Genomic DNA, 72,089 nt, shown 5'->3' with positions numbered 1-72,089 from the left:
TAGGGTACATCTTTTCAAATTAATAAAAAACATAATTTGTTGATGAATACAATTTTAGTCAATTGAAAATACACTTATCAACTACAAAGAAACTAGGTTTTCAGAAATCTAGAGTTTCAAACCCAATAATTACGCTTATATGAAAATTTTTTTGCGTTAGGGTACATCTTTTCAAATTAATAAAAAACATAATTTGTTGATGAATAAAACTTTAGTCAATTGTAAATACATTGGTCACCTATAAATAGATTAGTAGAAGGAATAACTAGAATTTAGAACACAATAATTACGTTTATATTAACATTGTTCATTGATAGGGTAAATCTTTTCAAATTAATAAAAAACATAATTTGTTGATGAATTAAATTTTAGTCAATTGCAAATACACTTATCCACTATAAATAAACTAGGTTTTCAGAAAACTAGAGTTTAAAACACAATGATTACGCTTATATGAACATTTTTTAGCGTTGGGGTACATCTTTTCAAATTAATAAAAAACATAATTTGTTGATGAATAAAACTTTAGTCAATTGTAAAGACATTAGTCAGCTATAGGTAGATGAGTAGAAGGCAAAACTATAATTTAGAACTCAATTATTACGTTTATAATGACATTGTTCATGGATAGGGTAAATCTTTTCAAATTAATAAAAAACAAAATTTGTAGATGAATTAAATTTTAGTCAATTGCAAATACACTTATCCACTGTAAATAAACTAGGTTTTCAGAAAACTATAGTTTAAACCCAATAATTACCTTTATATGAAAATTTCTTAGCGTTGGGGTACATCTTTTCAAATTAATAAAAAACATAATTTGTTGATGAATAAAATTTTAGTCAATTGCAAATACACTTATCCACTATAAATAAACTAGGTTTTCAGAAAACTAGAGTATAAAACCAAATAATTACGCTTATATGAACATTTTTTAGCGTTGGGGTAAAACTAGAATTTAGAACACAATAATTACGTTTATATTAACATTGTTCATTGAAAGGGTAAATCTTTTCAAATTAATAAAAAACATAATTTGTTGATGAATAAAACTTTAGTCAATTGTAAATACATTAGTCAGCTATAGGTAGATGAGTAGAAGGCAAAACTATAATTTAGAACTCAATTATTACCTTTATAATGACATTGTTCATTGATAGGGTAAATCTTTTCAAATTAATAAAAAACAAAATTTGTAGATGAATTAAATTTTAGTCAATTGCAAATACACTTATCCACTGTAAATAAACTAGGTTTTCAGAAAACTAGAGTTTAAAACCCAATAATTACGCTTATATGAACATTTTTTAGCGTTGGGGTACATCTTTTCAAATTAATAAAAAACATAATTTGTTGATGAATACAATTTTAGTCAATTGCAAATACACTTATCAACTATAATGAAACTAGGTTTTCAGAAAACTAGAGTTTAAAACCCAATAATTACGTTTATATGAACATTTTTTAGCGTTGGGGGTACATCTTTTCAAATTAATAAATAACATAATTTGTTGATGAATAAGACTTTAGTCAATTGTAAATACATTGGTCACCTATAAATAGATTAGTAGAAGGAATAACTAGAATTTAGAACACAATAATTACGTTTATATTAACATTGTTCATTGATAGGGTAAATCTTTTCAAATTAATAAAAAACATAATTTGTTGACGAATAAAATTTTAGTCAATTGCAAATACACTTATCCACTATAAATAAACAAGGTTTTCAGAAAACTAGGGTTTAAAACCCAATAATTACGCTTATATAAAAATTTCTTAGCGTTGGGGTACATCTTTTCAAATTAATAAAAAACATAATTTGTTGATGAATTAAATTTTAGTCAATTGCAAATACACTTATCCACTATAAATAAACTAGGTTTTCAGAAAACTAGAGTTTAAAACACAATAATTACGCTTATATGAAAATTTTTTAGCGTTGGGGTACATCTTTTCAAATTAATAAAAAACATAATTTGTTGATGAATAAAACTTTAGTCAATTGTAAATACATTAGTCAGCTATAGGTAGATGAGTAGAAGGCAAAACTAGAATTTAGAACTCAATTATTACCTTTATATTAACATTGTTCATTGATAGGGTACATCTTTTTAAATTAATAAAAACATAATTTGTTGATGAATAAAATTTTAGTCAATTGCAAATACACTTATCCACTATAAATAAACTAGGTTTTCAGAAAACTAGAGTTTAAAACCCAATAATTACGCTTATATGAACATTTCTTAGCGTTGGGGAACATCTTTTCAAATTAATAAAAAACATAATTTGTTGATGAATAAGACTTTAGTCAATTGCTAATACATTAGTCACCTATAGATAGATTAGTAGAAGGAATAACTAGAATTTAGAACTCAATAATTACGTTTATATTAATATTGTTCATTGATAGGGTACATCTTTTCAAATTAATAAAAAACATAATTTGTTGATGAATAAAATTTTAGTCAATTGCAAATACACTTATCCACTATAAATAAACTAGGTTTTCAGAAAACTAGAGTTTAAAACCCAATAATTACGCTTATGTGAAAATTTCTTAGCGTTGGGGTACATCTTTTCAAATTAATAAAAAACATAATTTGTTGATGAATACAATTTTAGTCAATTGCGAATACACTTATTCACTATAAATAAACTAGGTTTTCAGAAAACTAGAGTTTAAAACCCAATAGTTACGCTTTTTTGAAAATTTCTTAGCGTTGGGGTAAAACTAGAATTTAGAACACAATTATGACCTTTATATAAACATTGTTCATTTATAGGGTACATCTTTTAAAATTAATAAAAACATAATTTGTTGATGAATAAAATTTTAGAGAAATAACTGTATATGCCCGATTAACCAGTTATTATGCACTCTACGATTTTATGCCACTGGATGCTTTCAAACCACTGCAGGAGATCTGTGTGGCTTTAGTTCTTCAACAGTAAATCGGATAGTGCATAAAGTTAGTTGTACTATTGCGTCCTTGCGTAGTCAATATATTAATTTTCCTGGAACACCAGAGGAAATAAGACGGAACCAGTTAAATTTTTACAGAAGAGCCAAGTTCCCAAGAGTCATCGGTGCTATTGACTGTACCCATGTGAAGTTGTGGCAATCACCAGGTATTTACAAAAATAATTAATACTCAAACCTGTTTTTCTTATTACTAGGTACAAGTTATTACACCCGTAGAAACAATTTTCTAACAATATAAATGTAATTAATTTATTTTTATTTTTACAATTATAGTTACATTTTACATTAGTGGTCTTTCTTTCTGAATTGCAGGTGGAGAATCCGCTGAGCGTTTCCGGAACCGCAAAGGATATTTTTCGTTAAACGTTCAAGCATATCGCAATGCTAATTTGGAAATAATTGATGTTGTTGCAAATGCCAATGAAATTTCAACAATAATCAGACATTTTCATAATTTATTTGTTTATTTATTATAATTTATAATTTATTATAATATATTAACATTGTTCATTGATAGGGTATTTAGGATATTTTATTCACTATAAATAAACTACGTTATCAGAAAACTAGAGTTTAAAACCAAATAATTGCGCAAATATGAACATTTTTTAGTGTTGGGGTACAGCATTTCAAATTAATAAAAAACATAATTTGTTGATGAATAAAACTTTAGTCAATTGTAAATACATTAGTCAGCTATAGATAGATGAGTAGAAGGCAAAACTAGAATTTAGAACTCAATTATTACGTTTATATTGACATTGTTCATTGATAGGGTAAATCTTTTCAAATTAATAAAAAACAAAATTTGTAGATGAATTAAATTTTAGTCAATTGCAAATACACTTATCCACTGTAAATAAACTAGGTTTTCAGAAAACTATAGTTTAAACCCAATAATTACCTTTATATAAAAATTTCTTAGCGTTGGGGTACATCTTTTCAAATTAATAAAAAACATAATTTGTTGATGAATACAATTTTAGTCAATTGCAAATACACTTATCAACTATACTGAAACTAGGTTTTCAGGAAACTAGAGTTTAAAACCCAATAATTACGCTTATATGAAAATTTCTTAGCGTTGGGGAACATCTTTTCAAATTAATAAAAAACATAATTTGTTGATGAATAAGACTTTAGTCAATTGCTAATACATTAGTCACCTATAGATAGATTAGTTGAAGGAATAACTAGAATTTAGAACTCAATAATTACGTTTATATTAATATTGTTCATTGATAGGGTACATCTTTTCAAATTAATAAAAAACATAATTTGTTGATGAATAAAATTTTAGTCAATTGCAAATACACTTATCCACTATAAATAAACTAGGTTTTCAGAAAACTAGAGTTTAAAACCCAATAATTACGCTTATGTGAAAATTTCTTAGCGTTGGGGTACATCTTTTCAAATTAATAAAAAACATAATTTGTTGATGAATACAATTTTAGTCAATTGCGAATACACTTATTCACTATAAATAAACTAGGTTTTCAGAAAACTAGAGTTTAAAACCCAATAGTTACGCTTTTTTGAAAATTTCTTAGCGTTGGGGTAAAACTAGAATTTAGAACTCAATTATGACCTTTATATAAACATTGTTCATTTATAGGGTACATCTTTTAAAATTAATAAAAACATAATTTGTTGATGAATAAAATTTTAGAGAAATAACTGTATATGCCCGATTAACCAGTTATTATGCACTCTACGATTTTATGCCACTGGATGCTTTCAAACCACTGCAGGAGATCTGTGTGGCTTTAGTTCTTCAACAGTTAATCGGATAGTGCATAAAGTTAGTTGTACTATTGCGTCCTTGCGTAGTCAATATATTAAATTTCCTGGAACACCAGAGGAAATAAGACGGAACCAGTTAAATTTTTACAGAAGAGCCAAGTTCCCAAGAGTCATCGGTGCTATTGACTGTACCCATGTGAAGTTGTGGCAATCACCAGGTATTTACAAAAATAATTAATACTCAAACCTGTTTTTCTTATAACTAGGTACAAGTTATTACACCCGTAGACACAATTTTCTAACAATATAAATGTAATTAATTTATTTTTATTTTTACAATTATAGTTACATTTTACATTAGTGGTCTTTCTTTCTGAATTGCAGGTGGAGAATCCGCTGAGCGTTTCCGGAACCGCAAAGGCTATTTTTCGTTAAACGTTCAAGCATATCGCAATGCTAATTTGGAAATAATTGATGTTGTTGCAAATGCAAATGAAATTTCAACAATAATCAGACATTTTCATAATTTATTTGTTTATTTATTATAATTTATAATTTATTATAATATATTAACATTGTTCATTGATAGGGTATTTAGGATATTTTATTCACTATAAATAAACTACGTTATCAGAAAACTAGAGTTTAAAACCAAATAATTGCGCAAATATGAACATTTTTTAGTGTTGGGGTACAGCATTTCAAATTAATAAAAAACATAATTTGTTGATGAATAAAACTTTAGTCAATTGTAAATACATTAGTCAGCTATAGATAGATGAGTAGAAGGCAAAACTAGAATTTAGAACTCAATTATTACGTTTATATTGACATTGTTCATTGATAGGGTAAATCTTTTCAAATTAATAAAAAACAAAATTTGTAGATGAATTAAATTTTAGTCAATTGCAAATACACTTATCCACTGTAAATAAACTAGGTTTTCAGAAAACTATAGTTTAAACCCAATAATTACCTTTATATAAAAATTTCTTAGCGTTGGGGTACATCTTTTCAAATTAATAAAAAACATAATTTGTTGATGAATACAATTTTAGTCAATTGCAAATACACTTATCAACTATACTGAAACTAGGTTTTCAGGAAACTAGAGTTTAAAACCCAATAATTACGCTTATATGAAAATTTCTTAGCGTTGGGGAACATCTTTTCAAATTAATAAAAAACATAATTTGTTGATGAATAAGACTTTAGTCAATTGCTAATACATTAGTCACCTATAGATAGATTAGTTGAAGGAATAACTAGAATTTAGAACTCAATAATTACGTTTATATTAATATTGTTCATTGATAGGGTACATCTTTTCAAATTAATAAAAAACATAATTTGTTGATGAATAAAATTTTAGTCAATTGCAAATACACTTATCCACTATAAATAAACTAGGTTTTCAGAAAACTAGAGTTTAAAACCCAATAATTACGCTTATGTGAAAATTTCTTAGCGTTGGGGTACATCTTTTCAAATTAATAAAAAACATAATTTGTTGATGAATACAATTTTAGTCAATTGCGAATACACTTATTCACTATAAATAAACTAGGTTTTCAGAAAACTAGAGTTTAAAACCCAATAGTTACGCTTTTTTGAAAATTTCTTAGCGTTGGGGTAAAACTAGAATTTAGAACTCAATTATGACCTTTATATAAACATTGTTCATTTATAGGGTACATCTTTTAAAATTAATAAAAACATAATTTGTTGATGAATAAAATTTTAGAGAAATAACTGTATATGCCCGATTAACCAGTTATTATGCACTCTACGATTTTATGCCACTGGATGCTTTCAAACCACTGCAGGAGATCTGTGTGGCTTTAGTTCTTCAACAGTTAATCGGATAGTGCATAAAGTTAGTTGTACTATTGCGTCCTTGCGTAGTCAATATATTAAATTTCCTGGAACACCAGAGGAAATAAGACGGAACCAGTTAAATTTTTACAGAAGAGCCAAGTTCCCAAGAGTCATCGGTGCTATTGACTGTACCCATGTGAAGTTGTGGCAATCACCAGGTATTTACAAAAATAATTAATACTCAAACCTGTTTTTCTTATAACTAGGTACAAGTTATTACACCCGTAGACACAATTTTCTAACAATATAAATGTAATTAATTTATTTTTATTTTTACAATTATAGTTACATTTTACATTAGTGGTCTTTCTTTCTGAATTGCAGGTGGAGAATCCGCTGAGCGTTTCCGGAACCGCAAAGGATATTTTTCGTTAAACGTTCAAGCATATCGCAATGCTAATTTGGAAATAATTGATGTTGTTGCAAATGCAAATGAAATTTCAACAATAATCAGACATTTTCATAATTTATTTGTTTATTTATTATAATTTATAATTTATTATAATATATTAACATTCTTCATTGATAGGGTACATCTTTTCAAATTAATAAAAAACATAATTTGTTGACGAATAAAATTTTAGTCAATTGCAAATACACTAATCCACTATAAATAAACTAGGTTTTCAGAAAACTAGGGTTTAAAACCCAATAATTACGCTTATATAAAAATTTCTTAGCGTTGGGGTACATCTTTTCAAATTAATAAAAAACATAATTTGTTGATGAATAAAATTTTAGTCAATGGAAAATACACTTATCAACTACAAAGAAACTAGGTTTTCAGAAATCTAGAGTTTCAAACCCAATAATTACGCTTATATGAAAATTTTTTTGCGTTAGGGTACATCTTTTCAAATTAATAAAAAACATAATTTGTTGATGAATAAAACTTTAGTCAATTGTAAATACATTGGTCACCTATAGATAGATTAGTAGAAGGCAAAACTAGAATTTAGAACTCAATTATTACCTTTATATTAACATTGTTCATTGATAGGGTACATCTTTTCAAATTAATAAAAAACATAATTTGTTGATGAATACAATTTTAGTCAATTGCAAATACACTTATCAACTATAATGAAACTATGTTTTCAGAAAACTAGAGTTTAAAACCCAATAATTACGCTTATATGAAAATTTCTTAGCGTTGGGGTACATCTTTTCAAATTAATAAAAAACATAATTTGTTGATGAATAAGACTTTAGTCAATTGCTAATACATTAGTCACCTATAGATAGATTAGTAGAAGGAATAACTAGAATTTAGAACTCAATAATTACGTTTATATTAACATTGTTCATTGATAGGGTACATCTTTTCAAATTAATAAAAAACATAATTTGTTGATGAATACAATTTTAGTCAATTGAAAATACACTTATCAACTACAAAGAAACTAGGTTTTCAGAAATCTAGAGTTTCAAACCCAATAATTACGCTTATATGAAAATTTCTTAGCGTTGGGGAACATCTTTTCAAATTAATAAAAAACATAATTTGTTGATGAATAAGACTTTAGTCAATTGCTAATACATTAGTCACCTATAGATAGATTAGTTGAAGGAATAACTAGAATTTAGAACTCAATAATTACGTTTATATTAATATTGTTCATTGATAGGGTACATCTTTTCAAATTAATAAAAAACATAATTTGTTGATGAATAAAATTTTAGTCAATTGCAAATACACTTATCCACTATAAATAAACTAGGTTTTCAGAAAACTAGAGTTTAAAACCCAATAATTACGCTTATGTGAAAATTTCTTAGCGTTGGGGTACATCTTTTCAAATTAATAAAAAACATAATTTGTTGATGAATACAATTTTAGTCAATTGCGAATACACTTATTCACTATAAATAAACTAGGTTTTCAGAAAACTAGAGTTTAAAACCCAATAGTTACGCTTTTTTGAAAATTTCTTAGCGTTGGGGTAAAACTAGAATTTAGAACTCAATTATGACCTTTATATAAACATTGTTCATTTATAGGGTACATCTTTTAAAATTAATAAAAACATAATTTGTTGATGAATAAAATTTTAGAGAAATAACTGTATATGCCCGATTAACCAGTTATTATGCACTCTACGATTTTATGCCACTGGATGCTTTCAAACCACTGCAGGAGATCTGTGTGGCTTTAGTTCTTCAACAGTAAATCGGATAGTGCATAAAGTTAGTTGTACTATTGCGTCCTTGCGTAGTCAATATATTAAATTTCCTGGAACACCAGAGGAAATAAGACGGAACCAGTTAAATTTTTACAGAAGAGCCAAGTTCCCAAGAGTCATCGGTGCTATTGACTGTACCCATGTGAAGTTGTGGCAATCACCAGGTATTTACAAAAATAATTAATACTCAAACCTGTTTTTCTTATTACTAGGTACAAGTTATTACACCCGTAGACACAATTTTCTAACAATATAAATGTAATTAATTTATTTTTATTTTTACAATTATAGTTACATTTTACATTAGTGGTCTTTCTTTCTGAATTGCAGGTGGAGAATCCGCTGAGCGTTTCCGGAACCGCAAAGGATATTTTTCGTTAAACGTTCAAGCATATCGCAATGCTAATTTGGAAATAATTGATGTTGTTGCAAATGCAAATGAAATTTCAACAATAATCAGACATTTTCATAATTTATTTGTTTATTTATTATAATTTATAATTTATTATAATATATTAACATTGTTCATTGATAGGGTACATCTTTTCAAATTAATAAAAAACATAATTTGTTGATGAATAAAATTTTAGTCAATTGAAAATACACTTATCAACTACAAAGAAACTAGGTTTTCAGAAATCTAGAGTTTCAAACCCAATAATTACGCTTATATGAAAATTTTTTTGCGTTAGGGTACATCTTTTCAAATTAATAAAAAACATAATTTGTTGATGAATAAAACTTTAGTCAATTGTAAATACATTGGTCACCTATAAATAGATTAGTAGAAGGAATAACTAGAATTTAGAACACAATAATAACGTTTATATTAACATTGTTCATTGATAGGGTAAATCTTTTCAAATTAATAAAAAACAAAATTTGTAGATGAATTAAATTTTAGTCAATTGCAAATACACTTATCCACTGTAAATAAACTAGGTTTTCAGAAAACTATAGTTTAAACCCAATAATTACCCTTATATGAAAATTTCTTAGCGTTGGGGTACATCTTTTCAAATTAATAAAAAACATAATTTGTTGATGAATACAATTTTAGTCAATTGCAAATACACTTATCAACTATAATGAAACTAGGTTTTCAGAAAACTAGAGTATAAAACCAAATAATTACGCTTATATGAACATTTTTTAGCGTTGGGGTAAAACTAGAATTTAGAACTCAATTATTACCTTTATATTAACATTGTTCATTGATAGGGTACATCTTTTCAAATTAATAAAAAACATAATTTGTTGATGAATACAATTTTAGTCAATTGCAAATACACTTATCAACTATAATGAAACTAGGTTTTCAGAAAACTAGAGTTTAAAACCCAATAATTACGCTTATATGAAAATTTCTTAGCGTTGGGGTACATCTTTTCAAATTAATAAAAAACATAATTTGTTGATGAATAAGACTTTAGTCAATTGCTAATACATTAGTCACCTATAGATAGATTAGTAGAAGGAATAACTAGAATTTAGAACTCAATAATTACGTTTATATTAACATTGTTCATTGATAGGGTACATCTTTTCAAATTAATAAAAAACATAATTTGTTGATGAATACAATTTTAGTCAATTGAAAATACACTTATCAACTACAAAGAAACTAGGTTTTCAGAAATCTAGAGTTTCAAACCCAATAATTACGCTTATATGAAAATTTTTTTGCGTTAGGGTACATCTTTTCAAATTAATAAAAAACATAATTTGTTGATGAATAAAACTTTAGTCAATTGTAAATACATTGGTCACCTATAAATAGATTAGTAGAAGGAATAACTAGAATTTAGAACACAATAATTACGTTTATATTAACATTGTTCATTGATAGGGTAAATCTTTTCAAATTAATAAAAAACATAATTTGTTGATGAATTAAATTTTAGTCAATTGCAAATACACTTATCCACTATAAATAAACTAGGTTTTCAGAAAACTAGAGTTTAAAACACAATGATTACGCTTATATGAACATTTTTTAGCGTTGGGGTACATCTTTTCAAATTAATAAAAAACATAATTTGTTGATGAATAAAACTTTAGTCAATTGTAAAGACATTAGTCAGCTATAGGTAGATGAGTAGAAGGCAAAACTATAATTTAGAACTCAATTATTACGTTTATAATGACATTGTTCATGGATAGGGTAAATCTTTTCAAATTAATAAAAAACAAAATTTGTAGATGAATTAAATTTTAGTCAATTGCAAATACACTTATCCACTGTAAATAAACTAGGTTTTCAGAAAACTATAGTTTAAACCCAATAATTACCTTTATATGAAAATTTCTTAGCGTTGGGGTACATCTTTTCAAATTAATAAAAAACATAATTTGTTGATGAATACAATTTTAGTCAATTGCAAATACACTTATCAACTATAATGAAACTAGGTTTTCAGAAAACTAGAGTATAAAACCAAATAATTACGCTTATATGAACATTTTTTAGCGTTGGGGTAAAACTAGAATTTAGAACTCAATTATTACCTTTATATTAACATTGTTCATTGATAGGGTACATCTTTTCAAATTAATAGAAATATAATTTGTTGATGAATAAAATTTTAGTCAATTGCAAATACACTTATCCACTATAAATAAACTAGGTTTTCAGAAAACTAGAGTTTAAAACCCAATAATTACGCTTATATGAACATTTTTTAGCGTTGGGGTACATCTTTTCAAATTAATAAAAAACATAATTTGTTGATGAATTAAATTTTAGTCAATTGCAAATACACTTATCCACTATAAATAAACTAGGTTTTCAGAAAACTAGAGTTTAAAACCCAATAATTACGCTTATATGAACATTTCTTAGCGTTGGGGAACATCTTTTCAAATTAATAAAAAACATAATTTGTTGATGAATAAGACTTTAGTCAATTGCTAATACATTAGTCACCTATAGATAGATTAGTAGAAGGAATAACTAGAATTTAGAACTCAATAATTACGTTTATATTAATATTGTTCATTGATAGGGTACATCTTTTCAAATTAATAAAAAACATAATTTGTTGATGAATAATATTTTAGTCAATTGCAAATACACTTATCCACTATAAATAAACTAGGTTTTCAGAAAACTAGAGTTTAAAACCCAATAATTATGCTTATGTGAAAATTTCTTAGCGTTGGGGTACATCTTTTCAAATTAATAAAAAACATAATTTGTTGATGAATACAATTTTAGTCAATTGCGAATACACTTATCCACTATAAATAAACTAGGTTTTCAGAAAACTAGAGTTTAAAACCCAATAGTTACGCTTTTTTGAAAATTTCTTAGCGTTGGGGTAAAACTAGAATTTAGAACTCAATTATTACCTTTATATTAACATTGTTCATTTATAGGGTACATCTTTTCAAATTAATAAAAACATAATTTGTTGATGAATAAAATTTTAGAGAAATAACTGTATATGCCCGATTAACCAGTTATTATGCACTCTACGATTTTATGCCACTGGATGCTTTCAAACCACTGCAGGGGATCTGTGTGGCTTTAGTTCTTCAACAGTTAATCGGATAGTGCATAAAGTTAGTTGTACTATTGCGTCCTTGCCTAGTCAATATATTAAATTTCCTGGAACACCAGAGGAAATAAGACGGAACCAGTTAAATTTTTACAGAAGAGCCAAGTTCCCAAGAGTCATCGGTGCTATTGACTGTACCCATGTGAAGTTGTGGCAATCACCAGGTATTTACAAAAATAATTAATACTCAAACCTGTTTTTCTTATTACTAGGTACAAGTTATTACACCCGTAGACACAATTTTCTAACAATATAAATGTAATTAATTTATTTTTATTTTTACAATTATAGTTACATTTTACATTAGTGGTCTTTCTTTCTGAATTGCAGGTGGAGAATCCGCTGAGCGTTTCCGGAACCGCAAAGGATATTTTTCGTTAAACGTTCAAGCATATCGCAATGCTAATTTGGAAATAATTGATGTTGTTGCAAATGCAAATGAAATTTCAACAATAATCAGACATTTTCATAATTTATTTGTTTATTTATTATAATTTATAATTTATTATAATATATTAACATTGTTCCTTGATAGGGTACATCTTTTCAAATTAATAAAAAACATAATTTGTTGACGAATAAAATTTTAGTCAATTGCAAATACACTTATCCACTATAAATAAACTAGGTTTTCAGAAAACTAGGGTTTAAAACCCAATAATTACGCTTATATAAAAATTTCTTAGCGTTGGGGTACATCTTTTCAAATTAATAAAAAACATAATTTGTTGATGAATAAACTTTTAGTCAATTGAAAATACACTTATCAACTACAAAGAAACTAGGTTTTCAGAAATCTAGAGTTTCAAACCCAATAATTACGCTTATATGAAAATTTTTTTGCGTTAGGGTACATCTTTTCAAATTAATAAAAAACATAATTTGTTGATGAATAAAACTTTAGTCAATTGTAAATACATTGGTCACCTATAAATAGATTAGTAGAAGGAATAACTAGAATTTAGAACACAATAATTACGTTTATATTAACATTGTTCATTGATAGGGTAAATCTTTTCAAATTAATAAAAAAAATAATTTGTTGATGAATTAAATTTTAGTCAATTGAAAATACACTTATCAACTACAAAGAAACTAGGTTTTCAGAAATCTAGAGTTTCAAACCCAATAATTACGCTTATATGAAAATTTCTTAGCGTTGGGGAACATCTTTTCAAATTAATAAAAAACATAATTTGTTGATGAATAAGACTTTAGTCAATTGCTAATACATTAGTCACCTATAGATAGATTAGTTGAAGGAATAACTAGAATTTAGAACTCAATAATTACGTTTATATTAATATTGTTCATTGATAGGGTACATCTTTTCAAATTAATAAAAAACATAATTTGTTGATGAATAAAATTTTAGTCAATTGCAAATACACTTATCCACTATAAATAAACTAGGTTTTCAGAAAACTAGAGTTTAAAACCCAATAATTACGCTTATGTGAAAATTTCTTAGCGTTGGGGTACATCTTTTCAAATTAATAAAAAACATAATTTGTTGATGAATACAATTTTAGTCAATTGCGAATACACTTATTCACTATAAATAAACTAGGTTTTCAGAAAACTAGAGTTTAAAACCCAATAGTTACGCTTTTTTGAAAATTTCTTAGCGTTGGGGTAAAACTAGAATTTAGAACTCAATTATGACCTTTATATAAACATTGTTCATTTATAGGGTACATCTTTTAAAATTAATAAAAACATAATTTGTTGATGAATAAAATTTTAGAGAAATAACTGTATATGCCCGATTAACCAGTTATTATGCACTCTACGATTTTATGCCACTGGATGCTTTCAAACCACTGCAGGAGATCTGTGTGGCTCTAGTTCTTCAACAGTAAATCGGATAGTGCATAAAGTTAGTTGTACTATTGCGTCCTTGCGTAGTCAATATATTAAATTTCCTGGAACACCAGAGGAAATAAGACGGAACCAGTTAAATTTTTACAGAAGAGCCAAGTTCCCAAGAGTCATCGGTGCTATTGACTGTACCCATGTGAAGTTGTGGCAATCACCAGGTATTTACAAAAATAATTAATACTCAAACCTGTTTTTATTATTACTAGGTACAAGTTATTACACCCGTAGACACAATTTTCTAACAATATAAATGTAATTAATTTATTTTTATTTTTACAATTATAGTTACATTTTACATTAGTGGTCTTTCTTTCTGAATTGCAGGTGGAGAATCCGCTGAGCGTTTCCGGAACCGCAAAGGATATTTTTCGTTAAACGTTCAAGCATATCGCAATGCTAATTTGGAAATAATTGATGTTGTTGCAAATGCAAATGAAATTTCAACAATAATCAGACATTTTCATAATTTATTTGTTTATTTATTATAATTTATAATTTATTATAATATATTAACATTGTTCATTGATAGGGTACATCTTTTCAAATTAATAAAAAACATAATTTGTTGATGAATAAAATTTTAGTCAATTGAAAATACACTTATCAACTACAAAGAAACTAGGTTTTCAGAAATCTAGAGTTTCAAACCCAATAATTACGCTTATATGAAAATTTTTTTGCGTTAGGGTACATCTTTTCAAATTAATAAAAAACATAATTTGTTGATGAATAAAACTTTAGTCAATTGTAAATACATTGGTCACCTATAAATAGATTAGTAGAAGGAATAACTAGAATTTAGAACACAATAATAACGTTTATATTAACATTGTTCATTGATAGGGTAAATCTTTTCAAATTAATAAAAAAAATAATTTGTTGATGAATTAAATTTTAGTCAATTGCAAATACACTTATCCACTATAAACAAACTAGGTTTTCAGAAAACTAGAGTTTAAAACACAATAATTACGCTTATATGAACATTTTTTAGTGTTGGGGTACATCTTTTCAAATTAATAAAAAACATAATTTGTTGATGAATAAAACTTTAGTCAATTGTAAATACATTAGTCAGCTATAGGTAGATGAGTAGAAGGCAAAAATATAATTTAGAACTCAATTATTACGTTTATAATGACATTGTTCATTGATAGGGTAAATCTTTTCAAATTAATAAAAAACAAAATTTGTAGATGAATTAAATTTTAGTCAATTGCAAATACACTTATCCACTGTAAATAAACTAGGTTTTCAGAAAACTATAGTTTAAACCCAATAATTACCCTTATATGAAAATTTCTTAGCGTTGGGGTACATCTTTTCAAATTAATAAAAAACATAATTTGTTGATGAATACAATTTTAGTCAATTGCAAATACACTTATCAACTATAATGAAACTAGGTTTTCAGAAAACTAGAGTATAAAACCAAATAATTACGCTTATATGAACATTTTTTAGCGTTGGGGTAAAACTAGAATTTAGAACTCAATTATTACCTTTATATTAACATTGTTCATTGATAGGGTACATCTTTTCAAATTAATAAAAAACATAATTTGTTGATGAATACAATTTTAGTCAATTGCAAATACACTTATCAACTATAATGAAACTAGGTTTTCAGAAAACTAGAGTTTAAAACCCAATAATTACGCTTATATGAAAATTTCTTAGCGTTGGGGTACATCTTTTCAAATTAATAAAAAACATAATTTGTTGATGAATAAGACTTTAGTCAATTGCTAATACATTAGTCACCTATAGATAGATTAGTAGAAGGAATAACTAGAATTTAGAACTCAATAATTACGTTTATATTAACATTGTTCATTGATAGGGTACATCTTTTCAAATTAATAAAAAACATAATTTGTTGATGAATACAATTTTAGTCAATTGAAAATACACTTATCAACTACAAAGAAACTAGGTTTTCAGAAATCTAGAGTTTCAAACCCAATAATTACGCTTATATGAAAATTTTTTTGCGTTAGGGTACATCTTTTCAAATTAATAAAAAACATAATTTGTTGATGAATAAAACTTTAGTCAATTGTAAATACATTGGTCACCTATAAATAGATTAGTAGAAGGAATAACTAGAATTTAGAACACAATAATTACGTTTATATTAACATTGTTCATTGATAGGGTAAATCTTTTCAAATTAATAAAAAACATAATTTGTTGATGAATTAAATTTTAGTCAATTGCAAATACACTTATCCACTATAAATAAACTAGGTTTTCAGAAAACTAGAGTTTAAAACACAATGATTACGCTTATATGAACATTTTTTAGCGTTGGGGTACATCTTTTCAAATTAATAAAAAACATAATTTGTTGATGAATAAAACTTTAGTCAATTGTAAAGACATTAGTCAGCTATAGGTAGATGAGTAGAAGGCAAAACTATAATTTAGAACTCAATTATTACGTTTATAATGACATTGTTCATGGATAGGGTAAATCTTTTCAAATTAATAAAAAACAAAATTTGTAGATGAATTAAATTTTAGTCAATTGCAAATACACTTATCCACTGTAAATAAACTAGGTTTTCAGAAAACTATAGTTTAAACCCAATAATTACCTTTATATGAAAATTTCTTAGCGTTGGGGTACATCTTTTCAAATTAATAAAAAACATAATTTGTTGATGAATACAATTTTAGTCAATTGCAAATACACTTATCAACTATAATGAAACTAGGTTTTCAGAAAACTAGAGTATAAAACCAAATAATTACGCTTATATGAACATTTTTTAGCGTTGGGGTAAAACTAGAATTTAGAACTCAATTATTACCTTTATATTAACATTGTTCATTGATAGGGTACATCTTTTCAAATTAATAGAAATATAATTTGTTGATGAATAAAATTTTAGTCAATTGCAAATACACTTATCCACTATAAATAAACTAGGTTTTCAGAAAACTAGAGTTTAAAACCCAATAATTACGCTTATATGAACATTTTTTAGCGTTGGGGTACATCTTTTCAAATTAATAAAAAACATAATTTGTTGATGAATTAAATTTTAGTCAATTGCAAATACACTTATCCACTATAAATAAACTAGGTTTTCAGAAAACTAGAGTTTAAAACCCAATAATTACGCTTATATGAACATTTCTTAGCGTTGGGGAACATCTTTTCAAATTAATAAAAAACATAATTTGTTGATGAATAAGACTTTAGTCAATTGCTAATACATTAGTCACCTATAGATAGATTAGTAGAAGGAATAACTAGAATTTAGAACTCAATAATTACGTTTATATTAATATTGTTCATTGATAGGGTACATCTTTTCAAATTAATAAAAAACATAATTTGTTGATGAATAATATTTTAGTCAATTGCAAATACACTTATCCACTATAAATAAACTAGGTTTTCAGAAAACTAGAGTTTAAAACCCAATAATTATGCTTATGTGAAAATTTCTTAGCGTTGGGGTACATCTTTTCAAATTAATAAAAAACATAATTTGTTGATGAATACAATTTTAGTCAATTGCGAATACACTTATCCACTATAAATAAACTAGGTTTTCAGAAAACTAGAGTTTAAAACCCAATAGTTACGCTTTTTTGAAAATTTCTTAGCGTTGGGGTAAAACTAGAATTTAGAACTCAATTATTACCTTTATATTAACATTGTTCATTTATAGGGTACATCTTTTCAAATTAATAAAAACATAATTTGTTGATGAATAAAATTTTAGAGAAATAACTGTATATGCCCGATTAACCAGTTATTATGCACTCTACGATTTTATGCCACTGGATGCTTTCAAACCACTGCAGGGGATCTGTGTGGCTTTAGTTCTTCAACAGTTAATCGGATAGTGCATAAAGTTAGTTGTACTATTGCGTCCTTGCCTAGTCAATATATTAAATTTCCTGGAACACCAGAGGAAATAAGACGGAACCAGTTAAATTTTTACAGAAGAGCCAAGTTCCCAAGAGTCATCGGTGCTATTGACTGTACCCATGTGAAGTTGTGGCAATCACCAGGTATTTACAAAAATAATTAATACTCAAACCTGTTTTTCTTATTACTAGGTACAAGTTATTACACCCGTAGACACAATTTTCTAACAATATAAATGTAATTAATTTATTTTTATTTTTACAATTATAGTTACATTTTACATTAGTGGTCTTTCTTTCTGAATTGCAGGTGGAGAATCCGCTGAGCGTTTCCGGAACCGCAAAGGATATTTTTCGTTAAACGTTCAAGCATATCGCAATGCTAATTTGGAAATAATTGATGTTGTTGCAAATGCAAATGAAATTTCAACAATAATCAGACATTTTCATAATTTATTTGTTTATTTATTATAATTTATAATTTATTATAATATATTAACATTGTTCATTGATAGGGTACATCTTTTCAAATTAATAAAAAACATAATTTGTTGACGAATAAAATTTTAGTCAATTGCAAATACACTTATCCACTATAAATAAACTAGGTTTTCAGAAAACTAGGGTTTAAAACCCAATAATTACGCTTATATAAAAATTTCTTAGCGTTGGGGTACATCTTTTCAAATTAATAAAAAACATAATTTGTTGATGAATAAACTTTTAGTCAATTGAAAATACACTTATCAACTACAAAGAAACTAGGTTTTCAGAAATCTAGAGTTTCAAACCCAATAATTACGCTTATATGAAAATTTTTTTGCGTTAGGGTACATCTTTTCAAATTAATAAAAAACATAATTTGTTGATGAATAAAACTTTAGTCAATTGTAAATACATTGGTCACCTATAAATAGATTAGTAGAAGGAATAACTAGAATTTAGAACACAATAATTACGTTTATATTAACATTGTTCATTGATAGGGTAAATCTTTTCAAATTAATAAAAAAAATAATTTGTTGATGAATTAAATTTTAGTCAATTGCAAATACACTTATCCACTATAAACAAACTAGGTTTTCAGAAAACTAGAGTTTAAAACACAATAATTACGCTTATATGAAAATTTTTTTGCGTTAGGGTACATCTTTTCAAATTAATAAAAAACATAATTTGTTGATGAATAAAACTTTAGTCAATTGTAAATACATTGGTCACCTATAAATAGATTAGTAGAAGGAATAACTAGAATTTAGAACACAATAATAACGTTTATATTAACATTGTTCATTGATAGGGTAAATCTTTTCAAATTAATAAAAAAAATAATTTGTTGATGAATTAAATTTTAGTCAATTGCAAATACACTTATCCACTATAAACAAACTAGGTTTTCAGAAAACTAGAGTTTAAAACACAATAATTACGCTTATATGAACATTTTTTAGCGTTGGGGTACATCTTTTCAAATTAATAAAAAACATAATTTGTTGATGAATAAAACTTTAGTCAATTGTAAATACATTAGTCAGCTATAGGTAGATGAGTAGAAGGCAAAAATATAATTTAGAACTCAATTATTACGTTTATAATGACATTGTTCATTGATAGGGTAAATCTTTTCAAATTAATAAAAAACAAAATTTGTAGATGAATTAAATTTTAGTCAATTGCAAATACACTTATCCACTGTAAATAAACTAGGTTTTCAGAAAACTATAGTTTAAACCCAATAATTACCCTTATATGAAAATTTCTTAGCGTTGGGGTACATCTTTTCAAATTAATAAAAAACATAATTTGTTGATGAATACAATTTTAGTCAATTGCAAATACACTTATCAACTATAATGAAACTAGGTTTTCAGAAAACTAGAGTATAAAACCAAATAATTACGCTTATATGAACATTTTTTAGCGTTGGGGTAAAACTAGAATTTAGAACTCAATTATTACCTTTATATTAACATTGTTCATTGATAGGGTACATCTTTTCAAATTAATAAAAAACATAATTTGTTGATGAATACAATTTTAGTCAATTGCAAATACACTTATCAACTATAATGAAACTAGGTTTTCAGAAAACTAGAGTTTAAAACCCAATAATTACGCTTATATGAAAATTTCTTAGCGTTGGGGTACATCTTTTCAAATTAATAAAAAACATAATTTGTTGATGAATAAAACTTTAGTCAATTGTAAATACATTGGTCACCTATAAATAGATTAGTAGAAGGAATAACTAGAATTTAGAACACAATAATTACGTTTATATTAACATTGTTCATTGATAGGGTAAATCTTTTCAAATTAATAAAAAACATAATTTGTTGATGAATTAAATTTTAGTCAATTGCAAATACACTTATCCACTATAAATAAACTAGGTTTTCAGAAAACTAGAGTTTAAAACACAATGATTACGCTTATATGAACATTTTTTAGCGTTGGGGTACATCTTTTCAAATTAATAAAAAACATAATTTGTTGATGAATAAAACTTTAGTCAATTGTAAAGACATTAGTCAGCTATAGGTAGATGAGTAGAAGGCAAAACTATAATTTAGAACTCAATTATTACGTTTATAATGACATTGTTCATGGATAGGGTAAATCTTTTCAAATTAATAAAAAACAAAATTTGTAGATGAATTAAATTTTAGTCAATTGCAAATACACTTATCCACTGTAAATAAACTAGGTTTTCAGAAAACTATAGTTTAAACCCAATAATTACCTTTATATGAAAATTTCTTAGCGTTGGGGTACATCTTTTCAAATTAATAAAAAACATAATTTGTTGATGAATACAATTTTAGTCAATTGCAAATACACTTATCAACTATAATGAAACTAGGTTTTCAGAAAACTAGAGTATAAAACCAAATAATTACGCTTATATGAACATTTTTTAGCGTTGGGGTAAAACTAGAATTTAGAACTCAATTATTACCTTTATATTAACATTGTTCATTGATAGGGTACATCTTTTCAAATTAATAGAAATATAATTTGTTGATGAATTAAATTTTAGTCAATTGCAAATACACTTATCCACTGTAAATAAACTAGGTTTTCAGAAAACTATAGTTTAAACCCAATAATTACCTTTATATGAAAATTTCTTAGCGTTGGGGAACATCTTTTCAAATTAATAAAAAACATAATTTGTTGATGAATAAGACTTTAGTCAATTGCTAATACATTAGTCACCTATAGATAGATTAGTAGAAGGAATAACTAGAATTTAGAACTCAATAATTACGTTTATATTAATATTGTTCATTGATAGGGTACATCTTTTCAAATTAATAAAAAACATAATTTGTTGATGAATAAAATTTTAGTCAATTGCAAATACACTTATCCACTATAAATAAACTAGGTTTTCAGAAAACTAGAGTTTAAAACCCAATAATTATGCTTATGTGAAAATTTCTTAGCGTTGGGGTACATCTTTTCAAATTAATAAAAAACATAATTTGTTGATGAATACAATTTTAGTCAATTGCGAATACACTTATCCACTATAAATAAACTAGGTTTTCAGAAAACTAGAGTTTAAAACCCAATAGTTACGCTTTTTTGAAAATTTCTTAGCGTTGGGGTAAAACTAGAATTTAGAACTCAATTATTACCTTTATATTAACATTGTTCATTTATAGGGTACATCTTTTCAAATTAATAAAAACATAATTTGTTGATGAATAAAATTTTAGAGAAATAACTGTATATGCCCGATTAACCAGTTATTATGCACTCTACGATTTTATGCCACTGGATGCTTTCAAACCACTGCAGGGGATCTGTGTGGCTTTAGTTCTTCAACAGTTAATCGGATAGTGCATAAAGTTAGTTGTACTATTGCGTCCTTGCCTAGTCAATATATTAAATTTCCTGGAACACCAGAGGAAATAAGACGGAACCAGTTAAATTTTTACAGAAGAGCCAAGTTCCCAAGAGTCATCGGTGCTATTGACTGTACCCATGTGAAGTTGTGGCAATCACCAGGTATTTACAAAAATAATTAATACTCAAACCTGTTTTTCTTATTACTAGGTACAAGTTATTACACCCGTAGACACAATTTTCTAACAATATAAATGTAATTAATTTATTTTTATTTTTACAATTATAGTTACATTTTACATTAGTGGTCTTTCTTTCTGAATTGCAGGTGGAGAATCCGCTGAGCGTTTCCGGAACCGCAAAGGATATTTTTCGTTAAACGTTCAAGCATATCGCAATGCTAATTTGGAAATAATTGATGTTGTTGCAAATGCAAATGAAATTTCAACAATAATCAGACATTTTCATAATTTATTTGTTTATTTATTATAATTTATAATTTATTATAATATATTAACATTGTTCATTGATAGGGTACATCTTTTCAAATTAATAAAAAACATAATTTGTTGATGAATAAAATTTTAGTCAATTGAAAATACACTTATCCACTATAAATAAACTAGGTTTTCAGAAAACTAGAGTTTAAAACACAATAATTACGCTTATATGAACATTTTTTTGCGTTGGGGTACATCTTTTCAAATTAATAAAAAACATAATTTGTTGATGAATAAAACTTTAGTCAATTGTAAATACATTAGTCAGCTATAGGTAGATGAGTAGAAGGCAAAACTAGAATTTAGAACTCAATTATTACCTTTATATTAACATTGTTCATTGATAGGGTACATCTTTTTAAATTAATAAAAACATAATTTGTTGATGAATACAATTTTAGTCAATTGCAAATACACTTATCCACTATAAATAAACTAGGTATTCAGGAAACTAGAGTTTAAAACCCAATAATTACGCTTATATGAAAATTTCTTAGCGTTGGGGAACATCTTTTCAAATTAATAAAAAACATAATTTGTTGATAAATAAGACTTTAGTCAATTGCTAATACATTAGTCACCTATAGATAGATTAGTAGAAGGAATAACTAGAATTTACAACTCAATAATTACGTTTATATTAATATTGTTCATTGATAGGGTACATCTTTTCAAATTAATAAAAAACATAATTTGTTGATGAATACAATTTTAGTCAATTGCAAATACACTTATCAACTATAATGAAACTAGGTTTTCAGAAAACTAGAGTATAAAACCAAATAATTACGCTTATATGAACATTTTTTAGCGTTGGGGTAAAACTAGAATTTAGAACTCAATTATTACCTTTATATTAACATTGTTCATTGATAGGGTACATCTTTTCAAATTAATAAAAAACATAATTTGTTGATGAATACAATTTTAGTCAATTGCAAATACACTTATCAACTATAATGAAACTAGGTTTTCAGAAAACTAGAGTTTAAAACCCAATAATTACGCTTATATGAAAATTTCTTAGCGTTGGGGTACATCTTTTCAAATTAATAAAAAACATAATTTGTTGATGAATAAAACTTTAGTCAATTGTAAATACATTGGTCACCTATAAATAGATTAGTAGAAGGAATAACTAGAATTTAGAACACAATAATTACGTTTATATTAACATTGTTCATTGATAGGGTAAATCTTTTCAAATTAATAAAAAACATAATTTGTTGATGAATTAAATTTTAGTCAATTGCAAATACACTTATCCACTATAAATAAACTAGGTTTTCAGAAAACTAGAGTTTAAAACACAATGATTACGCTTATATGAACATTTTTTAGCGTTGGGGTACATCTTTTCAAATTAATAAAAAACATAATTTGTTGATGAATAAAACTTTAGTCAATTGTAAAGACATTAGTCAGCTATAGGTAGATGAGTAGAAGGCAAAACTATAATTTAGAACTCAATTATTACGTTTATAATGACATTGTTCATGGATAGGGTAAATCTTTTCAAATTAATAAAAAACAAAATTTGTAGATGAATTAAATTTTAGTCAATTGCAAATACACTTATCCACTGTAAATAAACTAGGTTTTCAGAAAACTATAGTTTAAACCCAATAATTACCTTTATATGAAAATTTCTTAGCGTTGGGGTACATCTTTTCAAATTAATAAAAAACATAATTTGTTGATGAATACAATTTTAGTCAATTGCAAATACACTTATCAACTATAATGAAACTAGGTTTTCAGAAAACTAGAGTATAAAACCAAATAATTACGCTTATATGAACATTTTTTAGCGTTGGGGTAAAACTAGAATTTAGAACTCAATTATTACCTTTATATTAACATTGTTCATTGATAGGGTACATCTTTTCAAATTAATAGAAATATAATTCGTTGATGAATAAAATTTTAGTCAATTGCAAATACACTTATCCACTATAAATAAACTAGGTTTTCAGAAAACTAGAGTTTAAAACCCAATAATTACGCTTATATGAACATTTCTTAGCGTTGGGGAACATCTTTTCAAATTAATAAAAAACATAATTTGTTGATGAATAAGACTTTAGTCAATTGCTAATACATTAGTCACCTATAGATAGATTAGTAGAAGGAATAACTAGAATTTAGAACTCAATAATTACGTTTATATTAATATTGTTCATTGATAGGGTACATCTTTTCAAATTAATAAAAAACATAATTTGTTGATGAATAAAATTTTAGTCAATTGCAAATACACTTATCCACTATAAATAAACTAGGTTTTCAGAAAACTAGAGTTTAAAACCCAATAATTATGCTTATGTGAAAATTTCTTAGCGTTGGGGTACATCTTTTCAAATTAATAAAAAACATAATTTGTTGATGAATACAATTTTAGTCAATTGCGAATACACTTATCCACTATAAATAAACTAGGTTTTCAGAAAACTAGAGTTTAAAACCCAATAGTTACGCTTTTTTGAAAATTTCTTAGCGTTGGGGTAAAACTAGAATTTAGAACTCAATTATTACCTTTATATTAACATTGTTCATTTATAGGGTACATCTTTTCAAATTAATAAAAACATAATTTGTTGATGAATAAAATTTTAGAGAAATAACTGTATATGCCCGATTAACCAGTTATTATGCACTCTACGATTTTATGCCACTGGATGCTTTCAAACCACTGCAGGGGATCTGTGTGGCTTTAGTTCTTCAACAGTTAATCGGATAGTGCATAAAGTTAGTTGTACTATTGCGTCCTTGCCTAGTCAATATATTAAATTTCCTGGAACACCAGAGGAAATAAGACGGAACCAGTTAAATTTTTACAGAAGAGCCAAGTTCCCAAGAGTCATCGGTGCTATTGACTGTACCCATGTGAAGTTGTGGCAATCACCAGGTATTTACAAAAATAATTAATACTCAAACCTGTTTTTCTTATTACTAGGTACAAGTTATTACACCCGTAGACACAATTTTCTAACAATATAAATGTAATTAATTTATTTTTATTTTTACAATTATAGTTACATTTTACATTAGTGGTCTTTCTTTCTGAATTGCAGGTGGAGAATCCGCTGAGCGTTTCCGGAACCGCAAAGGATATTTTTCGTTAAACGTTCAAGCATATCGCAATGCTAATTTGGAAATAATTGATGTTGTTGCAAATGCAAATGAAATTTCAACAATAATCAGACATTTTCATAATTTATTTGTTTATTTATTATAATTTATAATGTATTATAATATATTAACATTGTTCATTGATAGGGTACATCTTTTCAAATTAATAAAAAACATAATTTGTTGATGAATAAAATTTTAGTCAATTGAAAATACACTTATCCACTATAAATAAACTAGGTTTTCAGAAAACTAGAGTTTAAAACACAATAATTACGCTTATATGAACATTTTTTTGCGTTGGGGTACATCTTTTCAAATTAATAAAAAACATAATTTGTTGATGAATAAAACTTTAGTCAATTGTAAATACATTAGTCAGCTATAGGTAGATGAGTAGAAGGCAAATCTAGAATTTAGAACTCAATTATTACCTTTATATTAACATTGTTCATTGATAGGGTACATCTTTTTAAATTAATAAAAACATAATTTGTTGATGAATACAATTTTAGTCAATTGCAAATACACTTATCCACTATAAATAAACTAGGTATTCAGGAAACTAGAGTTTAAAACCCAATAATTACGCTTATATGAAAATTTCTTAGCGTTGGGGAACATCTTTTCAAATTAATAAAAAACATAATTTGTTGATAAATAAGACTTTAGTCAATTGCTAATACATTAGTCACCTATAGATAGATTAGTAGAAGGAATAACTAGAATTTACAACTCAATAATTACGTTTATATTAATATTGTTCATTGATAGGGTACATCTTTTCAAATTAATAAAAAACATAATTTGTTGATGAATACAATTTTAGTCAATTGCAAATACACTTATCAACTATAATGAAACTAGGTTTTCAGAAAACTAGAGTATAAAACCAAATAATTACGCTTATATGAACATTTTTTAGCGTTGGGGTAAAACTAGAATTTAGAACTCAATTATTACCTTTATATTAACATTGTTCATTGATAGGGTACATCTTTTCAAATTAATAAATAACATAATTTGTTGTTGAATAAGACTTAAGTCAATTGCTAATACATTAGTCACCTATAGAAGGATTAGTAGAAGAAAAAACTAGAATTTAGTACTCAATTATTACCTTTATATTAACATTGTTCATTGGTAGGGTACATCTTTTCAAATTAATAAAAACATAATTTGTTGATGAATAACATTTTAGTCAATTGCAAATACACTTATCCACTATAAATAAACTAGGTTTTCAGAAAACTAGAGTTTAAAAACCCAATAATTACGCTTATATGAACATTTCTTAGCGTTGGGGAACATCTTTTCAAATTAATAAAAAACATAATTTGTTGATGAATAAGACTTTAGTCAATTGCTAATACATTAGTCACCTATAGATAGATTAGTAGAAGGAATAACTAGAATTTAGAACTCAATAATTACGTTTATATTAATATTGTTCATTGATAGGGTACATCTTTTCAAATTAATAAAAAACATAATTTGTTGATGAATAAAATTTTAGTCAATTGCAAATACACTTATCCACTATAAATAAACTAGGTTTTCAGAAAACTAGAGTTTAAAACCCAATAATTACGCTTATGTGAAAATTTCTTAGCGTTGGGGTACATCTTTTCAAATTAATAAAAAACATAATTTGTTGATGAATACAATTTTAGTCAATTGCGAATACACTTATCCACTATAAATAAACTAGGTTTTCAGAAAACTAGAGTTTAAAACCCAATAGTTACGCTTTTTTGAAAATTTCTTAGCGTTGGGGTAAAACTAGAATTTAGAACTCAATTATTACCTTTATATTAACATTGTTCATTTATAGGGTACATCTTTTCAAATTAATAAAAACATAATTTGTTGATGAATAAAATTTTAGAGAAATAACTGTATATGCCCGATTAACCAGTTATTATGCACTCTACGATTTTATGCCACTGGATGCTTTCAAACCACTGCAGGGGATCTGTGTGGCTTTAGTTCTTCAACAGTTAATCGGATAGTGCATAAAGTTAGTTGTACTATTGCGTCCTTGCGTAGTCAATATATTAAATTTCCTGGAACACCAGAGGAAATAAGACGGAACCAGTTAAACTTTTACAGAAGAGCCAAGTTCCCAAGAGTCATCGGTGCTATTGACTGTACCCATGTGAAGTTGTGGCAATCACCAGGTATTTACAAAAATAATTAATACTCAAACCTGTTTTTCTTATTACTAGGTACAAGTTATTACACCCGTAGACACAATTTTCTAACAATATAAATGTAATTAATTTATTTTTATTTTTACAATTATAGTTACATTTTACATTAGTGGTCTTTCTTTCTGAATTGCAGGTGGAGAATCCGCTGAGCGTTTCCGTAACCGCAAAGGATATTTTTCGTTAAACGTTCAAGCATATCGCAATGCTAATTTGGAAATAATTGATGTTGTTGCAACTGCAAATGAAATTTCAACAATAATCAGACATTTTCATAATTTATTTGTTTATTTATTATAATTTATAATTTATTATAATATATTAACATTGTTCATTGATAGGGTACATCTTTTCAAATTAATAAAAAACATAATTTGTTGACGAATAAACTTTTAGTCAATTGCAAATACACTTATCCACTATAAATAAACTAGGTTTTCAGAAAACTAGGGTTTAAAACCCAATAATTACGCTTATATAAAAATTTCTTAGCGTTGGGGTACATCTTTTCAAATTAATAAAAAACATAATTTGTTGATGAATAAAACTTTAGTCAATTGTAAATACATTGGTCAGCTATAAATGGATTAGTAGAAGGAATAACTAGAATTTAGAACACAATAATTACGTTTATATTAACATTGTTCATTGATAGGGTAAATCTTTTCAAATTAATAAAAAACATAATTTGTTGATGAATTAAATTTTAGTCAATTGCAAATACACTTATCCACTATAAATAAACTAGGTTTTCAGAAAACTAGAGTTTAAAACACAATAATTACGCTTATATGAACATTTTTTAGCGTTGGGGTACATCTTTTCAAATTATTAAAAAACATAATTTGTTGATGAATAAAACTTTAGTCAATTGTAAATACATTAGTCAGCTATAGGTAGATGAATAGAAGGCAAAACTATAATTTAGAACTCAATTATTACGTTTATAATGACATTGTTCATTGATAGGGTAAATCTTTTCAAATTAATAAAAAACAAAATTTGTAGATGAATTAAATTTTAGTCAATTGCAAATACACTTATCAACTATAATGAAACTAGGTTTACAGAAAACTAGAGTATAAAACCAAATAATTACGCTTATATGAACATTTTTTAGCGTTGGGGTACATCTTTTCAAATTAATAAAAAACATAATTTTTTGATGAATAAGACTTAAGTCAATAGCTTATACATTAGTCACCTATAGATAGATTAGTAGAAGAAATAACTAGAATTTAGAACTCAATAATTACGTTTATATTAACATTGTTCATTGATAGGGTGCATCTTTTCAAATTAATAAATAACATAATTTGTTGTTGAATAAGACTTAAGTCAATTGCAAATACATTAGTCAACTATAGATGGATTAGTAGAAGAAAAAACTAGAATTTAGAACTCAATTATTACCTTTATATTAACATTGTTCATTTATAGGGTACATCTTTTCAAATTAATAAAAACATAATTTGTTGATGAATAAAATTTTAGAGAAATAACTGTATATGCCCGATTAACCAGTTATTATGCACTCTACGATTTTATGCCACTGGATGCTTTCAAACCACTGCAGGGGATCTGTGTGGCTTTAGTTCTTCAACAGTTAATCGGATAGTGCATAAAGTTAGTTGTACTATTGCGTCCTTGCGTAGTCAATATATTAAATTTCCTGGAACACCAGAGGAAATAAGACGGAACCAGTTAAACTTTTACAGAAGAGCCAAGTTCCCAAGAGTCATCGGTGCTATTGACTGTACCCATGTGAAGTTGTGGCAATCACCAGGTATTTACAAAAATAATTAATACTCAAACCTGTTTTTCTTATTACTAGGTACAAGTTATTACACCCGTAGACACAATTTTCTAACAATATAAATGTAATTAATTTATTTTTATTTTTACAATTATAGTTACATTTTACATTAGTGGTCTTTCTTTCTGAATTGCAGGTGGAGAATCCGCTGAGCGTTTCCGTAACCGCAAAGGATATTTTTCGTTAAACGTTCAAGCATATCGCAATGCTAATTTGGAAATAATTGATGTTGTTGCAAATGCAAATGAAATTTCAACAATAATCAGACATTTTCATAATTTATTTGTTTATTTATTATAATTTATAATTTATTATAATATATTAACATTGTTCATTGATAGGGTACATCTTTTCAAATTAATAAAAAACATAATTTGTTGACGAATAAACTTTTAGTCAATTGCAAATACACTTATCCACTATAAATAAACTAGGTTTTCAGAAAACTAGGGTTTAAAACCCAATAATTACGCTTATATAAAAATTTCTTAGCGTTGGGGTACATCTTTTCAAATTAATAAAAAACATAATTTGTTGATGAATAAAACTTTAGTCAATTGTAAATACATTGGTCACCTATAAATGGATTAGTAGAAGGAATAACTAGAATTTAGAACACAATAATTACGTTTATATTAACATTGTTCATTGATAGGGTAAATCTTTTCAAATTAATAAAAAACATAATTTGTTGATGAATTAAATTTTAGTCAATTGCAAATACACTTATCCACTATAAATAAACTAGGTTTTCAGAAAACTAGAGTTTTAAAACACAATAATTACGCTTATATGAACATTTTTTAGCGTTGGGGTACATCTTTTCAAATTATTAAAAAACATAATTTGTTGATGAATAAAACTTTAGTCAATTGTAAATACATTAGTCAGCTATAGGTAGATGAATAGAAGGCAAAACTATAATTTAGAACTCAATTATTACGTTTATAATGACATTGTTCATTGATAGGGTAAATCTTTTCAAATTAATAAAAAACAAAATTTGTAGATGAATTAAATTTTAGTCAATTGCAAATACACTTATCAACTATAATGAAACTAGGTTTACAGAAAACTAGAGTATAAAACCAAATAATTACGCTTATATGAACATTTTTTAGCGTTGGGGTACATCTTTTCAAATTAATAAAAAACATAATTTTTTGATGAATAAGACTTAAGTCAATAGCTAATACATTAGTCACCTATAGATAGATTAGTAGAAGAAATAACTAGAATTTAGAACTCAATAATTACGTTTATATTAACATTGTTCATTGATAGGGTGCATCTTTTCAAATTAATAAATAACATAATTTGTTGTTGAATAAGACTTAAGTCAATTGCAAATACATTAGTCACCTATAGATGGATTAGTAGAAGAAAAAAACTAGAATTTAGAACTCAATTATTACCTTTATATTAACATTGTTCATTGATAGGGTAAATCTTTTTAAATTAATAAAAACATAATTTGTTGATGAATAAAATTTTAGTCAATTGCAAATACACTTATCCACTATAAATAAACTAGGTATTCAGGAAACTAGAGTTTAAAACCCAATAATTACGCTTATATGAAAATTTCTTAGCGTTGGGGAACATCTTTTCAAATTAATAAAAAACATAATTTGTTGATGAATAAGACTTTAGTCAATTGCTAATACATTAGTCACCTATAGATAGATTAGTAGAAGGAATAACTAGAATTTACAACTCAATAATTACGTTTATATTAATATTGTTCATTGATAGGGTACATCTTTTCAAATTAATAAAAAACATAATTTGTTGATGAATACAATTTTAGTCAATTGCAAATACACTTATCAACTATAATGAAACTAGGTTTTCAGAAAACTAGAGTATAAAACCAAATAATTACGCTTCTATGAACATTTTTTAGCGTTGGGGTAAAACTAGAATTTAGAACTCAATTATTACCTTTATATTAACATTGTTCATTGATAGGGTACATCTTTTCAAATTAATAAAAAACATAATTTGTTGATGAATACAATTTTAGTCAATTGCAAATACACTTATCAACTATAATGAAACTAGGTTTTCAGAAAACTAGAGTTTAAAACCCAATAATTACGTTTATATGAACATTTTTTAGCGTTGGGGTACATCTTTTCAAATTAATAAATAACATAATTTGTTGTTGAATAAGACTTAAGTCAATTGCTAATACATTAGTCACCTATAGATGGATTAGTAGAAGAAAAAACTAGAATTTAGAACTCAATTATTACCTTTATATTAACATTGTTCATTGGTAGGGTACATCTTTTCAAATTAATAGAAATATAATTTGTTGATGAATAAAATTTTAGTCAATTGCAAATACACTTATCCACTATAAATAAACTAGGTTTTCAGAAAACTAGAGTTTAAAAACCCAATAATTACGCTTATATGAACATTTTTTAGCGTTGGGGTACATCTTTTCAAATTAATAAAAAACATAATTTGTTGATGAATAAAATTTTAGTCAATTGCAAATACACTTATCCACTATAAATAAACTAGGTTTTCAGAAAACTAGAGTTTAAAACCCAATAATTACGCTTATATGAACATTTCTTAGCGTTGGGGAACATCTTTTCAAATTAATAAAAAAACATAATTTGTTGATGAATAAGACTTTATTCAATTGCTAATACATTAGTCACCTATAGATAGATTAGTAGAAGGAATAACTAGAATTTAGAACTCAATAATTACGTTTATATTAACATTGTTCATTGATAGGGTACATCTTTTCAAATTAATAAAAAACATAATTTGTTGACGAATAAAATTTTAGTCAATTGCAAATACACTTATCCAATATAAATAAACTAGGTTTTCAGAAAACTAGGGTTTAAAACCCAATAATTACGCTTATATAAAAATTTCTTAGCGTTGGGGTACATCTTTTCAAATTAATAAAAAACATAATTTGTTGATGAATAAAACTTTAGTCAATTGTAAATACATTGGTCACCTATAAATGGATTAGTAGAAGGAATAACTAGAATTTAGAACACAATAATTACGTTTATATTAACATTGTTCATTGATAGGGTAAATCTTTTCAAATTAATAAAAAACATAATTTGTTGATGAATTAAATTTTAGTCAATTGCAAATACACTTATCCACTATAAATAAACTAGGTTTTCAGAAAACTAGAGTTTAAAACACAATAATTACGCTTATATGAACCTTTTTTAGCGTTGGGGTACATCTTTTCAAATTATTAAAAAACATAATTTGTTGATGAATAAGACTTTAGTCAATTGCTAATACATTAGTCACCTATAGATAGATTAGTAGAAGGAATAACTAGAATTTACAACTCAATAATTACGTTTATATTAATATTGTTCATTGATAGGGTACATCTTTTCAAATTAATAAAAAACATAATTTGTTGATGAATACAATTTTAGTCAATTGCAAATACACTTATCAACTATAATGAAACTAGGTTTTCAGAAAACTAGAGTTTAAAACCCAATAATTACGTTTATATGAACATTTTTTTAGCGTTGGGGTACATCTTTTCAAATTAATAAATAACATTATTTGTTGTTGAATAAGACTTAAGTCAATTGCTAATACATTAGTCACCTATAGATGGATTAGTAGAAGAAAAAAACTAGAATTTAGAACTCAATTATTACCTTTATATTAACATTGTTCATTGATAGGGTACATCTTTTCAAATTAATAAAAAACATAATTTGTTGATGAATACAATTTTAGTCAATTGCAAATACACTTATCAACTATAATGAAACTAGGTTTTCAGAAATCTAGAGTTTAAAACCCAATAATTACGTTTATATGAACATTTTTTAGCGTTGGGGTACATCTTTTCAAATTAATAAATAACATAATTTGTTGTTGAATAAGACTTAAGTCAATTGCTAATACATTAGTCACCTATAGATGGATTAGTAGAAGAAAAAACTAGAATTTAGAACTCAATTATTACCTTTATATTAACATTGTTCATTGGTAGGGTACATCTTTTCAAATTAATAGAAATATAATTTGTTGATGAATAAAATTTTAGTCAATTGCAAATACACTTATCCACTATAAATAAACTAGGTTTTCAGAAAACTAGAGTTTAAAACCCAATAATTACGCTTATATGAACATTTTTTAGCGTTGGGGTACATCTTTTCAAATTAATAAAAAACATAATTTGTTGATGAATAAAATTTTAGTCAATTGCAAATACACTTATCCACTATAAATAAACTAGGTTTTCAGAAAACTAGAGTTTAAAACCCAATAATTACGCTTATATGAACATTTCTTAGCGTTGGGGAACATCTTTTCAAATTAATAAAAAACATAATTTGTTGATGAATAAGACTTTAGTCAATTGCTAATACATTAGTCACCTATAGATAGATTAGTAGAAGGAATAACTAGAATTTAGAACTCAATAATTACGTTTATATTAATATTGTTCATTGATAGGGTACATCTTTTCAAATTAATAAAAAACATAATTTGTTGATGAATAAAATTTTAGTCAATTGCAAATACACTTATCCACTATAAATAAACTAGGTTTTCAGAAAACTAGAGTTTAAAACCCAATAATTACGCTTATGTGAAAATTTCTTAGCGTTGGGGTACATCTTTTCAAATTAATAAAAAACATAATTTGTTGATGAATACAATTTTAGTCAATTGCGAATACACTTATCCACTATAAATAAACTAGGTTTTCAGAAAACTAGAGTTTAAAACCCAATAGTTACGCTTTTTTGAAAATTTCTTAGCGTTGGGGTAAAACTAGAATTTAGAACTCAATTATTACCTTTATATTAACATTGTTCATTTATAGGGTACATCTTTTCAAATTAATAAAAACATAATTTGTTGATGAATAAAATTTTAGAGAAATAACTGTATATGCCCGATTAACCAGTTATTATGCACTCTACGATTTTATGCCACTGGATGCTTTCAAACCACTGCAGGGGATCTGTGTGGCTTTAGTTCTTCAACAGTTAATCGGATAGTGCATAAAGTTAGTTGTACTATTGCGTCCTTGCGTAGTCAATATATTAAATTTCCTGGAACACCAGAGGACATAAGACGGAACCAGTTAAATTTTTACAGAAGAGCCAAGTTCCCAAGAGTCATCGGTGCTATTGACTGTACCCATGTGAAGTTGTGGCAATCACCAGGTATTTACAAAAATAATTAATACTCAAACCTGTTTTTCTTATTACTAGGTACAAGTTATTACACCCGTAGACACAATTTTCTAACAATATAAATGTAATTAATTTATTTTTATTTTTACAATTATAGTTACATTTTACATTAGTGGTCTTTCTTTCTGAATTGCAGGTGGAGAATCCGCTGAGCGTTTCCGGAACCGCAAAGGATATTTTTCGTTAAACGTTCAAGCATATCGCAATGCTAATTTGGAAATAATTGATGTTGTTGCAAATGCAAATGAAATTTCAACAATAATCAGACATTTTCATAATTTATTTGTTTATTTATTATAATTTATAATTTATTATAATATATTAACATTGTTCATTGATAGGGTACATCTTTTCAAATTAATAAAAAACATAATTTGTTGACGAATAAAATTTTAGTCAATTTCAAATACTTTTATCCACTATAAATAAACTAGGTTTTCAGAAAACTAGGGTTTAAAACCCAATTATTACGCTTATATTAAAATTTCTTAGCGTTGGGGTACATCTTTTCAAATTAATAAAAAACATAATTTGTTGATGAATAAAACTTTAGTCAATTGTAAATACATTGGTCACCTATAAATAGATTAGTAGAAGGAATAACTAGAATTTAGAACACAATAATTACGTTTATATTAACATTGTTCATTGATAGGGTAAATCTTTTCAAATTAATAAAAAACATAATTTGTTGATGAATTAAATTTTAGTCAATTGCAAATACACTTATCCACTATAAATAAACTAGGTTTTCAGAAAACTAGAGTTTAAAACACAATAATTACGCTTATATGAAAATTTCTTAGCGTTGGGGAACATCTTTTCAAATTAATAAAAAACATAATTTGTTGATGAATAAGACTTTAGTCAATTGCTAATACATTAGTCACCTATAGATAGATTAGTAGAAGGAATAACTAGAATTTACAACTCAATAATTACGTTTATATTAATATTGTTCATTGATAGGGTACATCTTTCCAAACTAATAAAAAACATAATTTGTTGATGAATACAATTTTAGTCAATTGCAAATACACTTATCAACTATAATGAAACTAGGTTTTCAGAAAACTAGAGTATAAAACCAAATAATTACGCTTCTATGAACATTTTTTAGCGTTGGGGTAAAACTAGAATTTAGAACTCAATTATTACGTTTATATTAATATTGTTCATTGATAGGGTACATCTTTCCAAATTAATAAAAAACATAATTTGTTGATGAATACAATTTTAGTCAATTGCAAATACACTTATCAACTATAATGAAACTAGGTTTTCAGAAAACTAGAGTATAAAACCAAATAATTACGCTTCTATGAACATTTTTTAGCGTTGGGGTAAAACTAGAATTTAGAACTCAATTATTACCTTTATATTAACATTGTTCATTTATAGGGTACATCTTTTCAAATTAATAAAAACATAATTTGTTGATGAATAAAATTTTAGAGAAATAACTGTATATGCCCGATTAACCAGTTATTATGCACTCTACGATTTTATGCCACTGGATGCTTTCAAACCACTGCAGGGGATCTGTGTGGCTTTAGTTCTTCAACAGTTAATCGGATAGTGCATAAAGTTAGTTGTACTATTGCGTCCTTGCGTAGTCAATATATTAAATTTCCTGGAACACCAGAGGAAATAAGACGGAACCAGTTAAATTTTTACAGAAGAGCCAAGTTCCCAAGAGTCATCGGTGCTATTGACTGTACCCATGTGAAGTTGTGGCAATCACCAGGTATTTACAAAAATAATTAATACTCAAACCTGTTTTTCTTATTACTAGGTACAAGTTATTACACCCGTAGACACAATTTTCTAACAATATAAATGTAATTAATTTATTTTTATTTTTACAATTATAGTTACATTTTACATTAGTGGTCTTTCTTTCTGAATTGCAGGTGGAGAATCCGCTGAGCGTTTCCGGAACCGCAAAGGATATTTTTCGTTAAACGTTCAAGCATATCGCAATGCTAATTTGGAAATAATTGATGTTGTTGCAAATGCAAATGAAATTTCAACAATAATCAGACATTTTCATAATTTATTTGTTTATTTATTATAATTTATAATTTATTATAATATATTAACATTGTTCATTGATAGGGTACATCTTTTCAAATTAATAAAAAACATAATTTGTTGACGAATAAAATTTTAGTCAATTTCAAATACACTTATCCACTATAAATAAACTAGGTTTTCAGAAAACTTGGGTTTAAAACCCAATTATTACGCTTATATTAAAATTTCTTAGCGTTGGGGTACATCTTTTCAAATTAATAAAAAACATAATTTGTTGATGAATAAAACTTTAGTCAATTGTAAATACATTGGTCACCTATAAATAGATTAGTAGAAGGAATAACTAGAATTTAGAACACAATAATTACGTTTATATTAACATTGTTCATTGATAGGGTAAATCTTTTCAAATTAATAAAAAACATAATTTGTTGATGAATTAAATTTTAGTCAATTGCAAATACACTTATCCACTATAAATAAACTAGGTTTTCAGAAAACTAGAGTTTAAAACACAATAATTACGCTTATATGAAAATTTCTTAGCGTTGGGGAACATCTTTTCAAATTAATAAAAAACATAATTTGTTGATGAATAAGACTTTAGTCAATTGCTAATACATTAGTCACCTATAGATAGATTAGTAGAAGGAATAACTAGAATTTACAACTCAATAATTACGTTTATATTAATATTGTTCATTGATAGGGTACATCTTTCCAAATTAATAAAAAACATAATTTGTTGATGAATACAATTTTAGTCAATTGCAAATACACTTATCAACTATAATGAAACTAGGTTTTCAGAAAACTAGAGTATAAAACCAAATAATTACGCTTCTATGAACATTTTTTAGCGTTGGGGTAAAACTAGAATTTAGAACTCAATTATTACCTTTATATTAACATTGTTCATTGATAGGGTACATCTTTTCAAATTAATAAAAAACATAATTTGTTGATGAATACAATTTTAGTCAATTGCAAATACACTTATCAACTATAATGAAACTAGGTTTTCAGAAAACTAGAGTTTAAAACCCAATAATTACGTTTATATGAACATTTTTTAGCGTTGGGGTACATCTTTTCAAATTAATAAATAACATAATTTGTTGTTGAATAAGACTTAAGTCAATTGCTAATACATTAGTCACCTATAGATGGATTAGTAGAAGAAAAAACTAGAATTTAGAACTCAATTATTACCTTTATATTAACATTGTTCATTGGTAGGGTACATCTTTTCAAATTAATAGAAATATAATTTGTTGATGAATAAAATTTTAGTCAATTGCAAATACACTTATCCACTATAAATAAACTAGGTTTTCAGAAAACTAGAGTTTAAAACCCAATCATTACGCTTATATGAACATTTTTTAGCGTTGGGGTACATCTTTTCAAATTAATAAAAAACATAATTTGTTGATGAATTAAATTTTAGTCAATTGCAAATACACTTATCCACTATAAATAAACTAGGTTTTCAGAAAACTAGAGTTTAAAACCCAATAATTACGCTTATATGAACATTTTATAGCGTTGGGGTACAGCATTTCAAATTAATAAAAAACATAATTTGTTGATGAATTAAATTTTAGTCAATTGCAAATACACTTATCCACTATAAATAAACTAGGTTTTCAGAAAACTAGAGTTTAAAACCCAATAATTACGCTTATATGAACATTTTTTAGCGTTGGGGTACATCTTTTCAAATTAATAAAAAACATAATTTGTTGATGAATAAAATTTTTGGCAATTGCAAATACACTTATCCACTATAAATAAACTAGGTTTTCAGAAAACTAGAGTTTAAAACCCAATAATTACGCTTATGTGAAAATTTCTTAGCGTTTGGGTACATCTTTTCAAATTAATAAAAAACATAATTTGTTGATGAATACAATTTTAGTCAATTGCGAATACACTTATCCACTATAAATAAACTAGGTTTTCAGAAAACTAGAGTTTAAAACCCAATAATTACGCTTTTTTGAAAATTTCTTAGCGTTGGGGTAAAACTAGAATTTAGAACTCAATTATTACCTTTATATTAACATTGTTCATTTATAGGGTACATCTTTTCAAATTAATAAAAACATAATTTGTTGATGAATAAAATTTTAGAGAAATAACTGTATATGCCCGATTAACCAGTTATTATGCACTCTACGATTTTATGCCACTGGATGCTTTCAAACCACTGCAGGAGATCTGTGTGGCTTTAGTTCTTCAACAGTAAATCGGATAGTGCATAAAGTTAGTTGTACTATTGCGTCCTTGCGTAGTCAATATATTAAATTTCCTGGAACACCAGAGGAAATAAGACGGAACCAGTTAAATTTTTACAGAAGAGCCAAGTTCCCAAGAGTCATCGGTGCTATTGACTGTACCCATGTGAAGTTGTGGCAATCACCAGGTATTTACAAAAATAATTAATACTCAAACCTGTTTTTCTTATTACTAGGTACAAGTTATTACACCCGTAGACCCAATTTTCTAACAATATAAATGTAATTAATTTATTTTTATTTTTACAATTATAGTTACATTTTACATTAGTGGTCTTTCTTTCTGAATTGCAGGTGGAGAATCCGCTGAGCGTTTCCGTAACCGCAAAGGATATTTTTCGTTAAACGTTCAAGCATATCGCAATGCTAATTTGGAAATAATTGATGTTGTTGCAAATGCAAATGAAATTTCAACAATAATCAGACATTTTCATAATTTATTTGTTTATTTATTATAATTTATAATTTATTATAATATATTAACATTGTTCATTGATAGGGTACATCTTTTCAAATTAATAAAAAACATAATTTGTTGATGAATAAAATTTTAGTCAATTGCAAATACACTTATCCACTATAAATAAACTAGGTTTTCAGAAAACTAGAGTTTAAAACCCAATAATTACGCTTATGTGAAAATTTCTTAGCGTTGGGGTACATCTTTTCAAATTAATAAAAAACATAATTTGTTGATGAATACAATTTTAGTCAATTGCGAATACACTTATCCACTATAAATAAACTAGGTTTTCAGAAAACTAGAGTTTAAAACCCAATAGTTACGCTTTTTTGAAAATTTCTTAGCGTTGGGGTAAAACTAGAATTTAGAACTCAATTATTACCTTTATATTAACATTGTTCATTTATAGGGTACATCTTTTCAAATTAATAAAAACATAATTTGTTGATGAATAAAATTTTAGAGAAATAACTGTATATGCCCGATTAACCAGTTATTATGCACTCTACGATTTTATGCCACTGGATGCTTTCAAACCACTGCAGGGGATCTGTGTGGCTTTAGTTCTTCAACAGTTAATCGGATAGTGCATAAAGTTAGTTGTACTATTGCGTCCTTGCGTAGTCAATATATTAAATTTCCTGGAACACCAGAGGAAATAAGACGGAACCAGTTAAATTTTTACAGAAGAGCCAAGTTCCCAAGAGTCATCGGTGCTATTGACTGTACCCATGTGAAGTTGTGGCAATCACCAGGTATTTACAAAAATAATTAATACTCAAACCTGTTTTTCTTATTACTAGGTACAAGTTATTACACCCGTAGACACAATTTTCTAACAATATAAATGTAATTAATTTATTTTTATTTTTACAATTATAGTTACATTTTACATTAGTGGTCTTTCTTTCTGAATTGCAGGTGGAGAATCCGCTGAGCGTTTCTGGAACCGCAAAGGATATTTTTCGTTAAACGTTCAAGCATATCGCAATGCTAATTTGGAAATAATTGATGTTGTTGCAAATGCAAATGAAATTTCAACAATAATCAGACATTTTCATAATTTATTTGTTTATTTATAATAATTTATAATTTATTATAATATATTAACATTGTTCATTGATAGGGTACATCTTTTCAAATTAATAAAAAACATAATTTGTTGACGAATAAAATTTTAGTCAATTGCAAATACACTTATCCACTATAAATAAACTAGGTTTTCAGAAAACTAGGGTTTAAAACCCAATAATTACGCTTATATTAAAATTTCTTAGCGTTGGGGTACATCTTTTCAAATTAATAAAAAACATAATTTGTTGATGAATAAAACTTTAGTCAATTGTAAATACATTGGTCACCTATAAATAGATTAGTAGAAGGAATAACTAGAATTTAGAACACAATAATTACGTTTATATTAACATTGTTCATTGATAGGGTGCATCTTTTCAAATTAATAAATAACATAATTTGTTGTTGAATAAGACTTAAGTCAATTGCAAATACATTAGTCACCTATAGATGGATTAGTAGAAGAAAAAACTAGAATTTAGAACTCAATTATTACCTTTATATTAACATTGTTCATTGATAGGGTACATCTTTTCAAATTAATAAAAAACATAATTTGTTGATGAATAAAATTTTAGTCAATTGCAAATACACTTATCCACTATAAATAAACTAGGTTTTCAGAAAACTAGAGTTTAAAACCCAATAATTACGCTTATGTGAAAATTTCTTAGCGTGGGGGTACATCTTTTCAAATTAATAAAAAACATAATTTGTTGATGAATACAATTTTAGTCAATTGCGAATACACTTATCCACTATAAATAAACTAGGTTTTCAGAAAACTAGAGTTTAAAACCCAATAGTTACTCTTTTTTGAAAATTTCTTAGCGTTGGGGTAAAACTAGAATTTAGAACTCAATTATTACCTTTATATTAACATTGTTCATTTATAGGGTACATCTTTTCAAATTAATAAAAACATAATTTGTTGATGAATAAAATTTTAGAGAAATAACTGTAAATGCCCGATTAACCAGTTATTATGCACTCTACGATTTTATGCCACTGGATGCTTTCAAACCACTGCAGGGGATCTGTGTGGCTTTAGTTCTTCAACAGTAAATCGGATAGTGCATAAAGTTAGTTGTACTATTGCGTCCTTGCGTAGTCAATATATTAAATTTCCTGGAACACCAGAGGAAATAAGACGGAACCAGTTAAATTTTTACAGAAGAGCCAAGTTCCCAAGAGTCATCGGTGCTATTGACTGTACCCATGTGAAGTTGTGGCAATCACCAGGTATTTACAAAAATAATTAATACTCAAACCTGTTTTTCTTATTACTAGGTACAAGTTATTACACCCGTAGACACAATTTTCTAACAATATAAATGTAATTAATTAATTTTTATTTTTACAATTATAGTTACATTTTACATTAGTGGTCTTTCTTTCTGAATTGCAGGTGGAGAATCCGCTGAGCGTTTCCGGAACCGCAAAGGATATTTTTCGTTAAACGTTCAAGCATATCGCAATGCTAATTTGGAAATAATTGATGTTGTTGCAAATGCAAATGAAATTTCAACAATAATCAGACATTTTCATAATTTATTTGTTTATTTATTATAATTTATAATTTATTATAATATATTAACATTGTTCATTGATAGGGTACATCTTTTCAAATTAATAAAAAACATAATTTGTTGACGAATAAAATTTTAGTCAATTTCAAATACTTTTATCCACTATAAATAAACTAGGTTTTCAGAAAACTAGGGTTTAAAACCCAATTATTACGCTTATATTAAAATTTCTTAGCGTTGGGGTACATCTTTTCAAATTAATAAAAAACATAATTTGTTGATGAATAAAACTTTAGTCAATTGTAAATACATTGGTCACCTATAAATAGATTAGTAGAAGGAATAACTAGAATTTAGAACACAATAATTACGTTTATATTAACATTGTTCATTGATAGGGTAAATCTTTTCAAATTAATAAAAAACATAATTTGTTGATGAATTAAATTTTAGTCAATTGCAAATACACTTATCCACTATAAATAAACTAGGTTTTCAGAAAACTAGAGTTTAAAACACAATAATTACGCTTATATGAAAATTTCTTAGCGTTGGGGAACATCTTTTCAAATTAATAAAAAACATAATTTGTTGATGAATAAGACTTTAGTCAATTGCTAATACATTAGTCACCTATAGATAGATTAGTAGAAGGAATAACTAGAATTTACAACTCAATAATTACGTTTATATTAATATTGTTCATTGATAGGGTACATCTTTCCAAACTAATAAAAAACATAATTTGTTGATGAATACAATTTTAGTCAATTGCAAATACACTTATCAACTATAATGAAACTAGGTTTTCAGAAAACTAGAGTATAAAACCAAATAATTACGCTTCTATGAACATTTTTTAGCGTTGGGGTAAAACTAGAATTTAGAACTCAATTATTACGTTTATATTAATATTGTTCATTGATAGGGTACATCTTTCCAAATTAATAAAAAACATAATTTGTTGATGAATACAATTTTAGTCAATTGCAAATACACTTATCAACTATAATGAAACTAGGTTTTCAGAAAACTAGAGTTTAAAACCCAATAATTACGTTTATATGAACATTTTTTAGCGTTGGGGTACATCTTTTCAAATTAATAAATAACATAATTTGTTGTTGAATAAGACTTAAGTCAATTGCTAATACATTAGTCACCTATAGATGGATTAGTAGAAGAAAAAACTAGAATTTAGAACTCAATTATTACCTTTATATTAACATTGTTCATTGGTAGGGTACATCTTTTCAAATTAATAGAAATATAATTTGTTGATGAATAAAATTTTAGTCAATTGCAAATACACTTATCCACTATAAATAAACTAGGTTTTCAGAAAACTAGAGTTTAAAACCCAATCATTACGCTTATATGAACATTTTTTAGCGTTGGGGTACATCTTTTCAAATTAATAAAAAACATAATTTGTTGATGAATTAAATTTTAGTCAATTGCAAATACACTTATCCACTATAAATAAACTAGGTTTTCAGAAAACTAGAGTTTAAAACCCAATAATTACGCTTATATGAACATTTTATAGCGTTGGGGTACAGCATTTCAAATTAATAAAAAACATAATTTGTTGATGAATAAAATTTTAGTCAATTGCAAATACACTTATCCACTATAAATAAACTAGGTTTTCAGAAAACTAGAGTTTAAAACCCAATAATTACGCTTATGTGAAAATTTCTTAGCGTTGGGGTACATCTTTTCAAATTAATAAAAAACATAATTTGTTGATGAATACAATTTTAGTCAATTGCGAATACACTTATCCACTATAAATAAACTAGGTTTTCAGAAAACTAGAGTTTAAAACCCAATAGTTACGCTTTTTTGAAAATTTCTTAGCGTTGGGGTAAAACTAGAATTTAGAACTCAATTATTACCTTTATATTAACATTGTTCATTTATAGGGTACATCTTTTCAAATTAATAAAAACATAATTTGTTGATGAATAAAATTTTAGAGAAATAACTGTATATGCCCGATTAACCAGTTATTATGCACTCTACGATTTTATGCCACTGGATGCTTTCAAACCACTGCAGGGGATCTGTGTGGCTTTAGTTCTTCAACAGTTAATCGGATAGTGCATAAAGTTAGTTGTACTATTGCGTCCTTGCGTAGTCAATATATTAAATTTCCTGGAACACCAGAGGAAATAAGACGGAACCAGTTAAATTTTTACAGAAGAGCCAAGTTCCCAAGAGTCATCGGTGCTATTGACTGTACCCATGTGAAGTTGTGGCAATCACCAGGTATTTACAAAAATAATTAATACTCAAACCTGTTTTTCTTATTACTAGGTACAAGTTATTACACCCGTAGACACAATTTTCTAACAATATAAATGTAATTAATTTATTTTTATTTTTACAATTATAGTTACATTTTACATTAGTGGTCTTTCTTTCTGAATTGCAGGTGGAGAATCCGCTGAGCGTTTCTGGAACCGCAAAGGATATTTTTCGTTAAACGTTCAAGCATATCGCAATGCTAATTTGGAAATAATTGATGTTGTTGCAAATGCAAATGAAATTTCAACAATAATCAGACATTTTCATAATTTATTTGTTTATTTATAATAATTTATAATTTATTATAATATATTAACATTGTTCATTGATAGGGTACATCTTTTCAAATTAATAAAAAACATAATTTGTTGACGAATAAAATTTTAGTCAATTGCAAATACACTTATCCACTATAAATAAACTAGGTTTTCAGAAAACTAGGGTTTAAAACCCAATAATTACGCTTATATTAAAATTTCTTAGCGTTGGGGTACATCTTTTCAAATTAATAAAAAACATAATTTGTTGATGAATAAAACTTTAGTCAATTGTAAATACATTGGTCACCTATAAATAGATTAGTAGAAGGAATAACTAGAATTTAGAACACAATAATTACGTTTATATTAACATTGTTCATTGATAGGGTGCATCTTTTCAAATTAATAAATAACATAATTTGTTGTTGAATAAGACTTAAGTCAATTGCAAATACATTAGTCACCTATAGATGGATTAGTAGAAGAAAAAACTAGAATTTAGAACTCAATTATTACCTTTATATTAACATTGTTCATTGATAGGGTACATCTTTTCAAATTAATAAAAAACATAATTTGTTGATGAATAAAATTTTAGTCAATTGCAAATACACTTATCCACTATAAATAAACTAGGTTTTCAGAAAACTAGAGTTTAAAACCCAATAATTACGCTTATGTGAAAATTTCTTAGCGTGGGGGTACATCTTTTCAAATTAATAAAAAACATAATTTGTTGATGAATACAATTTTAGTCAATTGCGAATACACTTATCCACTATAAATAAACTAGGTTTTCAGAAAACTAGAGTTTAAAACCCAATAGTTACTCTTTTTTGAAAATTTCTTAGCGTTGGGGTAAAACTAGAATTTAGAACTCAATTATTACCTTTATATTAACATTGTTCATTTATAGGGTACATCTTTTCAAATTAATAAAAACATAATTTGTTGATGAATAAAATTTTAGAGAAATAACTGTAAATGCCCGATTAACCAGTTATTATGCACTCTACGATTTTATGCCACTGGATGCTTTCAAACCACTGCAGGGGATCTGTGTGGCTTTAGTTCTTCAACAGTAAATCGGATAGTGCATAAAGTTAGTTGTACTATTGCGTCCTTGCGTAGTCAATATATTAAATTTCCTGGAACACCAGAGGAAATAAGACGGAACCAGTTAAATTTTTACAGAAGAGCCAAGTTCCCAAGAGTCATCGGTGCTATTGACTGTACCCATGTGAAGTTGTGGCAATCACCAGGTATTTACAAAAATAATTAATACTCAAACCTGTTTTTCTTATTACTAGGTACAAGTTATTACACCCGTAGACACAATTTTCTAACAATATAAATGTAATTAATTAATTTTTATTTTTACAATTATAGTTACATTTTACATTAGTGGTCTTTCTTTCTGAATTGCAGGTGGAGAATCCGCTGAGCGTTTCCGGAACCGCAAAGGATATTTTTCGTTAAACGTTCAAGCATATCGCAATGCTAATTTGGAAATAATTGATGTTGTTGCAAATGCAAATGAAATTTCAACAATAATCAGACATTTTCATAATTTATTTGTTTATTTATTATAATTTATAATTTATTATAATATATTAACATTGTTCATTGATAGGGTACATCTTTTCAAATTAATAAAAAACATAATTTGTTGACGAATAAAATTTTAGTCAATTTCAAATACTTTTATCCACTATAAATAAACTAGGTTTTCAGAAAACTAGGGTTTAAAACCCAATTATTACGCTTATATTAAAATTTCTTAGCGTTGGGGTACATCTTTTCAAATTAATAAAAAACATAATTTGTTGATGAATAAAACTTTAGTCAATTGTAAATACATTGGTCACCTATAAATAGATTAGTAGAAGGAATAACTAGAATTTAGAACACAATAATTACGTTTATATTAACATTGTTCATTGATAGGGTAAATCTTTTCAAATTAATAAAAAACATAATTTGTTGATGAATTAAATTTTAGTCAATTGCAAATACACTTATCCACTATAAATAAACTAGGTTTTCAGAAAACTAGAGTTTAAAACACAATAATTACGCTTATATGAAAATTTCTTAGCGTTGGGGAACATCTTTTCAAATTAATAAAAAACATAATTTGTTGATGAATAAGACTTTAGTCAATTGCTAATACATTAGTCACCTATAGATAGATTAGTAGAAGGAATAACTAGAATTTACAACTCAATAATTACGTTTATATTAATATTGTTCATTGATAGGGTACATCTTTCCAAACTAATAAAAAACATAATTTGTTGATGAATACAATTTTAGTCAATTGCAAATACACTTATCAACTATAATGAAACTAGGTTTTCAGAAAACTAGAGTATAAAACCAAATAATTACGCTTCTATGAACATTTTTTAGCGTTGGGGTAAAACTAGAATTTAGAACTCAATTATTACGTTTATATTAATATTGTTCATTGATAGGGTACATCTTTCCAAATTAATAAAAAACATAATTTGTTGATGAATACAATTTTAGTCAATTGCAAATACACTTATCAACTATAATGAAACTAGGTTTTCAGAAAACTAGAGTATAAAACCAAATAATTACGCTTCTATGAACATTTTTTAGCGTTGGGGTAAAACTAGAATTTAGAACTCAATTATTACCTTTATATTAACATTGTTCATTTATAGGGTACATCTTTTCAAATTAATAAAAACATAATTTGTTGATGAATAAAATTTTAGAGAAATAACTGTATATGCCCGATTAACCAGTTATTATGCACTCTACGATTTTATGCCACTGGATGCTTTCAAACCACTGCAGGGGATCTGTGTGGCTTTAGTTCTTCAACAGTTAATCGGATAGTGCATAAAGTTAGTTGTACTATTGCGTCCTTGCGTAGTCAATATATTAAATTTCCTGGAACACCAGAGGAAATAAGACGGAACCAGTTAAATTTTTACAGAAGAGCCAAGTTCCCAAGAGTCATCGGTGCTATTGACTGTACCCATGTGAAGTTGTGGCAATCACCAGGTATTTACAAAAATAATTAATACTCAAACCTGTTTTTCTTATTACTAGGTACAAGTTATTACACCCGTAGACACAATTTTCTAACAATATAAATGTAATTAATTTATTTTTATTTTTACAATTATAGTTACATTTTACATTAGTGGTCTTTCTTTCTGAATTGCAGGTGGAGAATCCGCTGAGCGTTTCCGGAACCGCAAAGGATATTTTTCGTTAAACGTTCAAGCATATCGCAATGCTAATTTGGAAATAATTGATGTTGTTGCAAATGCAAATGAAATTTCAACAATAATCAGACATTTTCATAATTTATTTGTTTATTTATTATAATTTATAATTTATTATAATATATTAACATTGTTCATTGATAGGGTACATCTTTTCAAATTAATAAAAAACATAATTTGTTGACGAATAAAATTTTAGTCAATTTCAAATACACTTATCCACTATAAATAAACTAGGTTTTCAGAAAACTTGGGTTTAAAACCCAATTATTACGCTTATATTAAAATTTCTTAGCGTTGGGGTACATCTTTTCAAATTAATAAAAAACATAATTTGTTGATGAATAAAACTTTAGTCAATTGTAAATACATTGGTCACCTATAAATAGATTAGTAGAAGGAATAACTAGAATTTAGAACACAATAATTACGTTTATATTAACATTGTTCATTGATAGGGTAAATCTTTTCAAATTAATAAAAAACATAATTTGTTGATGAATTAAATTTTAGTCAATTGCAAATACACTTATCCACTATAAATAAACTAGGTTTTCAGAAAACTAGAGTTTAAAACACAATAATTACGCTTATATGAAAATTTCTTAGCGTTGGGGAACATCTTTTCAAATTAATAAAAAACATAATTTGTTGATGAATAAGACTTTAGTCAATTGCTAATACATTAGTCACCTATAGATAGATTAGTAGAAGGAATAACTAGAATTTACAACTCAATAATTACGTTTATATTAATATTGTTCATTGATAGGGTACATCTTTCCAAATTAATAAAAAACATAATTTGTTGATGAATACAATTTTAGTCAATTGCAAATACACTTATCAACTATAATGAAACTAGGTTTTCAGAAAACTAGAGTATAAAACCAAATAATTACGCTTCTATGAACATTTTTTAGCGTTGGGGTAAAACTAGAATTTAGAACTCAATTATTACCTTTATATTAACATTGTTCATTGATAGGGTACATCTTTTCAAATTAATAAAAAACATAATTTGTTGATGAATACAATTTTAGTCAATTGCAAATACACTTATCAACTATAATGAAACTAGGTTTTCAGAAAACTAGAGTTTAAAACCCAATAATTACGTTTATATGAACATTTTTTAGCGTTGGGGTACATCTTTTCAAATTAATAAATAACATAATTTGTTGTTGAATAAGACTTAAGTCAATTGCTAATACATTAGTCACCTATAGATGGATTAGTAGAAGAAAAAACTAGAATTTAGAACTCAATTATTACCTTTATATTAACATTGTTCATTGGTAGGGTACATCTTTTCAAATTAATAGAAATATAATTTGTTGATGAATAAAATTTTAGTCAATTGCAAATACACTTATCCACTATAAATAAACTAGGTTTTCAGAAAACTAGAGTTTAAAACCCAATCATTACGCTTATATGAACATTTTTTAGCGTTGGGGTACATCTTTTCAAATTAATAAAAAACAAAATTTGTTGATGAATTAAATTTTAGTCAATTGCAAATACACTTATCCACTATAAATAAACTAGGTTTTCAGAAAACTAGAGTTTAAAACCCAATAATTACGCTTATATGAACATTTTATAGCGTTGGGGTACAGCATTTCAAATTAATAAAAAACATAATTTGTTGATGAATTAAATTTTAGTCAATTGCAAATACACTTATCCACTATAAATAAACTAGGTTTTCAGAAAACTAGAGTTTAAAACCCAATAATTACGCTTATATGAACATTTTTTAGCGTTGGGGTACATCTTTTCAAATTAATAAAAAACATAATTTGTTGATGAATAAAATTTTTGGCAATTGCAAATACACTTATCCACTATAAATAAACTAGGTTTTCAGAAAACTAGAGTTTAAAACCCAATAATTACGCTTATGTGAAAATTTCTTAGCGTTTGGGTACATCTTTTCAAATTAATAAAAAACATAATTTGTTGATGAATACAATTTTAGTCAATTGCGAATACACTTATCCACTATAAATAAACTAGGTTTTCAGAAAACTAGAGTTTAAAACCCAATAATTACGCTTTTTTGAAAATTTCTTAGCGTTGGGGTAAAACTAGAATTTAGAACTCAATTATTACCTTTATATTAACATTGTTCATTTATAGGGTACATCTTTTCAAATTAATAAAAACATAATTTGTTGATGAATAAAATTTTAGAGAAATAACTGTATATGCCCGATTAACCAGTTATTATGCACTCTACGATTTTATGCCACTGGATGCTTTCAAACCACTGCAGGAGATCTGTGTGGCTTTAGTTCTTCAACAGTAAATCGGATAGTGCATAAAGTTAGTTGTACTATTGCGTCCTTGCGTAGTCAATATATTAAATTTCCTGGAACACCAGAGGAAATAAGACGGAACCAGTTAAATTTTTACAGAAGAGCCAAGTTCCCAAGAGTCATCGGTGCTATTGACTGTACCCATGTGAAGTTGTGGCAATCACCAGGTATTTACAAAAATAATTAATACTCAAACCTGTTTTTCTTATTACTAGGTACAAGTTATTACACCCGTAGACCCAATTTTCTAACAATATAAATGTAATTAATTTATTTTTATTTTTACAATTATAGTTACATTTTACATTAGTGGTCTTTCTTTCTGAATTGCAGGTGGAGAATCCGCTGAGCGTTTCCGTAACCGCAAAGGATATTTTTCGTTAAACGTTCAAGCATATCGCAATGCTAATTTGGAAATAATTGATGTTGTTGCAAATGCAAATGAAATTTCAACAATAATCAGACATTTTCATAATTTATTTGTTTATTTATTATAATTTATAATTTATTATAATATATTAACATTGTTCATTGATAGGGTACATCTTTTCAAATTAATAAAAAACATAATTTGTTGATGAATAAAATTTTAGTCAATTGCAAATACACTTATCCACTATAAATAAACTAGGTTTTCAGAAAACTAGAGTTTAAAACCCAATAATTACGCTTATGTGAAAATTTCTTAGCGTTGGGGTACATCTTTTCAAATTAATAAAAAACATAATTTGTTGATGAATACAATTTTAGTCAATTGCGAATACACTTATCCACTATAAATAAACTAGGTTTTCAGAAAACTAGAGTTTAAAACCCAATAGTTACGCTTTTTTGAAAATTTCTTAGCGTTGGGGTAAAACTAGAATTTAGAACTCAATTATTACCTTTATATTAACATTGTTCATTTATAGGGTACATCTTTTCAAATTAATAAAAACATAATTTGTTGATGAATAAAATTTTAGAGAAATAACTGTATATGCCCGATTAACCAGTTATTATGCACTCTACGATTTTATGCCACTGGATGCTTTCAAACCACTGCAGGGGATCTGTGTGGCTTTAGTTCTTCAACAGTTAATCGGATAGTGCATAAAGTTAGTTGTACTATTGCGTCCTTGCGTAGTCAATATATTAAATTTCCTGGAACACCAGAGGAAATAAGACGGAACCAGTTAAATTTTTACAGAAGAGCCAAGTTCCCAAGAGTCATCGGTGCTATTGACTGTACCCATGTGAAGTTGTGGCAATCACCAGGTATTTACAAAAATAATTAATACTCAAACCTGTTTTTCTTATTACTAGGTACAAGTTATTACACCCGTAGACACAATTTTCTAACAATATAAATGTAATTAATTTATTTTTATTTTTACAATTATAGTTACATTTTACATTAGTGGTCTTTCTTTCTGAATTGCAGGTGGAGAATCCGCTGAGCGTTTCTGGAACCGCAAAGGATATTTTTCGTTAAACGTTCAAGCATATCGCAATGCTAATTTGGAAATAATTGATGTTGTTGCAAATGCAAATGAAATTTCAACAATAATCAGACATTTTCATAATTTATTTGTTTATTTATAATAATTTATAATTTATTATAATATATTAACATTGTTCATTGATAGGGTACATCTTTTCAAATTAATAAAAAACATAATTTGTTGACGAATAAAATTTTAGTCAATTGCAAATACACTTATCCACTATAAATAAACTAGGTTTTCAGAAAACTAGGGTTTAAAACCCAATAATTACGCTTATATTAAAATTTCTTAGCGTTGGGGTACATCTTTTCAAATTAATAAAAAACATAATTTGTTGATGAATAAAACTTTAGTCAATTGTAAATACATTGGTCACCTATAAATAGATTAGTAGAAGGAATAACTAGAATTTAGAACACAATAATTACGTTTATATTAACATTGTTCATTGATAGGGTGCATCTTTTCAAATTAATAAATAACATAATTTGTTGTTGAATAAGACTTAAGTCAATTGCAAATACATTAGTCACCTATAGATGGATTAGTAGAAGAAAAAACTAGAATTTAGAACTCAATTATTACCTTTATATTAACATTGTTCATTGATAGGGTACATCTTTTCAAATTAATAAAAAACATAATTTGTTGATGAATAAAATTTTAGTCAATTGCAAATACACTTATCCACTATAAATAAACTAGGTTTTCAGAAAACTAGAGTTTAAAACCCAATAATTACGCTTATGTGAAAATTTCTTAGCGTGGGGGTACATCTTTTCAAATTAATAAAAAACATAATTTGTTGATGAATACAATTTTAGTCAATTGCGAATACACTTATCCACTATAAATAAACTAGGTTTTCAGAAAACTAGAGTTTAAAACCCAATAGTTACTCTTTTTTGAAAATTTCTTAGCGTTGGGGTAAAACTAGAATTTAGAACTCAATTATTACCTTTATATTAACATTGTTCATTTATAGGGTACATCTTTTCAAATTAATAAAAACATAATTTGTTGATGAATAAAATTTTAGAGAAATAACTGTAAATGCCCGATTAACCAGTTATTATGCACTCTACGATTTTATGCCACTGGATGCTTTCAAACCACTGCAGGGGATCTGTGTGGCTTTAGTTCTTCAACAGTAAATCGGATAGTGCATAAAGTTAGTTGTACTATTGCGTCCTTGCGTAGTCAATATATTAAATTTCCTGGAACACCAGAGGAAATAAGACGGAACCAGTTAAATTTTTACAGAAGAGCCAAGTTCCCAAGAGTCATCGGTGCTATTGACTGTACCCATGTGAAGTTGTGGCAATCACCAGGTATTTACAAAAATAATTAATACTCAAACCTGTTTTTCTTATTACTAGGTACAAGTTATTACACCCGTAGACACAATTTTCTAACAATATAAATGTAATTAATTAATTTTTATTTTTACAATTATAGTTACATTTTACATTAGTGGTCTTTCTTTCTGAATTGCAGGTGGAGAATCCGCTGAGCGTTTCCGGAACCGCAAAGGATATTTTTCGTTAAACGTTCAAGCATATCGCAATGCTAATTTGGAAATAATTGATGTTGTTGCAAATGCAAATGAAATTTCAACAATAATCAGACATTTTCATAATTTATTTGTTTATTTATTATAATTTATAATTTATTATAATATATTAACATTGTTCATTGATAGGGTACATCTTTTCAAATTAATAAAAAACATAATTTGTTGACGAATAAAATTTTAGTCAATTGCAAATACACTTATCCACTATAAATAAACTAGGTTTTCAGAAAACTAGGGTTTAAAACCCAATAATTACGCTTATATTAAAATTTCTTAGCGTTGGGGTACATCTTTTCAAATTAATAAAAAACATAATTTGTTGATGAATAAAACTTTAGTCAATTGTAAATACATTGGTCACCTATAAATAGATTAGTAGAAGGAATAACTAGAATTTAGAACACAATAATTACGTTTATATTAACATTGTTCATTGATAGGGTGCATCTTTTCAAATTAATAAATAACATAATTTGTTGTTGAATAAGACTTAAGTCAATTGCAAATACATTAGTCACCTATAGATGGATTAGTAGAAGAAAAAACTAGAATTTAGAACTCAATTATTACCTTTATATTAACATTGTTCATTGATAGGGTACATCTTTTTAAATTAATAAAAACATAATTTGTTGATGAATAAAATTTTAGTCAATTGCAAATACACTTATCCACTATAAATAAACTAGGTATTCAGGAAACTAGAGTTTAAAACCCAATAATTACGCTTATATGAAAATTTCTTAGCGTTGGGGAACATCTTTTCAAATTAATAAAAAACATAATTTGTTGATGAATAAGACTTTAGTCAATTGCTAATACATTAGTCACCTATAGATAGATTAGTAGAAGGAATAACTAGAATTTACAACTCAATAATTACGTTTATATTAATATTGTTCATTGATAGGGTACATCTTTTCAAATTAATAAAAAACATAATTTGTTGATGAATACAATTTTAGTCAATTGCAAATACACTTATCAACTATAATGAAACTAGGTTTTCAGAAAACTAGAGTATAAAACCAAATAATTACGCTTCTATGAACATTTTTTAGCGTTGGGGTAAAACTAGAATTTAGAACTCAATTATTACCTTTATATTAACATTGTTCATTGATAGGGTACATCTTTTCAAATTAATAAAAAACATAATTTGTTGATGAATACAATTTTAGTCAATTGCAAATACACTTATCAACTATAATGAAACTAGGTTTTCAGAAAACTAGAGTTTAAAACCCAATAATTACGTTTATATGAACATTTTTTAGCGTTGGGGTACATCTTTTCAAATTAATAAATAACATAATTTGTTGTTGAATAAGACTTAAGTCAATTGCTAATACATTAGTCACCTATAGATGGATTAGTAGAAGAAAAAACTAGAATTTAGAACTCAATTATTACCTTTATATTAACATTGTTCATTGGTAGGGTACATCTTTTCAAATTAATAGAAATATAATTTGTTGATGAATAAAATTTTAGTCAATTGCAAATACACTTATCCACTATAACTAAACTAGGTTTTCAGGAAACTAGAGTTTAAAACCCAATAATTACGCTTATATGAAAATTTTTTTGCTTTGGGGTACATCTTTTCAAATTAATAAAAAACATAATTTGTTGATGAATAAAACTCTAGTCAATTGTAAATACATTGGTCACCTATAAATAGATTAGTAGAAGGAATAACTAGAATTTAGAACACAATTATTACGTTTATAATGACATTGTTCATTGATAGGGTAAATCTTTTCAAATTAATAAAAAACAAAATTTGTAGATGAATTAAATTTTAGTCAATTGCAAATACACTTATCCACTGTAAATAAACTAGGTTTTCAGAAAACTATAGTTTAAACCCAATAATTACCCTTATATGAAAATTTCTTAGCGTTGGGGTACATCTTTTCAAATTAATAAAAAACATAATTTGTTGATGAATACAATTTTAGTCAATTGCAAATACACTTATCAACTATAATGAAACTAGGTTTTCAGAAAACTAGAGTATAAAACCAAATAATTACGCTTATATGAACATTTTTTAGCGTTGGGGTAAAACTAGAATTTAGAACTCAATTATTACCTTTATATTAACATTGTTCATTGATAGGGTTCATCTTTTCAAATTAATAAATAACATAATTTGTTGTTGAATAAGACTTAAGTCAATTGCTAATACATTAGTCACCTATAGATGGATTAGTAGAAGAAAAAACTAGAATTTAGTACTCAATTATTACCTTTATATTAACATTGTTCATTGGTAGGGTACATCTTTTCAAATTAATAAAAACATAATTTGTTGATGAATAAAATTTTAGTCAATTGCAAATACACTTATCCACTATAAATAAACTAGGTTTTCAGGAAACTAAAGTTTAAAACCCAATAATTACGCTTATATGAAAATTTCTTAGCGTTGGGGTACATCTTTTCAAATTAATAAAAAACATAATTTGTTGATGAATAAGACTTTAGTCAATTGCTAATACATTAGTCACCTATAGATAGATTAGTAGAAGGAATAACTAGAATTTAGAACTCAATAATTACGTTTATATTAACATTGTTCATTGAAAGGGTACATCTTTTCAAATTAATAAAAAACATAATTTGTTGATGAATAAAATTTTAGTCAATTGCAAATACACTTATCCACTATAAATAAACTAGGTTTTCAGAAAACTAGAGTTTAAAACCCAATAATTACGCTTATATGAACATTTTTTAGCGTTGGGGTAAAACTAGAATTTAGAACTCAATTATTACCTTTATATTAACATTGTTCATTGATAGGGTACATCTTTTCAAATTAATAAAAAACATAATTTGTTGATGAATACAATTTTAGTCAATTGCAAATACACTTATCAACTATAATGAAACTAGGTTTTCAGAAAACTAGAGTTTAAAACCCAATAATTACGTTTATATGAACATTTTTTAGCGTTGGGGTACATCTTTTCAAATTAATAAATAACATAATTTGTTGTTGAATAAGACTTAAGTCAATTGCTAATACATTAGTCACCTATAGATGGATTAGTAGAAGAAAAAACTAGAATTTAGAACTCAATTATTACCTTTATATTAACATTGTTCATTGGTAGGGTACATCTTTTCAAATTAATAGAAATATAATTTGTTGATGAATAAAATTTTAGTCAATTGCAAATACACTTATCCACTATAACTAAACTAGGTTTTCAGGAAACTAGAGTTTAAAACCCAATAATTACGCTTATATGAAAATTTTTTTGCGTTGGGGTACATCTTTTCAAATTAATAAAAAACATAATTTGTTGATGAATAAAACTCTAGTCAATTGTAAATACATTGGTCACCTATAAATAGATTAGTAGAAGGAATAACTAGAATTTAGAACACAATTATTACGTTTATAATGACATTGTTCATTGATAGGGTAAATCTTTTCAAATTAATAAAAAACAAAATTTGTAGATGAATTAAATTTTAGTCAATTGCAAATACACTTATCCACTGTAAATAAACTAGGTTTTCAGAAAACTATAGTTTAAACCCAATAATTACCCTTATATGAAAATTTCTTAGCGTTGGGGTACATCTTTTCAAATTAATAAAAAACATAATTTGTTGATGAATACAATTTTAGTCAATTGCAAATACACTTATCAACTATAATGAAACTAGGTTTTCAGAAAACTAGAGTATAAAACCAAATAATTACGCTTATATGAACATTTTTTAGCGTTGGGGTAAAACTAGAATTTAGAACTCAATTATTACCTTTATATTAACATTGTTCATTGATAGGGTTCATCTTTTCAAATTAATAAATAACATAATTTGTTGTTGAATAAGACTTAAGTCAATTGCTAATACATTAGTCACCTATAGATGGATTAGTAGAAGAAAAAACTAGAATTTAGTACTCAATTATTACCTTTATATTAACATTGTTCATTGGTAGGGTACATCTTTTCAAATTAATAAAAACATAATTTGTTGATGAATAAAATTTTAGTCAATTGCAAATACACTTATCCACTATAAATAAACTAGGTTTTCAGGAAACTAAAGTTTAAAACCCAATAATTACGCTTATATGAAAATTTCTTAGCGTTGGGGTACATCTTTTCAAATTAATAAAAAACATAATTTGTTGATGAATAAGACTTTAGTCAATTGCTAATACATTAGTCACCTATAGATAGATTAGTAGAAGGAATAACTAGAATTTAGAACTCAATAATTACGTTTATATTAACATTGTTCATTGATAGGGTACATCTTTTCAAATTAATAAAAAACATAATTTGTTGATGAATAAAATTTTAGTCAATTGCAAATACACTTATCCACTATAAATAAACTAGGTTTTCAGAAAACTAGAGTTTAAAACCCAATAATTACGCTTATATGAACATTTTTTAGCGTTGGGGTACATCTTTTCAAATTAATAAAAAACATAATTTGTTGATGAATAAAACTTTAGTCAATTGCAAATACACTTATCAACTATAATGAAACTAGGTTTTCAGAAAACTAGAGTATAAAACCAAATAATTACGCTTATATGAAAATTATTTAGTGTTGGAGTACAGCATTTCAAATTAATAAAAAACATAATTTTTTGATGAATAAAACTTTAGTCAATTGCAAATACACTTATCCACTATAAATAAACTAGGTTTTCAGAAAACTAGAGTTTAAAACCAAATAATTGCGCAAATATGTACATTTTTTAGTGTTGGGGTACAGCATTTCAAATTAAAAAAAAACATAATTTGTTGATGAATAAAACTTTAGTCAATTGCAAATACACTTATCAACTATAATGAAACTAGGTTTTCAGAAAACTAGAGTATAAAACCAAATAATTACGCTTATATGAACATTTTTTAGCGTTGGGGTAAAACTAGAATTTAGAACTCAATAATTACGTTTATATTGACATTGTTCATTGATAGGGTACATCTTTTCAAATTATTAAAAACATAATTTGTTGATAAATTAAATTTTAGTCAATTGCAAATACACTTGTCCACTATAAATAAACTAGGTTTTCAGAAAACTACAGTTTAAACCCAATAATTACCCTTATATGAAAATTTCTTAGCGTTTGGGTACACCTTTTCAAATTAATAAAATATATTATTTGTTGATGAATACAATTTTAGTCAATTGCAAATACACTTATCCACTATAAATAAACTAGGTTTTCAGGAAACTAGAGTTTAAAACCCAATAATTACGCTTATATGAAAATTTCTTAGCTTTGGGGAACATCTTTTCAAATTAATAAAAAACATAATTTTTTGATGAATAAGACTTAAGTCAATAGCTAATACATTAGTCGCCTATAGATAGATTAGTAGAAGAAATAACTAGAATTTAGAACTCAATAATTACGTTTATATTAACATTGTTCATTGATAGGGTACATCTTTTCAAATTAATAAATAACATAATTTGTTGTTGAATAAGACTTAAGTCAATTGCAAATACATTAGTCACCTATAGATGGATTAGTAGAAGAAAAAACTAGAATTTAGAACTCAATTATTACCTTTATATTAACATTGTTCATTGATAGGGTACATCTTTTTAAATTAATAAAAACATAATTTGTTGAAGAATAAAATTTTAGTCAATTGCAAATACACTTATCCACTATAAATAAACTAGGTTTTCAGGAAACTAGAGTTTAAAACCCAATAATTACGCTTATATGAAAATTTCTTAGCGTTGGGGAACATCTTTTCAAATTAATAAAAAACATAATTTGTTGATGAATAAGACTTTAGTCAATTGCTAATACATTAGTCACCTATAGATAGATTAGTAGAAGAAATAACTAGAATTTAGAACTCAATAATTACGTATATATTAACATTGTTCATTGATAGGGTACATCTTTTCAAATTAATAAAAAACATAATTTGTTGATGAATAAAATTTTAGTCAATTGCAAATACACTTATCCACTATAAATAAACTAGGTTTTCAGAAAACTAGAGTTTAAAACCCAATAATTACGCTTATATGAACATTTTTTAGCGTTGGGGTACATCTTTTCAAATTAATAAAAACATAATTTGTTGATGAATAAGACTTAAGTCAATTGCTAATACATTAGTCACCTATAGATAGATTAGTAGAAGAAATAACTAGAATTTAGAACTCAATTATTACCTTTATATTAACATTGTTCATTGGTAGGGTACATCTTTTCAAATTAATAAAAACATAATTTGTTGATGAATAAAATTTTAGTCAATTGCAAATACACTTATCAACTATAATGAAACTAGGTTTTCAGAAAACTAGAGTATAAAACCAAATAATTACGCTTATATGAACATTTTTTAGCGTTGGGGTAAAACTAGAATTTAGAACTCAATTATTACCTTTATATTAACATTGTTCATTGATAGGGTACATCTTTTCAAATTAATAAATAACATAATTTGTTGTTGAATAAGACTTAAGTCAATTGCTAATACATTAGTCACCTATAGATGGATTAGTAGAAAAAAAAACTAGAATTTAGTACTCAATTATTACCTTTATATTAACATTGTTCATTGGTAGGGTACATCTTTTCAAATTAATAAAAACATAATTTGTTGATGAATAAAATTTTAGTCAATTGCAAATACACTTATCCACTATAAATAAACTAGGTTTTCAGGAAACTAAAGTTTAAAACCCAATAATTACGCTTATATGAAAATTTCTTAGCGTTGGGGTACATCTTTTCAAATTAATAAAAAACATAATTTGTTGATGAATAAGACTTTAGTCAATTGCTAATACATTAGTCACCTATAGATAGATTAGTAGAAGGAATAACTAGAATTTAGAACTCAATAATTACGTTTATATTAACATTGTTCATTGATAGGGTACATCTTTTCAAATTAATAAAAAACATAATTTGTTGATGAATAAAATTTTAGTCAATTGCAAATACACTTATCCACTATAAATAAACTAGGTTTTCAGAAAACTAGAGTTTAAAACCCAATAATTACGCTTATATGAACATTTTTTAGCGTTGGGGTACAGCATTTCAAATTAATAAAAAACATAATTTGTTGATGAATAAAACTTTAGTCAATTGCAAATACACTTATCCACTATAAATAAACTAGGTTTTCAGAAAACTAGAGTTTAAAACCAAATAATTGCGCAAATATGTACATTTTTTAGTGTTGGGGTACAGCATTTCAAATTAAAAAAAAACATAATTTGTAGATGAATTAAATTTTAGTCAATTGCAAATACACTTATCCACTATAAAGAAACTATGTTTTCAGAAAACTAGAGTATAAAACCAAATAATTACGCTTATATGAAAATTATTTAGTGTTGGAGTACAGCATTTCAAATTAATAAAAAACATAATTTGTTGATGAATAAAACTTTAGTCAATTGCAAATACACTTATCAACTATAATGAAACTAGGTTTTCAGAAAACTAGAGTATAAAACCAAATAATTACGCTTATATGAAAATTATTTAGTGTTGGAGTACAGCATTTCAAATTAATAAAAAACATAATTTTTTGATGAATAAAACTTTAGTCAATTGCAAATACACTTATCCACTATAAATAAACTAGGTTTTCAGAAAACTAGAGTTTAAAACCAAATAATTGCGCAAATATGTACATTTTTTAGTGTTGGGGTACAGCATTTCAAATTAAAAAAAAACATAATTTGTTGATGAATAAAACTTAAGTCAATTGCAAATACACTTATCAACTATAATGAAACTAGGTTTTCAGAAAACTAGAGTATAAAACCAAATAATTACGCTAATATGAACATTTTTTAGCGTTGGGGTAAAACTAGAATTTAGAACTCAATAATTACGTTTATATTGACATTGTTCATTGATAGGGTACATCTTTTCAAATTATTAAAAACATAATTTGTTGATGAATACAATTTTAGTCAATTGCAAATACACTTATCCACTATAAATAAACTAGGTTTTCAGGAAACTAGAGTTTAAAACCCAATAATTACGCTTATATGAAAATTTCTTAGCTTTGGGGAACATCTTTTCAAATTAATAAAAAACATAATTTTTTGATGAATAAGACTTAAGTCAATAGCTAATACATTAGTCACCTATAGATAGATTAGTAGAAGAAATAACTAGAATTTAGAACTCAATAATTACGTTTATATTAACATTGTTCATTGATAGGGTACATCTTTTCAAATTAATAAATAACATAATTTGTTGTTGAATAAGACTTAAGTCAATTGCAAATACATTAGTCACCTATAGATGGATTAGTAGAAGAAAAAACTAGAATTTAGAACTCAATTATTACCTTTATATTAACATTGTTCATTGATAGGGTACATCTTTTTAAATTAATAAAAACATAATTTGTTGATGAATAAAATTTTAGTCAATTGCAAATACACTTATCCACTATAAATAAACTAGGTTTTCAGGAAACTAGAGTTTAAAACCCAATAATTACGCTTATATGAAAATTTCTTAGCGTTGGGGAACATCTTTTCAAATTAATAAAAAACATAATTTGTTGATGAATAAGACTTTAGTCAATTGCTAATACATTAGTCACCTATAGATAGATTAGTAGAAGAAATAACTAGAATTTAGAACTCAATAATTACGTATATATTAACATTGTTCATTGATAGGGTACATCTTTTCAAATTAATAAAAAACATAATTTGTTGATGAATAAAATTTTAGTCAATTGCAAATACACTTATCCACTATAAATAAACTAGGTTTTCAGAAAACTAGAGTTTAAAACCCAATAATTACGCTTATATGAACATTTTTTAGCGTTGGGGTACATCTTTTCAAATTAATAAAAACATAATTTGTTGATGAATAAGACTTAAGTCAATTGCTAATACATTAGTCACCTATAGATAGATTAGTAGAAGAAATAACTAGAATTTAGAACTCAATTATTACCTTTATATTAACATTGTTCATTGGTAGGGTACATCTTTTCAAATTAATAAAAACATAATTTGTTGATGAATAAAATTTTAGTCAATTGCAAATACACTTATCAACTATAATGAAACTAGGTTTTCAGAAAACTAGAGTATAAAACCAAATAATTACGCTTATATGAACATTTTTTAGCGTTGGGGTAAAACTAGAATTTAGAACTCAATTATTACCTTTATATTAACATTGTTCATTGATAGGGTACATCTTTTCAAATTAATAAATAACATAATTTGTTGTTGAATAAGACTTAAGTCAATTGCTAATACATTAGTCACCTATAGATGGATTAGTAGAAGAAAAAACTAGAATTTAGTACTCAATTATTACCTTTATATTAACATTGTTCATTGGTAGGGTTCATCTTTTCAAATTAATAAAAACATAATTTGTTGATGAATAAAATTTTAGTCAATTGCAAATACATTAGTCACCTATAGATGGATTAGTAGAAGAAAAAACTAGAATTTAGAACTCAATTATTACCTTTATATTAACATTGTTCATTGATAGGGTACATCTTTTTTAATTAATAAAAACATAATTTGTTGATGAATAAAATTTTAGTCAATTGCAAATACACTTATCCACTATAAATAAACTAGGTTTTCAGGAAACTAGAGTTTAAAACCCAATAATTACGCTTATATGAAAATTTCTTAGCGTTGGGGAACATCTTTTCAAATTAATAAAAAACATAATTTGTTGATGAATAAGACTTTAGTCAATTGCTAATACATTAGTCACCTATAGATAGATTAGTAGAAGAAATAACTAGAATTTAGAACTCAATAATTACGTATATATTAACATTGTTCATTGATAGGGTACATCTTTTCAAATTAATAAAAAACATAATTTGTTGATGAATAAAATTTTAGTCAATTGCAAATACACTTATCCACTATAAATAAACTAGGTTTTCAGAAAACTAGAGTTTAAAACCCAATAATTACGCTTATATGAACATTTTTTAGCGTTGGGGTACATCTTTTCAAATTAATAAAAACATAATTTGTTGATGAATAAGACTTAAGTCAATTGCTAATACATTAGTCACCTATAGATAGATTAGTAGAAGAAATAACTAGAATTTAGAACTCAATTATTACCTTTATATTAACATTGTTCATTGGTAGGGTACATCTTTTCAAATTAATAAAAACATAATTTGTTGATGAATAAAATTTTAGTCAATTGCAAATACACTTATCAACTATAATGAAACTAGGTTTTCAGAAAACTAGAGTATAAAACCAAATAATTACGCTTATATGAACATTTTTTAGCGTTGGGGTAAAACTAGAATTTAGAACTCAATTATTACCTTTATATTAACATTGTTCATTGATAGGGTACATCTTTTCAAATTAATAAATAACATAATTTGTTGTTGAATAAGACTTAAGTCAATTGCTAATACATTAGTCACCTATAGATGGATTAGTAGAAGAAAAAACTAGAATTTAGTACTCAATTATTACCTTTATATTAACATTGTTCATTGGTAGGGTACATCTTTTCAAATTAATAAAAACATAATTTGTTGATGAATAAAATTTTAGTCAATTGCAAATACACTTATCCACTATAAATAAACTAGGTTTTCAGGAAACTAAAGTTTAAAACCCAATAATTACGCTTATATGAAAATTTCTTAGCGTTGGGGTACATCTTTTCAAATTAATAAAAAACATAATTTGTTGATGAATAAGACTTTAGTCAATTGCTAATACATTAGTCACCTATAGATAGATTAGTAGAAGGAATAACTAGAATTTAGAACTCAATAATTACGTTTATATTAACATTGTTCATTGATAGGGTACATCTTTTCAAATTAATAAAAAACATAATTTGTTGATGAATAAAATTTTAGTCAATTGCAAATACACTTATCCACTATAAATAAACTAGGTTTTCAGAAAACTAGAGTTTAAAACCCAATAATTACGCTTATATGAACATTTTTTAGCGTTGGGGTACAGCATTTCAAATTAATAAAAAACATAATTTGTTGATGAATAAAACTTTAGTCAATTGCAAATACACTTATCCACTATAAATAAACTAGGTTTTCAGAAAACTAGAGTTTAAAACCAAATAATTGCGCAAATATGTAAATTTTTTAGTGTTGGGGTACAGCATTTCAAATTAAAAAAAAACATAATTTGTAGATGAATTAAATTTTAGTCAATTGCAAATACACTTATCCACTGTAAATAAACTAGGTTTTCAGAAAACTATAGTTTAAAACCAAATAATTGCGCAAATATGTACATTTTTTAGTGTTGGGGTACAGCATTTCAAATTAAAAAAAAACATAATTTGTTGATGAATAAAACTTTAGTCAATTGCAAATACACTTATCAACTATAATGAAACTATGTTTTCAGAAAACTAGAGTATAAAACCAAATAATTACGCTTATATGAAAATTATTTAGTGTTGGAGTACATTATTTCAAATTAATAAAAAACATAATTTGTTGATGAATAAAACTTTAGTCAATTGCAAATACACTTATCCACTATAAATAAACTAGGTTTTCAGAAAACTAGAGTTTAAAACCAAATAATTGCGCAAATATGTACATTTTTTAGTGTTGGGGTACAGCATTTCAAATTAAAAAAAAACATAATTTGTTGATGAATAAAACTTTAGTCAATTGCAAATACACTTATCCACTATAAATAAACTAGGTTTTCAGAAAACTAGAGTTTAAAACCCAATAATGACGCTTATATGAACATTTTTTAGCGTTGGGGTAAAACTAGAATTTAGAACTCAATAATTACGTTTATATTGACATTGTTCATTGATAGGGTACATCTTTTCAAATTATTAAAAACATAATTTGTTGATAAATTAAATTTTAGTCAATTGCAAATACACTTGTCCACTATAAATAAACTAGGTTTTCAGAAAACTATAGTTTAAACCCAATAATTACCCTTATATGAAAATTTCTTAGCGTTTGGGTACACCTTTTCAAATTAATAAAAAATATAATTTGTTGATGAATACAATTTTAGTCAATTGCAAATACACTTATCCACTATAAATAAACTAGGTTTTCAGGAAACTAGAGTTTAAAACCCAATAATTACGCTTATATGAAAACTTCTTAGCGTTGGGGAACATCTTTTCAAATTAATAAAAAACATAATTTTTTGATGAATAAAACTTAAGTCAATAGCTAATACATTAGTCACCTATAGATAGATTAGTAGAAGAAAAACCTAGAATTTAGAACTCAATAATTACGTTTATATTTACATTGTTCATTGATAGGGTACATCTTTTCAAATTAATAAATAACATAATTTGTTGTTGAATAAGACTTAAGTCAATTGCAAATACATTAGTCACCTATAGATGGATTAGTAGAAGAAAAAACTAGAATTTAGAACTCAATTATTACCTTTATATTAACATTGTTCATTGATAGGGTACATCTTTTTAAATTAATAAAAACATAATTTGTTGATGAATAAAATTTTAGTCAATTGCAAATACACTTATCCACTATAAATAAACTAGGTTTTCAGGAAACTAGAGTTTAAAACCCAATAATTACGCTTATATGAAAATTTCTTAGCGTTGGGGAACATCTTTTCAAATTAATAAAAACATAATTTGTTGACGAATAAAATATAAGTCAATTGCAAATACACTTATCATCTATAAAGAAATTAGGTTTTCAGAAAACTAGAGTTTCAAACCCAATTATTACGCTTATATGAACATTTTTTAGCGTTGGAGTACATCTTTTCAGATTAATAAAAAACATAATTTGTTGATGAATAAAACTTTAGTCAATTGTAAATACATTGGTCACCTATAGATAGATTAGTAGAAGAAATAACTAGAATTTAGAACTCAATAATTACGTATATATTAACATTGTTCATTGATAGGGTACATCTTTTCAAATTAAGAAAAATTTAATTTGTTGATAAATTAAATTTTAGTCAATTGCAAATACACTTATCCACTATAAAGAAACTAGGTTTTCAGAAAACTATAGTTTAAACCCAATAATTACCCTTATATGAAAATTTCTTAGCGTTGGGGTACACCTTTTCAAATTAATAAAAAACATAATTTGTTGATGAATAAAACTTTAGTCAATTGTAAATACATTAGTCAGCTATAGGTAGATGAGTAGAAGGCAAAACTATAATTTAGAACTCAATTATTACCTTTATATTAACATTGTTCATTGATAGGGTACATCTTTTCAAATTAATAAAAAACATAATTTGTTGATGAATAAGACTTTAGTCAATTGCTAATACATTAGTCACCTATAGATAGATTAGTAGAAGAAATAACTAGAATTTAGAACTCAATAATTACGTATATATTAACATTGTTCATTGATAGGGTACATCTTTTCAAATTAATAAAAAACATAATTTGTTGATGAATAAAATTTTAGTCAATTGCAAATACACTTATCCACTATAAATAAACTAGGTTTTCAGAAAACTAGAGTTTAAAACCCAATAATTACGCTTATATGAACATTTTTTAGCGTTGGGGTACATCTTTTCAAATTAATAAAAACATAATTTGTTGATGAATAAGACTTAAGTCAATTGCTAATACATTAGTCACCTATAGATAGATTAGTAGAAGAAATAACTAGAATTTAGAACTCAATTATTACCTTTATATTAACATTGTTCATTGGTAGGGTACATCTTTTCAAATTAATAAAAACATAATTTGTTGATGAATAAAATTTTAGTCAATTGCAAATACACTTATCAACTATAATGAAACTAGGTTTTCAGAAAACTAGAGTATAAAACCAAATAATTACGCTTATATGAACATTTTTTAGCGTTGGGGTAAAACTAGAATTTAGAACTCAATTATTACCTTTATATTAACATTGTTCATTGATAGGGTACATCTTTTCAAATTAATAAATAACATAATTTGTTGTTGAATAAGACTTAAGTCAATTGCTAATACATTAGTCACCTATAGATGGATTAGTAGAAGAAAAAAACTAGAATTTAGTACTCAATTATTACCTTTATATTAACATTGTTCATTGGTAGGGTACATCTTTTCAAATTAATAAAAACATAATTTGTTGATGAATAAAATTTTAGTCAATTGCAAATACACTTATCCACTATAAATAAACTAGGTTTTCAGGAAACTAAAGTTTAAAACCCAATAATTACGCTTATATGAAAATTTCTTAGCGTTGGGGTACATCTTTTCAAATTAATAAAAAACATAATTTGTTGATGAATAAGACTTTAGTCAATTGCTAATACATTAGTCACCTATAGATAGATTAGTAGAAGGAATAACTAGAATTTAGAACTCAATAATTACGTTTATATTAACATTGTTCATTGATAGGGTACATCTTTTCAAATTAATAAAAAACATAATTTGTTGATGAATAAAATTTTAGTCAATTGCAAATACACTTATCCACTATAAATAAACTAGGTTTTCAGAAAACTAGAGTTTAAAACCATATAATTGCGCAAATATGTACATTTTTTAGTGTTGGGGTACAGCATTTCAAATTAAAAAAAAACATAATTTGTAGATGAATTAAATTTTAGTCAATTGCAAATACACTTATCCACTGTAAATAAACTAGGTTTTCAGAAAACTATAGTTTAAAATCAAATAATTGCGCAAATATGTACATTTTTTAGTGTTGGGGTACAGCATTTCAAATTAAAAAAAAACATAATTTGTTGATGAATAAAACTTTAGTCAATTGCAAATACACTTATCAACTATAATGAAACTATGTTTTCAGAAAACTAGAGTATAAAACCAAATAATTACGCTTATATGAAAATTATTTAGTGTTGGAGTACATTATTTCAAATTAATAAAAAACATAATTTGTTGATGAATAAAACTTTAGTCAATTGCAAATACACTTATCCACTATAAATAAACTAGGTTTTCAGAAAACTAGAGTTTAAAACCAAATAATTGCGCAAATATGTACATTTTTTAGTGTTGGGGTACAGCATTTCAAATTAAAAAAAAAACATAATTTGTTGATGAATAAAACTTTAGTCAATTGCAAATACACTTATCCACTATAAATAAACTAGGTTTTCAGAAAACTAGAGTTTAAAACCCAATAATGACGCTTATATGAACATTTTTTAGCGTTGGGGTAAAACTAGAATTTAGAACTCAATAATTACGTTTATATTGACATTGTTCATTGATAGGGTACACCTTTTCAAATTAATAAAAAATATAATTTGTTGATGAATACAATTTTAGTCAATTGCAAATACACTTATCCACTATAAATAAACTAGGTTTTCAGGAAACTAGAGTTTAAAACCCAATAATTACGCTTATATGAAAATTTCTTAGCGTTGGGGAACATCTTTTCAAATTAATAAAAAACATAATTTTTTGATGAATAAAACTTAAGTCAATAGCTAATACATTAGTCACCTATAGATAGATTAGTAGAAGAAATAACTAGAATTTAGAACTCAATAATTACGTTTATATTAACATTGTTCATTGATAGGGTACATCTTTTCAAATTAATAAATAACATAATTTGTTGTTGAATAAGAATTAAGTCAATTGCAAATACATTAGTCACCTATAGATGGATTAGTAGAAGAAAAAACTAGAATTTAGAACTCAATTCTTACCTTTATATTAACATTGTTCATTGATAGGGTACATCTTTTTAAATTAATAAAAACATAATTTGTTGATGAATAAAATTTTAGTCAATTGCAAATACACTTATCCACTATAAATAAACTAGGTTTTCAGGAAACTAGAGTTTAAAACCCAATAATTACGCTTATATGAAAATTTCTTAGCGTTGGGGAACATCTTTTCAAATTAATAAAAAACATAATTTGTTGATGAATAAGACTTTAGTCAATTGCTAATACATTAGTCACCTATAGATAGATTAGTAGAAGAAATAACTAGAATTTAGAACTCAATAATTACGTATATATTAACATTGTTCATTGATAGGGTACATCTTTTCAAATTAAGAAAAATTTAATTTGTTGATAAATTAAATTTTAGTCATTTGCAAATACACTTATCCACTATAAAGAAACTATGTTTTCAGAAAATTATAGTTTAAACCCAATAATTACCCTTATATGAAAATTTCTTAGCGTTGGGGTACATCTTTTCAAATTAATAAAAAACATAATTTGTTGATGAATAAAACTTTAGTCAATTGCAAATACACTTATCAACTATAATGAAACTAGGTTTTCAGAAAACTAGAGTATAAAACCAAATAATTACGCTTATATGAAAATTATTTAGTGTTGGAGTACAGCATTTCAAATTAATAAAAAACATAATTTTTTGATGAATAAAACTTTAGTCAATTGCAAATACACTTATCCACTATAAATAAACTAGGTTTTCAGAAAACTAGAGTTTAAAACCAAATAATTGCGCAAATATGAACATTTTTTAGTGTTGGGGTACAGCATTTCAAATTAAAAAAAAACTTAATTTGTTGATGAATAAAACTTTAGTCAATTGCAAATACATTTATCAACTATAATGAAACTAGGTTTTCAGAAAACTAGAGTATAAAACCAAATAATTACGCTTATATGAACATTTTTTAGCGTTGGGGTAAAACTAGAATTTAGAACTCAATAATTACGTTTATATTGACATTGTTCATTGATAGGGTACATCTTTTCAAATTATTAAAAACATAATTTGTTGATAAATTAAATTTTAGTCAATTGCAAATACACTTATCCACTATAAATAAACTAGGTTTTCAGGAAACTAGAGTTTAAAACCCAATAATTACCCTTATATGAAAATTTCTTAGCGTTGGGGTACACCTTTTCAAATTAATAAAAAACATAATTTGTTGATGAATAAAACTTTAGTCAATTGTAAATACGTTAGTCAGCTATAGGTAGATGAGTAGAAGGCAAAACTATAATTTAGAACTCAATTATTACCTTTATATTAACATTGTTCATTGATAGGGTACATCTTTTCAAATTAATAAATAACATAATTTGTTGTTGAATAAGACTTAAGTCAATTGCTAATACATTAGTAACCTATAGATGGATTAGTAGAAGAAAAAACTAGAATTTAGAACTCAATTATTACCTTTATATTAACATTGTTCATTGGTAGGGTACATCTTTTCAAATTAATAGAAATATAATTTGTTGATGAATAAAATTTTAGTCAATTGCAAATACACTTATCCACTATAAAGAAACTATGTTTTCAGAAAATTATAGTTTAAACCCAATAATTACCCTTATATGAAAATTTCTTAGCGTTGGGGTACATCTTTTCAAATTAATAAAAAACATAATTTGTTGATGAATAAAACTTTAGTCAATTGCAAATACACTTATCCACTATAAATAAACTAGGTTTTCAGAAAACTAGAGTTTAAAACCCAATAATGACGCTTATATGAACATTTTTTAGCGTTGGGGTAAAACTAGAATTTAGAACTCAATAATTACGTTTATATTGACATTGTTCATTGATAGGGTACATCTTTTCAAATTATTAAAAACATAATTTGTTGATAAATTAAATTTTAGTCAATTGCAAATACACTTGTCCACTATAAATAAACTAGGTTTTCAGAAAACTATAGTTTAAACCCAATAATTACCCTTATATGAAAATTTCTTAGCGTTTGGGTACACCTTTTCAAATTAATAAAAAATATAATTTGTTGATGAATACAATTTTAGTCAATTGCAAATACACTTATCCACTATAAATAAACTAGGTTTTCAGGAAACTAGAGTTTAAAACCCAATAATTACGCTTATATGAAAATTTCTTAGCGTTGGGGAACATCTTTTCAAATTAATAAAAAACATAATTTTTTGATGAATAAAACTTAAGTCAATAGCTAATACATTAGTCACCTATAGATAGATTAGTAGAAGAAATAACTAGAATTTAGAACTCAATAATTACGTTTATATTAACATTGTTCATTGATAGGGTACATCTTTTCAAATTAATAAATAACATAATTTGTTGTTGAATAAGACTTAAGTCAATTGCAAATACATTAGTCACCTATAGATGGATTAGTAGAAGAAAAAACTAGAATTTAGAACTCAATTATTACCTTTATATTAACATTGTTCATTGATAGGGTACATCTTTTTAAATTAATAAAAACATAATTTGTTGATGAATAAAATTTTAGTCAATTGCAAATACACTTATCCACTATAAATAAACTAGGTTTTCAGGAAACTAGAGTTTAAAACCCAATAATTACGCTTATATGAAAATTTCTTAGCGTTGGGGAACATCTTTTCAAATTAATAAAAAACATAATTTGTTGATGAATAAGACTTTAGTCAATTGCTAATACATTAGTCACCTATAGATAGATTAGTAGAAGAAATAACTAGAATTTAGAACTCAATAATTACGTATATATTAACATTGTTCATTGATAGGGTACATCTTTTCAAATTAAGAAAAATTTAATTTGTTGATAAATTAAATTTTAGTCATTTGCAAATACACTTATCCACTATAAAGAAACT

This window comes from Metopolophium dirhodum, chromosome 1 (genome assembly GCF_019925205.1).
Source record: "Metopolophium dirhodum isolate CAU chromosome 1, ASM1992520v1, whole genome shotgun sequence".
NCBI classification, from domain to species: Eukaryota; Metazoa; Arthropoda; class Insecta; order Hemiptera; family Aphididae; genus Metopolophium; species Metopolophium dirhodum.
This window is presented reverse-complemented; position numbering follows the sequence as displayed.